Source organism: Apium graveolens, chromosome 4 (genome assembly GCF_009905375.1).
Source record: "Apium graveolens cultivar Ventura chromosome 4, ASM990537v1, whole genome shotgun sequence".
NCBI lineage: Eukaryota > Viridiplantae > Streptophyta > Magnoliopsida > Apiales > Apiaceae > Apium > Apium graveolens.
Window position 1 is genome coordinate 89,415,738 of NC_133650.1, and position 72,089 is coordinate 89,487,826.

General features: G+C 36.4%; 3 protein-coding genes across 3 annotated transcripts; 1 reads left to right on the plus strand and 2 right to left on the minus strand.

Moving 5' to 3' along the window:
- Positions 1-21,194: 21,194 nt before the first annotated feature.
- Positions 21,195-24,096, plus strand: LOC141718721 (beta-1,3-galactosyltransferase GALT1-like). The gene is made up of 7 exons (XM_074521105.1): positions 21,195-21,993; positions 22,109-22,344; positions 22,442-22,723; positions 22,852-22,980; positions 23,067-23,246; positions 23,634-23,741; positions 23,884-24,096. Exons 1-7 carry the CDS (start codon positions 21,195-21,197, stop codon positions 24,094-24,096), a joined length of 1,947 nt encoding a protein of 648 aa, XP_074377206.1.
- A 246-nt stretch (positions 24,097-24,342) lies between these two features.
- LOC141716805 (protein DMP8-like) lies at positions 24,343-25,280 on the minus strand. The gene has a single exon (XM_074518986.1). It carries the CDS (start codon positions 25,251-25,253, stop codon positions 24,561-24,563), a length of 693 nt encoding a protein of 230 aa, XP_074375087.1. The 5' UTR covers positions 25,254-25,280; the 3' UTR covers positions 24,343-24,560.
- A 6,338-nt stretch (positions 25,281-31,618) lies between these two features.
- On the minus strand, positions 31,619-32,432 carry LOC141718722 (uncharacterized). Its single transcript, XM_074521106.1, has 3 exons — positions 32,256-32,432; positions 31,882-32,152; positions 31,619-31,794 (listed from the first exon to the last, which is right to left on the minus strand). The coding sequence occupies exons 1-3, from the start codon at positions 32,430-32,432 to the stop codon at positions 31,619-31,621; spliced, it is 624 nt and encodes a 207-aa protein (XP_074377207.1).
- Between the last annotated feature and the right edge of the window lie 39,657 nt (positions 32,433-72,089).

The window sequence follows — 72,089 nt, forward strand, 5'->3', positions numbered from 1 at the left end:
TATTCGTACGATAAACTTTAAATAGCAAGTGTGTCATGGGATCAAGAGCCGTAGTCGTAAGCAAAGACAAGTCAGTATTATGTAAATCTCCCCTAACAAGATCCTGTTGATCTAATTCAGACAAATCATCAAACAGTTGGCAAACACCTTTCTTAGTAATCGGGGCAATTAAATCATCAGAAAGTCCCTTGAATTTAAAAATGGCATTTAACACCCCAGAATTCAACCTTATGTTTTGATCCTTAACTCTACTCACATAATCACCTTCCGTATCCAAAAACAGATTATGTTAGGAATATATGTGCATTAGTTTGATGATATGTTTAACAAAACACTTAAGTAGAAATTCAGTGTCTGTAGCCTCAACGGATAAGACCACTTTGGCTATCCGTTGATGGTGTAGCTTTACTTAGAAATAAGTCTAGTGTTGTAGCATATTTCAGTCTCTGTATTTAAGATGTAATTCTTAGAAGTTGAGAGAAACTATGAGTCATGTTGACTACTAGAAGATATGCAGATAGGAAGGCCAATTGTAAATATTTCATGCCTTGTAATTTTGTATAAATGAAGTGGTATCAACGGATGACTTAAAGACCTTCAACGGATGAGAAGCTAAGCTTCAACGGATGTCTCTAAAGCTTCAACGGATAACATCCTTCAACGGATGAGTGCATCAACGGATGAAAGCTTCAACGGATGTTCTGTTGATTAACCGTTGATAAGTGGTAGTTGTACCTACAAACAGAGGCACGTGGGTGAACAGAGATAACTGAAATGTGGCAGCCTAATTTCAGGAACATCAGAAAAAGCAGCCGTTCTACTCTAGTATAAAGAGACATTAAGTCAACAAAGTACTGGAGTGAACTGGAGAAGAAACAAGTGGAGATCTTACTTTATTATTTTATATATCCTTGTTTTCACTTGTAAACTTGTAATATATAAACCAAGTAGTAGCTAGTAATTAGATAAGAATTTTTCCAGAGCTATTTAGAAAAATCTTGAGAGAAAAATTATCTAGTTTGTACTAGGATGCAGCTGTGATCAAATTCTTAGATCACAGAATTTCTGAAATACCATCTCTGGTGGAACAACAAATCCACCAAAAAAGTTTTTAAAGGTTTATTGTGTTCTTTACATTTGTGTTTGAATATATATCTGTCTGTATCAGCTTAAAGCAATTCACACACTTGTTCATCTTGAACACACAGTCTTTATAAACTGCTCAAAACTTGAAAAAGTTTTGAGATTTACATTCAACCCCCCTTCTGTAAATCTCATTGTTAGTTCTCTAGAAATAACAATTGGTATCAGAGCAAGCTCTTGACAAACAAAGAGTTTAAAGATCTTGGAATCTAACAAAGATGAGTAAGAAGGATATTGGAGTAAAAATCCCAGTTCTTGACAGAGACAGTTATCACCACTGGAAGGTGAAAATGCACCTTCATCTACTCTCCCAAGATGAAGGTTATGTAAACTGTATTGAGAATGGTCCTCACATTCCTCACAAAGTAGCCACAGTTGCTACAGCCACAATTGCTGTTGGTCAATCCATTCCAAAACCTAGAGCAGAATGGACAATGGAAGACACAGAAGAAGTCCACAAGGATAAGAAGGCTATGAACATTTTGTTTAATGGTCTTGACAAGGATATGTTTGATAATGTGATAAATTGCTCAACTGCCAAAGAGGTTTGGGACACAGTTCAGCTGCTGTGTGAAGGTACAGAACAAGTAAAAGAGAACAAGATGCAGCTTCTCATTCAACAGTATGAGTATTTTCATTTTGAAGAAAATGAATCTTTAAATGACACATTTAACAGATTCCAAAAGCTGTTGAATGGATTGAAGCTGTATGGTAGAGTGTACCAGGTGAAGGATTCAAATCTTAAATTCTTAAGATCCTTGCCAAAGGAATGGAAACCCATGACTGTCTCCTTAAGAAACTCTCAGGATTATAAGGACTTCACTCTTGAAAGATTATATGGAATCTTGAAGACTTATGAACTAGAGTTGGAACAGGATGAGGTATTGGAGAAGGGGAGAAAGAAAGGAAGTTCAGTTGCATTGGTAGCTGAAAATGAGAGGGAATGCAGACAAGAAACTGTGAGATCTACATCAAACTCCAAAGATGGTACAAGATATCAGGAATCAAGCAAAGGAAAAGAGCAAGTTGCTGAGAATGAAGACAACTCCAGTCAAGATGACTCTGATAGTATTGATGAGCATCTTGCATTTCTGTCCAGGAGATTTGCAAAGATGAAGTTTAAGAAAAACACTAGAGCCACTAAACCTCATAAGAACATGGTGGACAAATCAAAGTTCAAGTGTTTCAATTGTGGTATAAGTGGACACTTTGCAAGTGAGTGTAGAAAGCCAACTTCTGAAAAGAAGAAATTTGACCAAGTAGATTACAAGAAGAAATATTTTGATCTGCTCAAGCAAAAGGAAAGGGCTTTCATTACTCAAGAAAAAGATTGGGCAGCTGATGGAGAGGAAGAGAATGAAGATGTGGAGTATGTCAACTTAGCTCTCATGGCTGATTCTGAGGAAAATGAAGTTAGTTCATCAAGCAATCAGGTAACAACTCAGGTAATCACTACTGATGTAACACAACTTACTAAAGAAGAGTGCAATGATGCTTTTAATGACATGTCTACTGAATTGTATCATTTGCGTGTGTCTCTTAAATCTCTTGCTAAAGAAAGTAGTAGGATTAAAGAGAACAATCTGTTTTTAAGTAATAGAAATGCTATGTTAGAAGATAAGTTGATTGACCTAGAGAAAACTAAGCTGCATTGTATATCTGTTGAGAATGAACTAGCTGAATCTATTAAGAAAGTAGAAATACTTTCTAATCAATTAAAGAGAGAGCAAGAGGTGATTAAAGCCTGGAAAACATCTAGGGATGTTAGTGCTCAAATTGCCAAGGTCCAAGGAATTGAATCATTCTGTGAAACTGCCTGGGATAAAAACAAAAAGAAACTGGAATTAATTGATGGGCTGTCAACGGATGTGGAATCAACGGATGATGAAGGTTATCCGTTGAAGGAAGAAAATGAGCATCCGTTGAAGGTTCCTCAATTAAAACAGGCAGATGTTTCTAATAGTGAAAATCTAAAGAAACTCAACAAAAAGTTTGGTTCAACTTCCAAGAACTTTGTTAAAGAAGAAGCAAGCACATCCAAAGATGTCAGTAAGGTGAATATAGGGCACATGACCTTAGAACAGTTAAATAATAGGCTCAAGATGGTTGAGGATAAAAAGGAAACTAAAAGAAAATCTAACAGAAATGGGAAGGTAGGTGTTAACAAACATAACAATTACACACCTGATAGGTATGCTCCTAGAAAAAGCTGTGTGCATTGTAGTAGTGTTAATCATCTATCTGCTAATTGCAAATCTATTAAGAAAACCCCCATAACTGTACCCTCTTCCATGCCTAACATGTCTGCATCATCTCTACATGCTATGCCTACTATGTCTCAACAGAATCCTTATGCACATTTTGCAAACATGCCATATTTTAACAATCCTTATCTTGCTGCATTTAGTATGCCTCAAATGCCATACAATATGCCTATGTGGAATAACATGTATGCACAATCCATGCCTTATAATATTCCAAATGTGCTAAATGATTCTGTGACTAACCCTACACCTCAACCAACTACATCCAAGACCAAGGTTGACTCAAAGTCACCTAAGTCTAGAGATGCAGGAGGAATGAAGTATAGGAGAAAGGCTAACAAGAATGGACCCAAGGAAACTTGGGTACCAAAATCAAATTGATTGATTTTATGATGTGCAGGGAAATAGAAGAAATCTATGGTACTTGGACAGTGGCTGTTCAAGACACATGACAGGAGATTTCTCCCTGCTCACAGAGTTTAAGGAAAGAGCTGGCCCTAGCATAACCTTTGGAGATGACAGCAAAGGGTTTACTATGGGATATGGCTTGATTTCAACAAGGAATGTCATCATTGATGAAGTTGCATTAGTTGATGGTCTCAAACATAACTTACTGAGCATCAGTCAACTATGTGATAAAGGGAATACAGTTTCCTTCAATTCTGAAGCCTGTGTTGTCACTAGTAAGAAAGACAACAAAGTGGTTCTAACTGGAGTTAGAAAAGGAAATGTGTACTTAGCTGACTTCAACTCTGCAAATGCAGAATCTATTACTTGTCTCTTCAGCAAAGCAAGTTCAATTGAGAGTTGGCTATGGCACAAGAAGCTATCCCATTTGAATTTCAAGACAATGAATGATCTAGTCAAAAAGGACCTAGTAAGAGGAATTTCTCTTGTTGAATTCTCAAGGGATGGTTTGTGTGATGCTTGTCAGAAAGGCAAACAAAGGAAAGCATCATTCAAAAAGAAGCTTGAAACAACAATTGATGAACCATTACAGCTGCTACATATGGATTTGTTTGGACCAGTCAATGTATTGTCAATTGCAAGAAAAAGATATTGCTTAGTGATTGTAGATGATTTCTCAAAGTTTTCATGGGTCTATTTTCTTGGATCAAAGAATGAAGCAAGTGAAATCATTATCAATCACATCAGGCAAGTCAATAATCATCCTGACCTGAAGGTTAGGAATATCAGGAGTGACAATGGAACTGAGTTCAAGAATTTATCAATGAGGCTGTTCTGTGAAGAAAATAGAATCATGCATGAGTTCTCAGCTCCAAGAACACCTCAGCAAAATGGGGTAGTTGAAAGAAAGAACAGATCTTTAATTGAGGCTGCCAGAACAATGCTTGAAGAATCAAAGTTACCAACATATTTCTGGGCTGAAGCTGTTAATTGTGCCTGTTTCACTCAAAATATCTCTTTGATCAATCAAGCTAAAGGCATGACTCCTTATCAGTTGTTCAAGAGAAGAAAACCAACTCTAAACTTTCTTCATGTCTTTGGATGTAAATGCTTTATACTAAGGAATCAATCTGACCATAAAGGGAAGTTTGATGCAAAGGCTGATGAAGGGATATTTGTTGGTTATTCAGCTGGAAAATCTTATAGGGTCTACAATCTAAGAACCAACATTGTTATGGAATCTGTGCATGTTGTGTTTGATGATAAAAAGATTGATGGACTAACAGATGAGGGACAATATGAGAGACTCAAATTTGACAACATTGAGATATATTGTGATGATAGTGAAGAGGAGACTGATGGAGATAACACTTTAAAAGGGATTCAAAACATGCCCTTGGATAATGCACAAAATACTGCATCCGTTGAAAGTCAGAATTCTGCATCCGTTGATAGAGGCAATGCAGTATCCGTTGAAAGACATGGTGTATCATCCGTTGAAGTACTAAATGAAGCATCCGTTGATCATAGTTTATCAACGGATAATCGATATACATCATCAGTTGATAGAACTCCAAGTTCCCTGCAAAGGACCAACAACTCAGGGGGAGTTTCAACTAGTCAACACTCTGTCTCACATCATGACAATACTGAGGCCACCTCATCTAGAGCACATCTTCCACTTCAAAGGAAATGGACCAAGAATCATCCCTTTGAACTGATCATTGGTGATGCATCATCTAAAGTGCAAACAAGAAGAACTACTCAAGATGAATGTCTGTATAGTAGTTTTCTATCTCAGGAGGAACCTAAGAAAGTGGAAGAAGCCTTATTGGATCCAGATTGGATATTAGCTATGCAGGAAGAGCTAAACCAATTTGAGAGAAACCAAGTTTGGAAGCTGGTACCCAAACCAAAGAACAAGAGTCCTATTGACACAAAATGGGTATTCAGAAACAAGATGGATGAAAATGGCATTATCATAAGGAATAAAGCCAGATTGGTTGCTAAAGGCTATTCTCAGCAAGAGGGAATAGATTTTGATGAGACATATGCTCCTGTTGCAAGACTTGAAGCCATCAGAATTTTTCTAGCCTATGCAGCTCATGCCAATTTCAAAGTCTATCAAATGGATGTCAAGAGTGCATTTCTAAATGGGAAATTAGAGGAAGAAGTCTATGTAAGTCAACCTCCAGGATTTGAAGATCCAAATTTTCCAGACTATGTATATTATCTGTTGAAAGCACTCTATGGACTGAAGCAAGCACCTAGAGCCTGGTATGAAACCTTATCAAAATTTCTTTTGGAGAATCACTTCACTAGAGGTACTGTTGATAAAACTCTCTTCTTTAGGAATGTTAATGGCTCTAGTATACTTGTTCAAATTTATGTAGACGACATAATATTTGGTTCTAAAGATGATAAACTTTGTAAAAAGTTTGCTAAGCTAATGCAAAGTAATTATGAAATGAGCCTTATGGGAGAACTAACCTATTTTCTTGGTTTACAAATTAAACAAGTTAGTAATGGAATTTTCATTAGTCAAACTAAATATATTCATGATTTTTTAAAGAAGTTTGACTTAATGGAATGTTCATCTGCAAAAACTCCGATGGCCACTGCCACCAAACTTGAATTAAATAAGACTGAAAGGTCTGTGGACATTACAAGTTATAGAGGCATGGTTGGTTCACTTTTATATTTAACTGCTAGCAGACCAGATATAATGTTTGCTACATGTCTGTGTGCTAGATTTCAAGCTGATCCTAGGGAGTCTCACTTAATAGCTATCAAAAGGATTTTCAGATATCTCAAGGGTACACCAAATTTAGGTATTTGGTATCCTAGAGAATCTGGCTTTGATCTAATTGGTTATTCAGATGCAGACTATGCAGGTTGCAAAATAGACAGGAAAAGTACAACAGGCTCCTGCCAATTCCTGGGAAACAAGCTTGTATCATGGTTTAGCAAAAAGCAAAATTCAGTCTCTACTTCTACAGCTGAGGCTGAATACATTGCTGCTGGAAGTTGCTGCTCTCAAGTGTTATGGATGAGAAATCAACTCCTTGACTATGGACTTCATGTTGATAGAATTCCTATCTTTTGTGACAACACAAGTGCCATAGCCATAACAGAGAATCCTGTACAGCACTCAAGAACCAAGCACATTGATATCAAGTACCACTTCATTAGGGAGCATGTCATGAATGGTACAGTGGAACTACATTTTGTTCCAAGTGAACAACAAATTGCAGACATATTTACCAAGCCACTTGATGAATCAACATTCACAAGATTAGTAAGTGAGCTAGGTATGCTTAATTACTCTTAAAATTCATGTCCTTATTGCAATTTGAATTGAAGCCTGAAATATATTAGTTGCTAGAACAAATTTGACTTTTAACAAAGTTTATACCATCAACGGATGTTTCCTATCCGTTGAAAGTCAAAATTGCTCTATCAACGGATATTCATTATCCGTTGAAAGACAAATACATTTCTGGAATTTTTATCCGTCAACGGATAAAACTGAAGTACCTTTCAACGGATGACAATTTGCCTTATCCGTTGAAATGTCACATCAGTCGATTCAGGTGTTTCACAGCCGTTGATTCTATTTTCTTAACCGTTGATACTCATACATACATCTGTATGTATTGGTTTTAAAGGTAGTTGTTAGAATACTTACAGTTTATTCTTAAACGGCTGAAATTCACTAACATATACTTATTGATTAATCTTTTACTAATTTTTTTTTTTTTTGAAAGCATATAAGCCCTTATGATTTTTCATTTTTACTTTACGCTTTCTTAAAATTTCAAGCATTTACCATTTTCTCTCTGCAAAACCTTCATGTTATTCTCTGCAATTTCTACTCACAACAATGGCACCAGTCGTGAAAATTATGTCTCAATCTGGGTTCATCTATGAGAAGAACAATTTCATAGCTTTGGTAGAAAAGAATGAAGCCCATTCAGACTATCACAAAATGATGGACTTCATCAAAAACTGTAAACTTAGCTATGCAATGCTGGAAGCCCCAACGATTTACTGTGAAGTAGTTGAGGAGATTTGGACAACTGCTGAGTTCAACTCCATAGATATGACTATCTCCTTCACTCTCAAAGGTAAAAATCACTGTATTAACTGTGATGATTTACAAGCATGTTTTAAATTACATGAGAACAATGCCATGACCCCACACACTGATAATGATGTATCCAGCATGTTAGATTCCATAGGTTATTCTCTTAACTCTGCTAGTTTAGGGAGTATTAGAAGAAAAGGCCTTAGGAAAGAATGGAGTTTTCTTGGGGATGCCTTTATAAAGGTTTTCTCTAGGAAAATTAGTAATTTTGATGCCATAACTTCATCTCTTGTTAATATGCTCTATATGCTTGTTTCTGATAGGTATTTTAACCTCAGCAACTATGTGATGCTAGAATTGGGTACTAGATTAGGTAACAAAGCTAATAGACCTAATAACATCTATTATGCTAGATTCTTTATGTTATTGGCTAACCATGTTGCTGAAGGTTTGGTCATAATCAATGAGAATAATAAACTCAAGTGCTGGGCACAAGAGAAAAGAGTTCTTGCAGATTTATTGAGAATGGATCTCAACAGCAGTGTGCCATTGGTATATTTACCAATCATGAATGCACCTCAGGTAGGTGAGGTAATTGCTTCTACAACTCCTACTTCTTCCAACCCCTCTATTTCTTTATCTTCTAGTGTGGCCATGAAATCTGTGACAATGCCCCAACAGATTTCTACCAAGGTCACCAAAACTAAACTTTCAAAATCAAAGACAAAGAAAACCACCTCTGTTGTTTCTCAAAAGACAACAGTTGTAACACCAACCATTAACCCTGAGGGGAGTGAATAGGGTGTGAGTGGTGAGGGGAGGGGTGAACATCAAAGAAACCCCCAGAATAAGGAAGGAGAGTTAAGTGCTTCCCAAGCTAGCCAAGCCACAGTTTCTCAAAAAGCTGTGGTGGTTGAAAAGGTATCTAGCACATCCCTAGTTGCATCCTCCCAAAAGGATGTTACTATTGAAAATAGTTCCCAACCAGGAACACAGAACAAACGAGGGAGGGACACTGAAGCCAAACACTCACCAACAAAAGCTTTTATTAGAAGAAAGAAGGCTAGAACCCAATCTTCTACACAGGGTGCACACACTGCACAGATACATCCATCTGTATCTATGCCTTCTCAAACTCAGTTTGATGTGGCTCCAATAAATGTGGAGTCACAGCCCCATTCTCTCACAATAATCACAAATCAATCACCAAACACTTCATCACCATCTCTGGATGTGGATATGTTATTCCCATCAATTCCTAATTCTCCCTCTTTACAACTCAGGGAGGAGCCCCACTCAAATACAGGTGATCATCATCTCTTAGATGATTTGTTGGATCATCCGCAAATTCTTTCAGATATAATTGAAGGATCTGTGTCACCACATCTCAAATCAATCTACACAGATTCAACAGTTATATCACTTTCAATTTCAACTTCTTTTCCTTCTTCAACGGATATCACTCATCCGTTGACAAGTGGTTGCTCTTCAACGGATAAGCTTAACAGCAGTTATCCGTTGATAACATCAGTTTCACCTTCAACGGATATTCCACATCCGTTGATAGTCTCTCCACACATAACTGAATCAATTCCAAGTGTAGAAGACATGAATACTGTGCAATCACTCTTAGGATTGAGGGAAGGGAGTGAAAATTTGAGTGAGAGGCTGGGTTGCTCCCAGGCAAAAGGAGAGATTGAGAGCTCAAAAATGCATGCTATTTCTTCCAGCATGGCAAAAGTAAGTGAGAGGAGTACCACCTTAGTAGGTGAAGGTGAGGGAGTGAGTTGTGTGAGCCAGGGGGAGCCCCTGATGCAAGAAAATAGAGAAAAAGAGAGAAAGGCAGGTACAGTAGATATAAGGGAGGAACCAGCCATTGCTAGTGAGTCAATGATTGTGGATGATGCTGAAAAGGAAAGACAATTTCAGCAACATTACAAAGCTGTAATTGATAACATTTCCTTGGATGCTGACACTTTTACTCATCCTGTGTCAGCCTATCAAATGTTGGCTGCTCAGGGCAATGAGGAGGCAGAAAAGACACTACATCTAGTACACACAACAGAATCTCTTCAAAGGGATAAAGCTGCTATTAACAAGATGCCTTCTACAGCTGGTGAGCCATCTGAGGAATTTGGAGTAAATTCTGATGATGATGACTCTGTTTCTTTTGATGGAAGCATGAACTTAGGGGGAGATGAAGGCCCTAGTTCAATTCCAAATCTACCTGAATGGGCTTTGACAAAGGAGTATAGATCAGGGGAATTCAATATCTCCTTAGTCAAACAAATCAACACTATTCAACAGGCCATTCAGAACACTTCACATGCAAGTATCAAGGCTATCCTTCAAGCTCACCTGGACTCACTGCATCTCATGAAGTTGCAGCAAGTAAAGCAGAATCTGAGTATGGATGATCTCAGGAAGGATATTGCTGACTTGAAATCCTACAGTTCTGAAAAATTGGATTCAGTCATGCCCTATGGTACATTGCAGGACTTGGTTTTGAGATTGAAAAAGGAATCAGTTACTGAGAAAAGGCTGGCCAAGTTGGAAGACAGAGTTCAAGTTATTGAAGATTCTGTGGCCACCATTCTTCACAACCAACAATCTTAAACCAGTCTCCTAATGCAGCTGGCAAAAGCACAAGGCTTGACCCCTCTCCTTGATGATAACAAAAAGGGGGAGAGTAAAAGGGAAGGGGAAGGAGAGCCATCTACAAAAATCAAAATATCTAAAGTGCTAGTTCCTGCCATCACTACTTCTCCAATCATTCAAATCAAAGAAAAGCCTGATGGAATTGATTTGATTCAGCTAGCAGCAGCTGAAATTCAAGTGAAAGAGCAAAGGAGGAGAATTGATGAAAGGTTGCAACTGTTGTTTGGCTCTACACAAGATAAATCAACATCTGTGAAATATAGCACAAAGATTGAACCAATCAACATGGAGCTCAAGCCAGTAGGGAGACATAAGGATGGAGAAGCTTCTTCCAAAGAACTACAAGCTATAATTCTCAAGCCCAATAAAAGATCCAATAAGGACTCTACAAAGAATCCTTTAAAAGAAGTGGACTTTCCTCCTCCAAAAGCTGATGAGAACAAGCTTTTAGGTAGGAGTATTGCTTATCTCAAAGAGACCATGGATGAGACTGTAAGGAGAAATAGGGCTATTATCTCTAGAGAGGGAAAGAGCATATGTGTGATGCAAGGACATCCCAAATTCTCAATAGCCAAGAAGGAAGAAGTCAAGCAACTAAAGGCTGACAAAAGAGCACAAGCAAAGCTTGAACAACAGCTAAAGTCAAGTCAAGTTGAAGAAGAGAAAGGAATTGAAGTCAGGGGTGAAGACAAGATTGCAAACCTAGATGAGGTTTTTGGGAGTATATTTGGTGAGAGTATGGAAGAAAGAGAGGAATGGCAGAAGGGAAACAGAAGAAAGGCCAAGGCACATAGAAGGAGTGAAGATAATACTGAAGTAACCAAATCTATATCTAAACCACTACCTTCCATACCTGAACCTCTTGTTGCTAATCCCACTATAAACATCCATGGTGAACCAATCATTCCAAAAGAGGAACCTATTGATTGGGACACCATCAAATTGCCTACCTTTCTAACCACTCTTCCACTACCAAAGAAACAGAAAAGAAAACCCAAATCTACACCTCCCATAACCTCTAAGAAATTCACTCAAAAACAAAAGCCTAAGCCTAAGCCATCCATTACTAAAGATGATTATGTTCACATCTGTGACATAAAAGAAATTTCAGACATTGAACTCTATCTGGATGAGCTGGAGGATGTAAGAGGAATAGCTGCTTACAGACAGCTACCAGAGAGATTAGTGTTCAGATACAAAGGAGCTGGGGAAAGAACATGGCCTCTCCACAGGATTCTGAATGAAGGCTACTCTACCTTGATTAGAGTCTTTTCAGCTATACAAAAGGATTCTGGCTTTACCAGAACTGCCAAGACTGAAATTCTCAACAAGATTGCCAATATAAGGAAAACTTGGAGGGAGCCCAATGCTTTACCCAGGACTTTACTCATTCAAGAAAGGGGAATTACAATTCACAAATCACCTCATTGGTTGATGGAATTTAGAGATGATAAAGGAGTCAGAAGATTTTTCAGACTTGAAGACCAACTCAAGATTTCCAGCAATGAAACTCTCAAGGAAATGCAATCTAAGTTGGATATCAGTGTTGAAGATGAAGCTGAATTCTTCAGACAACTCCAACTCCAAATTGAGGAAAATGACAAAGGGCTAGGAAAGAAAACCAGGGAACAAAGAAGAAAAAGATGATTTACTCAGGCTAAAGGAGTATCCTTGGAAATACTGTAAATCTTCAATTTCCTCCTAGTACATACATTTTTGCAGCATTTTCAAATTTCTACTTAGTTTCAATTCATATATCTGTTAAGTGTTTTGTTATCATCAAGTTAACCCTGAATTTATGCCTACAATTCTTATAGACATAAATAGGGGGAAATTGTTAGGAATATATGTGCATTAGTTTGATGATATGTTTAACAAAACACTTAAGTAGAAATTCAGTGTCTGTAGCCTCAACGGATAAGACCACTTTGACTATCCGTTGATGGTGTAGCTTTACTTAGAAATAAGTCTAGTGTTGTAGCATATTTCAGTCTCTGTATTTAAGATGTAATTCTTAGAAGTTGAGAGAAACTATGAGTCATGTTGACTACTAGAAGATATGCAGATAGGAAGGCCAATTGTAAATATTTCATGCCTTGTAATTTTGTATAAATGAAGTGGTATCAACGGATGACTTAAAGACCTTCAACGGATGAGAAGCTAAGCTTCAACGGATGTCTCTAAAGCTTCAACGGATAACATCCTTCAACGGATAAGTGCATCAACGGATGAAAGCTTCAACGGATGTTCTGTTGATTAACCGTTGATAAGTGGTAGTTGTACCTACAAACAGAGGCACGTGGGTGAACAGAGATAACTGAAATGTGGCAGCCTAATTTCAGGAACATCAGAAAAAGCAGCCGTTCTACTCTAGTATAAAGAGACATTAAGTCAACAAAGTACTGGAGTGAACTGGAGAAGAAACAAGTGGAGATCTTACTTTATTATTTTATATATCCTTGTTTTCACTTGTAAACTTGTAATATATAAACCAAGTAGTAGCTAGTAATTAGATAAGAATTTTCCAGAGCTGTTTAGAAAAATCTTGAGAGAATTATCTAGTTTGTACTAGGATGCAGCTGTGATCAAATTCTTAGATCACAGAATTTCTGAAATACCATCTCTGGTGGAACAACAAATCCACCAGAAAAGTTTTTAAAGGTTTATTGTGTTCTTTACATTTGTGTTTGAATATATATCTGTCTGTATCAGCTTAAAGCAATTCACACACTTGTTCATCTTGAACACACAGTCTTTATAAACTGCTCAAAACTTGAAAAAGTTTTGAGATTTACATTCAACCCCCCTTCTTTAAATCTCATTGTTAGTTCTCTAGAAATAACAGATTACCATAGAATTCTTGTACCAAAGGCGGATAGCAAACATCAGGCAAATTAATCAAGGGAAGCATGCCCATAGATTCAAATATCTTCACAAACCCACATTCAGTAAATTCAGAGCCGATAACAGACTTACTGTAAATGATGCCACGATGACCGAGGTTGTAGCTTTGATAGCGAGTCTCCTGTCCCCGATTGATGAACTTGATAGATTGATGAAGCTTCTTGGGGATAGGTACGACAGAGTCATCACCGTCGCTGGAAATCACATCATCGGAGGGATGGGAGGACTCTTGATCATCGAGGTTAGGTTCGAGATCAACCGTCTCAGTCGGAATAGTACGAGAACGTTTCTTCGATGTGGACGCCGGTGTCTTTTGACCACGGGTGTTGGCCATTTTGGGAACCCTAATTGAGAGAGTAAGTAGAGCGACGAAGAGAATGGCTTTTTAGATGAAACCCCAAATTGATGTCCTTGGCTTAAGAGGAGAGTGCGATATGTATTCCCAAAAACCCGAATGCCAACACTCAGCCAAACAACGCCTTAGGAATGTGGAGAGATTATTTCGGGATAAATATGACTTTAAAAAACTAATCCCCGATTTAAACAAATTTAGCATAATAATAGGAGAGATAAGAAAAAAATCACATAACAAATCTATCCACATTAACAAATTTATATAAATATAGGCGAAATTCAAATTTTAAACAACTAAGCAAAGTGCACAGATAAGCATAACATAATAATTATAGCACAAAGAATTAGGTGTACTGTAAACTACCATAGAGGATGAAATATTTTAAACAAAAATATCTTGCTATCTTACGTCAAATAAAAAAGAGTATGCTACTTACCAATACCAGCTTGCTATTTAAGTAGTACGCATACCCAATTCTCTGCAAATGATGAGAAATCGTTCTTCGGGCAGAGGCTTGGTAAATATATCAGCAAGTTGATATTCTGTAGGAATATGAACAAGGTTAATTTTACCTTTAGCCGCATTGTCTCGCAAGAAATGATGTCGAACATTGACATGCTTTGTGTGAGAGTGAAGAACCGGATTTTCTAAGATATTTATTGTGCTAGTGTTGTCACAATAAATTGGAACTTTGTCATATTTGATTCCAAAATCCTTGGGAGTTTGCATCATCCATAGAATTTGAGAACAACAGCTCCCTGTAGCTAGATATTCGCCTTCGGTTGTAGAGAGAGCCACATATATTTGCTTCTTGCTTTTCCAACATACCAAGCTAGAACCAAGAAAATTGCAAACGCCACTTGTACTTTTTCTATTCGTTTGTGACCCTGCATAGTCTGCATCACTATACCCCACAAGATCAAATATATTCGAAATAGGATAGAATAAGACAAGATTAATGGTACCACTTTAAGTAACAAAAAATTCTTTTAACAGCATATAAGTGAGACTCCTTAGAGTTAGCTTGAAAGCGTACATGATATCAGGAGGCTGTGAGATATAATAAAGATCCAATCATACCTCGATATCGTGTTATATCGACGCTTTTACCTGATTGATCTGAAAACAACTTGTTGTTTTGAGGCATTGGAGTTGATTTTGGCTTGACACTTTCAAATCCAAATCTCTTCAACAACTCTTTCACATATTTTGTTTGGTACACATAGATACCATCAAAAGTTTGCTTGATTTGAAGACCTAAGAAATAGTTGAGCTCACCCATCATGCTCATGTCAAATTCGCTATGCATACACTTAGAAAACCACTCACAAAGTTAATCATTAGTAGAACCAAAGATAATATCATCAACATAAATTTGGACTACTAAGATTTCACCATTAAGAGATTTTGTAAATAAAGTAGGATCAATTTTACCTCGTACAAAACCATTCTTAATCAAGAACTTACTGAGTCTTTTATACCATGATCTAGGAGCTTGTTTCAGTCTGTAAAGAGCTTTCTTTAACTTGTAGATGTAGTCTGGATATTGATCATGTTCAAAGCCAGGAGGCTATTTTACATAAACTTCCTCTTCCAGTAGGCCGTTTAGGAAAGCGCTTTTGACATCCATTTGGAAACAGCTTGATCTTTTTGTAGCATGCATAAGCCAAGAGCATTCTGATTGATTCCAAGCGAGCAACCAGAGCATATGTTTGATCAAAATCGATGCCTTCTTGCTGGTTGTATCCTTGAGCCACAAGTCTTGCCTTGTTGCGAGTGATAATACCTTCTTCATCAAGATTATTCTTGAATTCCCATTTAGTGCCAATAACTGATGCATTCTCCGGATGCTTGACCAATTCCTAAACATCATATCTTTCGAATTGGTTGAGTTCTTCTTGCATAGCCATGATCCAATTTTCATCTTCAAGAGCTTCTTTGACAGATTTCGGTTCTTCTTGATCTAGAAAGGCAGCATAAGCACAGAAATTTGCCTTTACTTCTCTGGTCTTCATTCTTTCATAAATATCACCAATCACCAACTCGGGAGGATGGTTCTTGACGGTCCTTGTAACCTTGGGCAAATTTTGTTTGTTGAGATATTTCTTCGTGAGATGCTCGAATCCGCTTTGTAGGTGGTGGTCATTGTCCATCATAGATATATCGCTTCTTTGTTTCCTTTGGAACATATGATCCATCAAGATTCATTTTAGATAGAATGTCAGAGAGATTTTGCACTGCAGAGGAGAGTTCAGCTTGCTGAGATTCTGTTCCACCTTGCTGAGATGAAGATCCACCTTGTTGTGATGTCATTCCGGTAGGTTAAGATGATGTTCCAGCTTGCTGTGATGGAGTGACAGTTTGTGGAGATGGAGTTTCAGCTTGCGTAGATGCTGGAGTAGCAGCTTCATCTGACTTCTTCTCACTTGGATGAGGTTGAGAGTATGGATCAGTACCTGCATCATCTTCCTCATCTCCTGACAGATCTTTGTTAGGTTCTTTGAACACAATATCAATAGATTCTTCAACAATACGCTTATCTAAATTATAATATCTTTATGTACGACTTGTTGAAGAGTAACCAAGAAAGATAGCTTCAAAAGATTTAGCATCAAATTTACCATCTCTATCAATCTTTTTAAGAACAAAGCATTTAGAACCAAAAACTTTAAAGTACCCGATATTAGGAGTCTTATTACTCAACAGCTCATATGGAGTCTTGTTCAAGATAGGCCTGATAATCACCCTGTTTAGAACATAGCAGGCTGTATTGACTGCTTCTGCCTAGAAACTTCTTGGCAGCTTGCTTTCTTGCAATAACGTCCTTGCTGTTTCCTGAAGTGACCTGTTTTTGAGCTCTACGACTCCATTTTGTTGAGGTGTCCTTGGTGCTGAGAATTGATGAGTGATTCCTCTTTCTTCATAATATGTAATGAAGTCCTTTTGGAATTCACCTCCATGATCACTCCTTATACCTATAAGCTTGGTTTTCAACTTGTTCTCAAGAAGTTTTATTAGCTTTTTAAATTCCTCAAATGCACAATCTTTAGTACGAAGAAATAAAACCCATGAATATCCAAAATAATCATCAACAATAACAAAACAATATTGCTTACCTCCTATACTTTTATAAGCTTCGAGACCAAACAAGTTTAAGTGTAAGAGTTCTAGAGGTTGAGTTATTGATACCATGTGCTTAGCCGTATGAGTGCTTCAGATTTGTTTGCCTAGATGACATGCTGAAAACACCTCGGTTTTGACACACTTTAACTTGGGCAGACCCCTTACTAGCTCCTTGCTTGACAACTTCTTAAGCAAATCCATGTGAGCATGACCCAATCTTCTATGCCAAACGGTTGTATCAGCATCCACAGCAGCTAAACAGCAGGTTGTTTTCAACTTTACCTTTACCTAGAATAGGGAGAGTCTTACCATCACCAATAGTTACTCCTCCTCCTCTTTTCAACTTGAGACTCTTAAACTGAGTTTTGTCTCCACTGTTGTCATCCTCAGATTCACTTTTTACCAGAACTTCATCCGTGAGTCCTCGAACAATGTCATCCTTCATGCCAACAAGTGCAAGATTGATCATTTTCTCGCCAGAGTCATCACTAGAGTCAGATTCTTCTTCATCATCACTCCAAGTCAGAATTGCTTTGGATTTCTTCCTCTTGTCTCTGGAAACAGCAGGCTGTTTTGACTTTAGCTTATAGCAGTCTTTCTTGAAATGACCAGGCTTTCCACATTTGAAGTAATTTTGATCCTTTGATTCCTTGGAGGGCTTCCTGCTACTGGAGTATTTAGCCATATCCTCGCCTTTCTCCCTTTTTAGCTGATTATGTTTGCTAATCATCCGTTGAATCTTCTTGGAAAGAAGTGCAAGATCTTCGTCTGATTCCTCATCTTATTCTGGCTTGCTTTTTTCTGCAGCAAGAGCTAAATTCTTCATTTTTTCAACTGGAACAATATTTTTCTTGGCATTCATCTTTGTCTCGAATTGCTCCAACTCAGCAAAGATAGATAAATGATCCATATTATCAATATTGAGAGCAGCTTCCAAGGCTTTAATTTGGCTTGATATTCGAATGGAACAGAAGTGAGAATATTCATGTTGAGTTCTGATTGAGGAATCGTCTTTCTAAATCTTCCTAAGTTGTTGATGATGACTTGAAACCTAGCTTGAGCTTCTCGGATTGTTTCTCCCTTTTGCAAACCGAAGCCACCTAGTTCTTTCATTAGTTGGCCCAATTTGAGTTTCCTTAGACCCTTTGAGCCTTCATGATAAGTTTCCAAAGCTTCCCATATCTCCTTTGCAGATTTAAGAGATGACACTTTGTCATATTCAGATTGGTTAAGACCATTGATGAGAGTGCTTCTCGCCTTTCCATTTGCAGCCATCTTTGTTAGCTCGTCGGAAGTGAGTTCATCAACATCTTTGACTTTGCCATCTTTATCAAAGAATTGATATGGACCTCTTTCAACAACTCTTTACATGAGAGGGTCCCTGGAAAGATGAGCTTCCATTTGTCCTTTCCACCAATTATAATTGTCCGAACCGGTGAGGAGAGTAGCTCTAAAGTCTGATTTTCCCTGAAATTGGTCAGCCATAGGATCTATACTTTCCTGATAAAGAAATGTTAGTAAACGCAGCTCTGATACCAAATGAAATAACACCTATGGGGGGGGGGGTGAATAGGTGTAAATAGCTACCAATGTCAGTTTTATATTTTTACCGGATATTTCAGCTTACTATTTTACAATTATAGCAGGCTATAATTATGAGAGCAGAAGCAAAACAGTAGAGTGCAAAAAAGTAAATCAGACACAAGCGATTTTAGCCAGGTTCGACCCCTATATCTAATGGTCTACGTCCTGGTGCCTTACCAACTTGGTAAGAGAATATATTATTACTGAAAAACAAATAATTACAGAATAATAATATATCTTCCCTTTACCCAGTCACTGAAACAACTTGCTGTTATCCCCTTAACCTTGAGCAACTTGCAACTAGCTTCCCACTGACTTCTCCAAGCAATCCGTTTCTTGAACCTCTGAATTCGTGAGCTTCCTCTCCTTAAATTCCTTTGTTCCTGAAACCTTTGCACTTGAGAACCAATGTAACTAATTACCTAGCTCTTCCCATTCTAACCACTAAGAACCCTTGCTAGTTTTAGTGACTAATCACAATAATCTATTACAAGAATAATGATTACAACTCAAAAGTATTCTCTAAATAATATATAATAGGAGTGAATACTTAAGCTCGAATTTTAGAGAAAGATTAATGCTTTTCAAAGTGAGTTGATCGCTTATATGAAAAGCATATGAGCCATATATATATTAAAGGATATAACAGCTATAATTCTGAATTTCTCCATTAACGTTCTTGTGAACGTTATTCTGAACGTTAAAGAGAAATCAGATGCAAAACTAGAGGAGTTTCAGAGTTGAAAAATATTTAGAAAGCAGCTCCTATAATTTAGGGATAAGGTAGAAGTTGTCAAGAGATAAGACTTTGAATCATTCTCAACTTCTTCCTATATTTTAGAAAACGTTTTATTAATTTTAAATGAGTTTAAACGTTTATTAAAATTATATACTAAACAGAGAATGTACAATATATAAGTCCTATAAAATCTAACACAGCTTCTATTCAGACTCTGTTCAGTTTGTTTTTATCAAGCTGTTATGCTGATAAATCTATCAACCTGCAAAATTAAGTTAGAACTACAATACGGCACGACAGGCTGTTATTAACAGAACATATTAAAAGCAAGCTATAATAATATGGCTCGCTATATTGTGTGATCATCAAAACTTGGGATTTACAAATGAGTTACTAAAATAATTACAAATGCCACATGTCACATATTTGTTGGTTAAATATAAATGGACCACTGCAGTTACATTAATAGCACCAATTGAATTATTTTATTATGGCACATCACCCATGCCATTTCATTTTGTGACAATTTTTTGTAACCTTTTTTGTGCCTCTAGCATTACTCTATGAACATATAATAATTTGAAAAAACTTCAATAATTATCGAAGGTACAAAAATTCATTACATGTACGAAAACCAATACTTAGGGCCAACAAATACCAAACAATTATTTAAAAATATTGTTGAGATCAATTTTTTAAGATTGCACTTCTCGAAAATATTTTAATAACCCATATTCAGGATTTGATAAAAAAAAGATTGTATTAGCTATATACTTTTTATATTGTGTACTGATTGTGTACTGAAGAGCGCACACTAAATACTAAATTTCATAATTTTAATTTAATTTGATTGACTTTAACTCCTTATTAATAATGGACTCCACTGTATACAAAATTTTCACTAATCAAAATGAAGACACACAATAGAGCTTGCAGCTGGAATTAGCGCAGTAAAATATACAAAGATTTAGCGAATCTGGTTAAAAATTGAACTTGCCACTCTATAGTTTAAAACGACGCAGAAAGTCCCTCTGTTTATTCGTTAATATCAAGCAAAATGTGCTTGGCAGGCCGCCGGCAGAAGTACAATTCACTTTTCAAATCTTATATTTTCTGTTTCTCTCGATTCCACTAACTTCGTATACTTCCACTGCAATTCTGCGTCCACAATATTAAAGTTTCAGGTATGACATTCCATGCTCAAATATGCACGCACAAAACACACACACAAACATTTATTTATACCAACGAACTTACGAACTCTCCAAAACCTTAAAACGAGGGAGCCTTAACGTGTGTATCATCGTAATTATTTTATTATGCCCCTTTCTGGCTTTGAATCGAGATTGCTAGGTCAAAAGAGCTCTCGTATCATGTTAAGTTACAGACTCTCATAAAATCAATGTTAGCGTAAAATGTATAGTATGTCATGATTATGTATTTACGTTGATACAACTTATAGTTTGAAATTTATGAAATCATTCAACTGCTTTCATTAGGGTTGAATTTTTTCTCCTTTCTTAATGCTTTACTTAAATAAAAAAAAAGCTTAAGATAATTAAATGCGTGTAAAAGAGTCTAGTAAACGATGTATCTAGTATAACAATGATTTGAGTTGTAATTTGTAGGGTTACAAGCTCGTATGAATTCCTCGAAAAGGAAGATGTTTGTGTTGTGATGCTGGAAGTGTAAGACAGAATAGAGCTTCGTGTTGCAGACTGGGAATCAAAGATACATTAATGCTGCTTATTAGTTATTACGTGTGCGATTAATTAGACATTAGTTCAGGGCAGAGATATTAGATATGTTCCTTGATTGTGTGACTGATTTAGGAATGAAGGTGATTAAATATTTTACGGAAGTATACTATAATAGCTAAGGAGGAAAATCTGAGACATCTCTTACAGTTGGTAGACTGATTACACTGCAATGGAAGGTAGAACAAGTGTTAAAAAACTGCTACACAATAGAATGACAAAGTGGTTTGCTGGTTCTCTGGCGGGGCTAATAATTGTATTTGTTCTGACTGATGAAGTGATTTATAGCCGAAATCAGAAAAGTGCTTTTTCTAGGAACATCCCCCTGAATGCATCTGATATGCACGATTCGCCGAGAACTAAGGCTCTGCCAGATGTCTTAAGTCCACAAGCTTCCGAGCAAGTAGGTTCTGATGATGTTATTACGTCTAATCTCTTTGTACAAAGAAATTACTCCCAGAAAGTCCAAATATCTCTACAAACATGGGAATTCATGAAAGACATAAGTAATACTTCTCAGGGTTTAGAAAATGCAATCGATGCTATCAGTGAAGCTGGCAGTGTTTGGGAAAGCCTTGTCAATTCAGCTGACATGGGGGAGATTGGTGATGTACCAAAAAACATGCTTAAAGCCAAAGAAAACAAGTGTCCGTACTATCTTGATATGATGAATGCTACCAAGTTTGATGACAAAAGTTATACGATACGTATCCCATGTGGACTGGTTCATGGTTCATCTATCAGTGTTATTGGCATTCCCAATGGTCTAATAGGTAATTTTCAAATTAATTTGATTGGAGAGCCTTTATCCAATGAGCCTTCTCCACCCATAGTTCTACATTACTGTGTTCGTCTCAGTGGTGACGAGCTAACTGCAGACCCTGTGATCGTGCAAAACACGTGGAATGCTGGTGGTGGTTGGGGTGAAGAGGAAAGGTGTCCTCAGGCTGTTCCTGGAAAGAATAATAGAGGTACCTCTACTGTTGTTTTTTTCTTTCTTCAAGCATAACTACGCCACACCTTGTGGTGAAGAGGAACTTTGAGAACTATATTGTAATTTACAGACTTATTCTACTTGATAAACAGTGGATGGGATGAACCAGTGTAACCTGATGGTGGGTAGAAATGATAGCCTGAAGCTTACATCAGATGGAACATCAACAAATTCAATATGGTCATCAGGGGTGCAGAAAAGATTCAAACCTAGCAAGTCTTTCCCATTCAAAAAAGGTTATCCTTCCGTCATGACACTTAGGGCAGAAGAACTGGGGCTACAGGCAATAGTTGATGGAAAATATGCAACTTCCTTTGCTTTCCGTGAAGTAAGTGTTAATACGTGGGTTTTTATGATCTACAAATTTCTTTTTAATCTTTGGCATATTCTCTAAATTTATCTTGGTATTTGCTTGTAAATGTCAGAGATTTGAACCGTGGCTTATCAATGAAGTCCAGATTTCTGGAGATTTTGAGCTGATTTCTGCTTTAGCTACAGGATTACCTACATCCGAAGATGTAGAAAACATAATCGAACTTGAAGTACTGAGAGCACGTCCATTGGCGCTGCACTTTCCTTTGGACCTTTTTATTGGTGTCTTTTCTACAGCCACCAATTTCAAGCATAGAATGTCTATCAGGAGAACATGGATGCAGTATGATGCAGTAAAGTCCGGATCAGTTGCTGTCCGTTTCTTCGTAGGGCTAGTAAGTATATCTTGTAGTTGTGACTGTTTCTCTTATAGTATGATTTTTAATGTAGCTTTCTCTAGTCTTGCTGAACCCTCCGGCTTTAAAAACATCACTGTATACTGAGCCCTGGCATTATCTTGCAGCATAAAGGCCAGATGGTAAATGAGGAACTTTGGAAGGAGGTACATACTTATGAAGACATTCAATTGATGCCTTTTACTGACTATTATAATCTCATAACATTGAAGACTTTGGCAACCTGCATATTTGGTGTAAGTTCCATATTTTTTCTGCAATTAAGAAAGCTAGTTATCCTTTTTGTGCAACTCATAATAATGCTAATACTTTTCTGAAACAGACTCAGGTTGTTTTTGCCAAATATGTTATGAAAACTGATGACGACTCTTTTGTTCGTGTGGATGAAGTGATTGCATCTCTGGAGAGGCTTAAAGTGAGCGAAGGTTTGTTGTACGGTCTCATCGATTCTAGTTCCAGGCCTCAAAGGGATCGTGACAGCAAATGGTATATTAGTCCTGAGGTAACATCTTAACTGGAAACTACATGTATTTGTGTATAGTTTGTGAATCATTATTGTCGAGTATATTTGATGATGAATAAATTATTATGGTTTTGTTTTCCATATGTTTTTATTCTTGAACAATTAAGCCAAGTTTGACTCTCAGATTTCTAATTATGAACAGTCTTCGTAAATGGGCAGCTAAAAATCTAGTAACCTATAAAGCTTATCGTATGAACTGCGTAACTAATTGATCTACAACCTTATTTTTTATTTGTATCTGCAAGTATCAAAGCCTAAATGAATTGAACTATTATGCTAGGTATATCTTAATGCAATTAATATGTGTAGAAAGAAACTAGATTCTATAAATTCATTTACAAAAAAAACGTTCCGTACTCTTTTCAGGAGTGGCCAGAAGAAACCTACCCTCCTTGGGCGCATGGTCCCGGGTACGTTGTGTCGGGTGACATAGCACAGACAATTTACAAGAGATACAAAAGGGGAGATTTAAAGGTATTTTCAAATTTACATGTTGAACCCAATCCTCTATTATTAAATCATACATTCCAACTATATACACATTCCCATTGTAAGTACTTTCCTAAGTTGTTGAGTTAAAGAGGCTGCATTTTTAGTAGTTAAAATGTATGTACAGATGTTTAAATTGGAAGATGTGGCAATGGGGCTCTGGATAGCAGAAATGAGGAAAAAAGGTCTGGAAGTGAGTTTCATAAATGAACCGAAGATTTACATAGAAGGGTGCAAGGATGACTATATTGTTGCTCACTACCAAAATCCCAGACAGATGCTGTGCCTCTGGAACAAGTTGCAACAAGGCAAAGGAGCCATTTGTTGCGGAAAACTATAGCCACATATGTACAGGTAAAGAGTTGGCTTCTTACAGTCTAGGTTTCCCTGAGGTTTTCAATTAGGGACCAAGTGATATATATGGCTACAAATTTTAACCATAGGCAAAATTCTGGCTCCTCCAAAGACTAAGGTTTTGTTTTATCAATATACATCACAAACTTCTTGGCATCACAATTTTGAGTTGAAGATTAGAAAACTATATGAAGCCATAATAACAGTTTAGATTTTAGCATAGAATCTGTAATAAATAACTCAAACAGAAACTAGTGACACATACATAAACACAAATAGGCAAACATCATAAGTTCAATAATAAGCATCCACATTACATCAATACACTGATCCTAACACGTAAATAACAGGAAAAACTACCTATCAACAGTAATAATAATAATAATAATAATAATAATAATAATAATAATAATAACTAATGTACGACATCTTGAACATTGAGTGACAAGATCAAGCAGTCATGCATCCAATGCCAGATCGGCTATTGGGAAACACAAGAAACAAACTGCTGCAAATAATTCCAACCATCAGAGGAAAACTCTCCATCATTTCATGCATATCCTTCTCACGCCCCGGAAACACACAATTTGTAACCCTGTAATCTGAAAAGGCTATAGCCACAAACACAAGAACCGAGAGAAAGGCATGCACAAAGTCCGTAACCCCGGCCTTGTACCTCTCATCTTTAGGCACTTCCACATCCAAACCAGGCTTAAACACAGCCAAACCATTAGGCGTGACAACACCAAAGTAAACTTTTCCATCAGGACCGCGGAAACTGTCAGTGAAGTGGAAGAAAAAGCAGGAAAGCGAGCAAAGCGTCAACAAGAAGTAAATCATCATTGTTGTGACAGAGGAGCATTCACCGTTATGGTAAATAGAAGGAATGACCATTTCATAAGTGAGTAAAGTTCCCGTTGGCAGGAAGTTTACAAGCATCGAGGTTTTCGAAATGGTATTCTGCACTCCTTTGGCCACAGCACGACGTTTGCGGCCACCAGCATTATTAGAAGAAGGATCAACATTTGCAGATGGATCAACATTTTGTTGAGGGCTGGAGTTGTAGACTCCGATTCCTACACTTTCTTCAGTTTGATCCATTTTGCTATTCCTTGTATTATATCTTCTTTTTGACAGAGGCATACAAGAAGACGGGTAAGTTACCGACAATTAAATTGATGAAATGAGTTGTGGGTGTTTGCATGTATGTGTTAAATAAGTTAGTTTCTCAATTTGAAGTTCTGGCAGTTACTAGCGGTTTTTTTTTTTAATTCGTTGTAACGGCTTCAATGGCAGGGAAAGAGATTTAAAGATAGTATATCGCTTTATCTTCTAACAATTTACAAGCCGAAGAATTAGGATACTGGTTATGGGCCATTGTATAAGTTATGATCCGAATTGAACCGAATTTGATCTGAATTCAATTTTATTCGATCTTAATCTGAACTGAATGATATACAGCCCAATCCGAATGGTATATGAATATATCATAATTTGAAAATAAATTCGATTTGTAATTGATCCTATCTGAATCGACCCAATGTCGGAATTGACCGTTTAGTTACAACACACAATTTTGCACTCTGGTTTTGTTTGCGATAAAGTTTTCATTTTATAATAAAACAATTAAAAAGAATTTGTGTTTGTGTACTTAACTAAAATACATCATAGAGGGATTATAACATAAATATATTTATTTTATATGACTGCAGCTTACCAAATTTGATCTAAAAGCTAATGAAGGCATTTTTGTGGGATATCATGTGTCTACAAAAGCCTTCAGAGTTTATAATCTGACAACAAGAACAATCATGGAATCCATACATGTATCTTTTGATGACAAGAAGATTACAGGTCTAGAAGATGCAGATGCAGATGACCATGACAAATTGAGATTTGAAAATGAAGTACCATGTGTTGAACTTTTAAATCCTGATCTTGATACAGTAAGTCCTGATATCACTTAAAACTCCGGTAATCCACATGACAGTGGAAATTCTTCTAACACTGAAGCATATGTTGAGGGGGAGCAACATGATTCACATCCAGAGATTTCTACAAGTGGTCCAACTCGAGAGACATCAGTTGATAGGTCATCAGACTCTCATTCCTTAAATTCTGATGATTCTAATACTGATAATAATGGGAACTCTGATTCAGGGGGAGCATCAGGACATGATAGTGGTACCAGTCAAAGAAATAGTAGATAGTTCATGGATCAAGGAGGAGGGTCTTCTTCAAGGAGTCAACTTCCATCTGCAAGAAAATGGTCTAAGTCACACACACCTGACTTGATCATTGGAAATTATGATAGTGGTGTAAGAACCAAAAAAGCCACCCAAAATGAATGTCTCTACCATTCTTTTCTATCTCAAACTGAACCCAATAAGGTGGAAGAAACTCTTCAAGATGCTGACTGGGTTACATAAATTAACAAACATATTCATCAAGCCTCTATGTGAAGCTACTTTCATAAGATTGATGAATGAATTGAGAATGATATCAAGACAATTCTCAAACTCTGATAATTAAGCAATAACTACTGATAGTTAGAGTCTGGTATCTTATCATTATGTGTCAATACTGGATAATTATTGATAATTGTGTTTAAGTTCTAATGCCATGCAAGCATGCACTTAAAATTCATTCAGTATCTACATGTTAAACTCTGACTATGTGCATAAGCTCTGATATTGGTCAAACCTGTTTTGACTAATAGATCCTGACAATAGTTGTTAATTCTGATATTGGTCAAACTAGTGTTGACTGATAAATCCTGATAGTCATAATTAAATACTGATAATAGGCCCGCAAGAGTTGGTTCAGTTGGTTAAAGAGAGAAAAACTATTCTCTTGGTCACAGGTTCGAATCCCACGGGAGGAGAATTTATGATTATGCCTCCTGAGTTAGAGCCTATCACTTAAATGTGGTTTACCTTGGTTCACGTGGTTTGCAGGCTATTACGTGAGCCCATAGGGTTTACCCAGTGCGCACCCGAAGGGTAGCGGCTGCGGGTTACCTACGATAAAAAAAAATACTGATAATGGTCAAAATTTGATCGACTATTATTCTCTGTCGACAATTTTTTAAGTAATTCAAATATTGCTTTAGTCAGTATTTTAATTGCAGGTTTGAAGTTAGTGGATAATTTTTCATGGTTATAGATGTTTACACGTTGACGTGAGGATATGAAACACGTTCAGTTAATGCAAAGCTTTATTCTCGGGAACTGTGCATGCAATAACACACGTTTACATGATTACTTTTACAATCAATCGTATATTGACACGTGTCCTGTTAAACTGAATTATGTCTATATTAGTGGAATGATGTGTTATATAAAATCAATTTTTGATTTCAGATAATACTTAACTTATCTCTATTCTTTTTTCTCTGCTACTTTACCTTTCCTCGATCCGTAAACTCTGAAATCCTAAATCCTGTTCGAAATTTTTCTTCAAAAATTAACCATGACTTCTGTTGGTGAGACTGCGTAGCTGTATGAAAAGTTACGTGATAACTCAAACACGATAACAACACTAGAACATGATAGGTTAATAATACTAAGTCTACACAAGAAATCAGGAAGAATGAAGACAAGGCAAATACAAAGAATCAGAAGATTATAAGAAGGCCTGAAATCTGTTTACAGGTCACTGAAAGAAGTTCATTAATATGATCATACCTCAGTGAAGAATAAAGGTTAAAGACTTTAGGATTTCAGAAATGTTGAAGATTCAGTATACAAGTGGTACCAGAAGATTTCAGTGTTTGGCATTGATTGAAGATAAACAGTGTTCGAAGCATAGGAATCTGAAGAATTGAAGACATGGTATATACAGAGGTTAATGAAGACGTTGTCTAAAGTACTATAAAGGATTCCAGTGAAAGTAAAGTTGTTTATTGACAGTCAGTGTCTGAAGCGATAAAGTTGAGGCAAGCTTAACAATTTGATCAAGCCTATAATACGAAGACCTGAATCGGGGTTAGTCGTCTGTGAACCTGACCAGTTGCACTAGGCGTCAACAGCTCGTGAAAGGAATCTGGGTATTATTTATAGAAGGATTGTTAAGTTGAGGAACGTACTTGAATTGAACATTTATGTGTTAAAGTACAGCTAAACGGCTCAAGGGACTGGCGAAACTCAAAGTTTAATTGTTATATAAAATAAATTTATTTAATGGATTTTAATATAATTTATTTAATAAACTTAAAATGATTTATTTTATAAACTTTAAGTAAGTTTATTTTATAAATCTAAATTAGTTTATTTATATAAGTTATATTTAAGTTTATTTTATAAATTAATTTGGTTACAATTTAAACTTAAAAAGAAAAAAATAGAAAATAGAAAAAGGAAAAACAAAAAAAAAGAAAAAGAGAAAAAGAAAAGAAAAAAAAAGAAAGAAAAGAAAAACAAAAACAAAAAAAAAGGAAAAAAAGGAAAAGGAAAATCAAGAATAAAAGTGGTCGCCACAGGAGTGTGTAGTTTATGTTTTTGTTTGATTAAGTACATTTACATGTTCTTGTACTAGTGTATAAGGAGTCGCCAGAGAGATCCCCTCCCCCCGTCGCCACAGAGACATGCATGAATAAACTAAGGCATTCTGTGCTTCCTTGGTCGCCACAGAAAGGTTGATCGCCACAGAGTTCTCTTCTCTCCTCAGCCACACATTATTGGATATTAAGTCTACACTTTGCAGCAGAAGAATAGAGCCATTCTTTTTTTGGGGATTCATTTCTGTTCATCTTCTCTCCCAAAAGAGAAGTGAAAATGGCAACAATGATTTATAGAGAAGTTCAAACTTCTTGAATATCCGTTTAACTTCTCACTGGAGTAACGTTATAATACCCGATTTAACTCTTGTATATTCTTAGGGGCATTATAATCGTTACCCAGTAATTAAATCCTTAGACAAACAAAAGCTAGATTATTGTATAGGATTTGATTTGTAAATCTTTGTAGTAGCCGGGAACTTTGTTGTTCTTAGATTGTAGCCGGTTAATTTATTCAACGGAGTGTAGCAATACCCTCGATGATTTATATACGAATATATATTTCCCCGAATATCTTGTGTTCCTTGTTTTTATCGTTCCAAACACTATTCCTCTCAAGAACACGAAACCACTAACCGAGCACTAAATCTATATCCGCTAAAGATTCGAAAGAATTTTTAATTTAGTAATTATCGTATTCAACCCCCCCTTCTACGATAATTCGGGACCTAACAACTTCACCTGCTGCTTCTAAATCATTTGATTATGGTGGTGCAAAGTTTGTGACTAACAACTATTCTGCTATCCTGACTAACAACAGTGTGAATGTTGATTTTCACATCTTTTAATTCTTTCTTAAATCTAGTGAGATTGGATTTTCTCTCACAGCTCCACTCACAATCTCTGGTGATCAGGTGTTTGCTATTTGGAGGACTGGAGTCTATAATGATGGAGGAGCTATTGGGTCTCCTAGCCTTGTATTTGAATTTGATAAAAAGACAAGGATTGTAATTCCTCAAACTATAAGAGACACAATACAGTTTCCTACTCATACCTCTTATACAAGAATGATGGGAGATATTGAAATGAGGAGATTCTTTACTGAGATAGTCTATGACAAGGATTTGAAGAACCTTGGTCAATTAAAAAGGAATGGGCTCAGGAAGGAATGAAGTTTCTTCTTTGACTGTGTAATAACTCGAATTTTTGAGACTTTGTAAAATGCTTGATGAATAGTAACCCTGACAATCGGGGAAAACTTTTTATCCCACACTATGTTGTGCATGAGAAATTGAGTTTCTGAGTCGATAACATGATTATACATACCAAATGAGTGTATGTAAACGCTATTAGTTTTCGAAGAAAAGAACTTTGAAAAACAACCGTATCTATGAACCATCAAGGATTACGAGAATCACAATATAATTACAAATTTAAAATCCTACAAATTCAAATCCAAGTACGAGACTTCAAAATGTAAAGAGCGTATAAGAAAGGATTTACACCGCGAACCGTTTACGAGAGTTTATTACGAAAATGAATAAGCGACCGAGCGAAGGCGTAAACGAATAAATAAACGTATCAAACCAAGCTAACTAGAGTAAGAAACTAACCATGGTTGAGTAGCCAAATAGTAACCTAGCTAAATAGGAATGTTAACCTAAAGCTAGCAAATAGTAACCAAGTACCTAAACTAAGTAGTATAGCTTGGAAACTAGGATGGCTAGCAAAGATTTCTATTGATTTACTAGTACTAGGATATATAAAAGATCTTATATCATAATCTTTTACAAGAAGCATTCCAAGAAGCCACAAAAACACTCCCTTCTCTCTCCTTTAAGCTCCATTCGGCAAAAACAAGAAAGGAAGAAGAAATCAAATCCAAAACACCCACTTCTAGCCATGGAAAAATTCCACAATTAAATCCCAAGATTCATACATCCTAAAATAAGGCAAGATATATTTTTGAGATCATTCTATTAAGGTTTGATGGGTGAAATAAATTCAAGAAAAGTGATAATGAATAGTAATGAATAGTAACTCTTCTTGATTTCTTGATTTTTATGGCTTGATTTAGGTTCCTTAAACTCAACCAAGAATCCCCAAGACTCCACCATTGACATCCAGTCTACTTTCTTCATCAAATGTTTGGTAAAACTACAGAAGGGGATGTCAAATTGTGGCGTACTAATATTACCGCAGCATAACCACGACGTTAAGTAATTTAACAAAATAACGCGAGTATGATAATAGAGTGATATAGTTGAGGGTTGTTGATACAGTTTACCTTTTCTTTGAGAGTGCCGTGAATGCAGCAAAGGTTTAGTTTTCGGGTAACATGGGTTGTACTTTTTTCCAAAATAGGGTGCACTTGTATGTTGTATAAGAAATTTTTACTTGCCACTCGCTAGTAATATGTTTATGAATGACCCAAGTAAGTTCAGTGACACAAGTTATAGAAGACAATATCAGAACTTAGTGATCTAACCCAAATGCTCTAACTTGCAAGATTGCACCCTTTTTAAATAATGAAACCAGTTATGTTGGTGTCACCCGATCTGGTAAGTATAATATTTATTTTTGGAAAAAACTCTATTATATCAAGGCTAATTTATTTTGCACTTTGACACATTTATCTTGAAGAATCAAAGACATGTGCTTACTGATGGCCCAAATTTCACAATTCTATTATATCTAACCAAATTTCTTATAAACCAGTCCACACAAATTTAATAATCCACAAGACACAATTGACATGTGATCAGAAAATAGGCCGTCTCCGAGCTATATAAATCATATAAGCTACAAGATACGATAAAATTATATGTGGCCAGTAAATAGGTTTATTCAAGCGACTCAAAGACGTTATATGTTTCTTGTAAATAAGTTTCATATAAAATCACATAGTTTATTTAGTGAGGCCAAGTTTTAAAGAAGGTTAAACCGGTGCGTGATGTATGGTTGTTAGGGCAAAGTGTATGGTTGGCTTTGGTTAGACTTGACTAACAACCTAAAACTTACATGGGTCAATATAACAATATGTGGCCTGTAGATCAATATATAGGTAAACACAAACATGAGTTTGATTAGTAATAAACCTTGAATCAGTCAGGAGGACGTCCATCTTCTGAGCCCCATTATTTCTTCGCTCCATCTGTCCATAGGTCTTAACCAGTCCGATCACATCTGTCAAAGAGCATAAAGTTGCTAGATGTTAACAATGTTAGATATCATTAGAATTTTAGATTTTATGCGAATGAAGGTTCAATTTACCTATCACCATATTGACGTTTCCAACCAACTTCTTGATATCACTGAAAGGGCTCAACTCGAATTTGTAGTGCGGTATGACATTAGTGTCAGGAGACTTTTCAATCTTAGTTTTATAGTAAAAGTTGATTGAGTGTTCTACATCAACCGCTTTGTATTGATTTGGTCTAGGCACAAGCTTGAAGTTTGAGATAACAAAAACCTCGTCCTCCTTGAGGATGGGGATATATATTTGTTTTTGGTTGTTGCGCACAACTGCCATCATATGTTTGTCCTGCAAGGTTGCGATTGTTATACGGTTTAGATTTTGGCCTAACCCATTTAATCGTAATATGCAAATTTAAGAAGCTTTGGTCAGGACTATAGGTAAAACTAACCTGTTGATCAAGGAGCACAACATTGGTATGTAGTGTAGTTCCATTCCGCATGTTAATAGCTTTCCATACTCTAGTCACCCTCACCAGAATGGTATTTCCGTCTGAATTTGGTTTCATAGCAGCAAGGGTATTTCCTTCACCGGTGGATTTCATAGTAGCAAGAGTGTTAGCTTCCATTTTTCCGAAGAGGGGTAATGGTGTTGTTGAGTTTGTAAGGAGGGAGGTGGTAAAGTGTCAGAGGTGCTTATATAGGGGTGGTGATTTGAGGTGTCATTTCAGTTTGTTATGAATGGTCAGACCTTTCATTTCCACTTCCTAGTGACCACATCCATGAACAATTTAATGTGGCTTCTTTTAGTAAGGCTGGTACTTTATTTTATTTGCACACATTTGGCCGAATCATGAATGATTTTACTGGATGGTCAAACAATTGTTATTTTATTTTACAGGTTTAGCGTAACGGTTTCCTTTTTCTTGCTTAACAATATTTCATTCCAAATCTATGTGGTGTTAGGTATTAATTCTAATGTTTAACACAATTTCTGGTGTGTAAGATATATATTGGGTATTTCAGATATATTTTGATTGGAAAATATTGATAAGGCCAGCGGGTATTCTTTGCAAATCGATATTGTAAGTCATATGTCATAGCCTATTTGTATATTCGAGGATTCAACTCAACTCAAATAAGAATGTAATAAGTAAATAGTGGATCGACCGTCAGAGAGATCTCGCAAAGTAATATCTGTCAAAGGATTCAGAACAAGGTTCATCTACAGACTTGAGGAGTTAATTCACTGGAAGAAGTTCAAGAAGTTGATCATGCCTTAGTGATATAAATCAAGATCGTGGATTTAATCAAGTGACAGAGATCTCGTCAGAGTATCATTAATTACAAGGATTTAATCTGAAGAAAATCAGAAGAAAATCAGAGTATCAAAGTCAACACATGAAGAAACGTCACGGAAGTTAGTCACTCATGAACTAGACAGTACACCGAGTGTCAACGTTGAAGTGGTGGAATTGATTCATAATTTTCAGTGATTTTCAGAAGATCTGCAGAAGGATGGTTGCTGCTCAAGACTAGAATTAATTCTCTATTAATTAATTAAGTCATCTAATTTAATTAAGAAAATAAATTATATCTGCGAAGAATAATTTATTTATTAATTGAATTAATTGATTAATTAATTCTGAATTAATTTTAGGAATTTTCAGAATTTAAATTGGATTAAAATCTGCATTAAATCAACAAGACAATTGAAAATGAACTAGCATGACAATCAGGATTGTCATACCGATTGTCATGCTAGGCCATTTTCAATAGTCTCACCGAAAGTTACACTAGGAGGAGGATTGTCATGCTAGTTCATTCTGATTGTCTTGCTAGTTCATTCTGATTGTCATGCTAGTTCATTCTGATTGTCTTGCTAGTTCATTCTGATTGTCATGCTAGTTCATTCAGATTGTCTTGCTAGTTCAATCCATTGTCCTACCGATTGTCTTGCTGAGCTTAGGATTGTCTTGCCAGTTCAATTCTATTCTGTTGATTAAAAAGAAGCAGACAAGCAGCAGATCAATTATCCATCCAGAGAAAAGAAGTCAAGAACATACAGAGAGAAAAAAACAGCCAAATATTTCATCTTATCTGCTAATTCAAAGATCAAATTTCTAGCTTGTAAAGTTAAATCCAATCAACTAGAAATCATTCTCTTGTTTTTGTTTAACAATCTAGCGGATCAAAATCCCTAGAACTTAATCTCAAATCGCGTTTAGCATTTGATTCTAATTATTGCAAAAATAGAAAAAGTTCATGTCGAATTTATTCTAGATTTGTGATAATTGATTTGAGATTAATACCTTGTAATCGATACAGTTGTTGTAACACCTTTCAAGTTTAATAATATTTTTATTTAACTTGAATTTTGTTTCACATTTTTTATTCCGCATTTAATTCGATTATTCGGTGCTGTTTGTATTCAACCCCCCCTTCTACAAACACATTGGGACCTAACAATTGGTATCAGAGCCTTCTGATTAACGAACAAATCAAGATCCTAGACTTTTGTGATTTTTCAATTCCTTGAATTTTTATTTATTCAAAAATTCATAATGACTTCACATAAAGTTGGAACCGTTAAAATTCCACAATTTGATAAAGAGAATTATATCATGTGGAAGAAGAAGATGCTATTATTTTTACAAGTTGCAAATCCCAAATATTCAAACTTGTTAAAGAAGGGTATAAAAACTCCGATGGTTATTGAACCGGAGGTAATAATAGATGGTGTGGTGACTACTGAAGCTAGAACCTATCCAAAAGAGCCTGAAGATTTTACTCCTGCTGAGAAGGAAGAAGCCTCCTTGGATGCCAGCCTTCAATTAATATTAATTGATTCCCTTGATCCCTTGATGAACAGACATGTGATGAACTGTAAAAATTCCAAACACATGTGGGAAACTATTGAGGTGATTAATGAAGGCACAGAGGAAGTTAGGGAGAACAAGTTGGAAATCCTAACCTCTGAATATGAATATTTCAAATCAAATCCAGGAGAAGGAATTACTGAAGTGTTTGAGAGGTACAATGCGTTGATCAACAACCTGAACATCAATGGAAAGTATTATTCAATCAGGGAGGTCAACAAAAAGTTCCTTTTAACACTGCCAGCTCATCTTGAACATAGAATCACTGCCATTAGAGAAGCTAGAGATCTGAGTGAGATTTCTTTGGACAGGCTCTATGGAGTGTTAAAAACCTATGAGTTGGAGCAGATTCAACAGAAGGAAGTCTACGGGAAGGATAGAATGGTCAGCACATCTACTGCACTTGTAGCTGAAGGTCAACAACAACAACAATCCTAACAGTTAGAAAGAATGGTACAGTTTTCCAAGGGTGAGGAAAATGAGTTAGTAGCAGAATATGATCCTCCTACTACAAATCAATCAAGTGATGATTTTTATTCCTTGGAAGAGCTGGAGCAATTGGAAGATGAATCAATGGCCCAAATTGTCAAGAGATTCTCCCATGTCAGATTCAGGAAGAATCCCAAGCTTAAGTACAAGTCCAACTACAACAAATTCCAGAAAGGTGGATCTTCATCCTCTAACACCAGCAGTGGTGGGTACAAAACAGGAATGGTTGATCGGAGCACCATTAGATGCTATAACTGCAATGAGTTGGGACACTTTGCCACAGAATGTAGGAAGCCAAAGCAAGTAAGAAAGAACTCTGAAAGGGCTTATCTGGCAAAAGGAAGAAGCTGGGATGATACTGACAGTGAAGATGAAAATGAAGGAAATCTTGCTCTTATGGCTATTGATGGAAAATCTTCATTGTCAAGAATAGAGGTAAAACTTTATGATGCTGAAATGGTTTATCATCTAAGAGGTAACTTAGATTGTGCACGTCGTGATAATGAACTGTTAAGTTTACAGATCACAGACCTTGAGAAAGAGGTCAATGAATTAAGACTTGTGCACATTAATCAAGACAAATTAAAAGAACAGGTATCTTTTCTAGAGAATAGAGTTGACTGTTATAGAAAACTCGAAACTATTCTCAAAGACAAGATCACCGGTCTTGAGACTAAGGTTAGAGCCTACTTCAATTCTTGTTCGAAGGCTAAAGAGTTCTACAGTAAGCAAGCTGTTAATCAAACATCTGGAATAGGTTATGATTACAATGCTGCTATTGGAGAATTAGGCATAAACTCCCCTCCTCATGTATGTGCTAAAGGGAGGGAAGTACCACATGTGCTTAAGGGTGTTGATGAACCCCTCTATAAAGCATCAATTGCTGAACCATTTGATGCGACCTCTTCTGTTATTCAAGAAGAAATACGTGCTGAGGATCATGCTTATGAGAAGATTGTTTCCAAGTCAAGTGAGTCGAAAGTTCCAGTCAAAGTTGTGAAAGCAACTGAGACTAACTCAGACACACATGAGTTGGATAACAATAATGCCATGTCTAGTGAATAACAAGAAGCATGATAGGTCTAAGACTGCTAGTCCTTCTAAGGCTAGAAAGGAGACATTTGTGCCTAAGCTTAAACAAAAATTTGTTAAGGCTGTTTACAAGGTCAAATGTTCAGTCATTGAGAAAGTTGAGACAATTAAAATTAAAAATGTTGTTTTGTCTGACAAAGGACAGTTCTACAAGTATGCCGGGCCCAACCAAGTTTGGGTTCCGAAGAAGGTCTAATCCATTTGAAGTGCAGGGCAGTATACAGGTGTAACCGGTAGTGTGGATTCTTGACAAGTGGATCATCAAGACATATGACCGGAGATAGAGCCCTGCTATCAAATGTGGATTGAGAAAGCTGGCCCCCTGGTTACCTTTGGAGATAACAGCAAAGGTTTATCTGAGGGATATGGCTGTTTGCAAGCTGGGAATGTTATCATTGTAATTTTGTATATTGTGCTAGGTTATTATCAGGAAGCAGTATCTAACATATAGCACCAGTGACGAGACTTGAGAATATTACGACATATCAGACACCTGCTGCACATTACACTTGGAATTGTACTCTAGTAAGATGTGTACAAGTGTACTCCTGTTTGGTGAGTCAAAAGAGGAAGTCAGTGCACCACAGTTCATGGACTTTGCAGCTGCAGATCTATTGGACTATGCAATCTCTTCTTCACAATCTCACTTCAGGTTGGTATGAACTAGTATACTGCTCAAGCAATCGTCAAGGACATGGTATGGCACTCTAACTGCAGTTACAATTTTATATGAATAAGTAGAGTCGTCATATTTATAACTATCTTATCACTAAGCACAATCATATTGTTTTATATGTGCAGTGGTATATTAATTATACAACATAACAATTAGTATCTAAAGTACTTGACAAGTATCGGTCAATGATATGTTGTTAACATTATGTTGCAGATATTTGTAAGCTTTTGACATGAATGAGAATTACTTAGACTTTACCCTAAGTGATCAATGTTTTATCAAAAACTCATTCATTTTGAAAAACAAAAATTAAACTTCTTTCTACATTAGTGATTTCTTATTTCATGTAAAATCTTTTGAAATCACTATTGTAAATCATTTTCTCTCTATTACCATATGTTCTATGATACAGGTTCAGTCTCCAATGACTTTCTTTCATTGACAGTCATGAGGTTGAAAACCCACAACGTCTATCCCAGACTGTAAAGACAAACACAGAAACAGAACCAACCAACACTCTCTTACCACTAAATGTAGTATGAATGAGAGTGAGGGAGATAGTGCCTTAGTGCACCACATAAGGAAGGTTCTGTAGTCAACCCAGTAGCTCTGTCTCCTACATAGATGAGTAGTATTTAAACCGAGACAACTGCTAGCCCCCATACATCTTCTCAAAAAGATGTAATGGCTGAAAAGGCACAAAAACAGTTACTAGATTCATTCTCTCAACAGGGTGAGTCTATTGAATTTTGCCTGTCGGCCAAGGTATCCGATGTAGTGTCACCACTTCAAACATAATCAATTCTTGATGCACAAGGAGAGCTTACACACACAAAGGATGAGTTGACGGAAACAAGAGTTTCGACCATTTTAAGGTCAGATTCGATTGTTCAAGGTTCGTTAATGGACCAATTGCCTTTATAGGTGTTAGGAGAGGATACTGATCCAAAAGCCATATGTCAGTGGTCAGTGTCTACCTCCCCAGGCTTAAATCCCCTGGATGCATCTGCGGATAGTGGATCTGACATAGGTGCAGATCGGCAACTTATTGACAATGATTCAGATATTACCTGATAAGTCACAAGGAAGTGTCTTCACAGACATTAGAAGGGAACTTTGATCTTTATGCTAAAATCGTTGGATCATTGTTTACCTTCCCAGAATTCAAATCCGGAACCCTAAAAGGGAAACTAGCAACTTGTAGATTATGACTCAGATTTATCTGACGAGTTAAACAAGGATGGGGATTTGTGAACTCCCATTGCACCACCTGTGACCTCCTTTAAGGATGGCTAAGGTGATTTTCCTTGCAGGTACAGCTGGATTATGGAGCTATGAGAGAAGAGTGATACACTTGTGAGAATGAGTGTAAACACGAGTGGAGAGAAGAGTGAAACACATGTGAGGTACACTAAACAGAATCACACACTCACAGTGAGGTAGAAAGAGAAACTACTTGTTATTTCTTTTCCAACCAAGTGAAATATGAGAACTCCTTCAGACGACGGCATACATTCCTTCTTTAAGGGGGAGATAAAAGCTTAAGAAATAGTTTGGAGGATTCCTCAACTAAGGGGGAGAAATAGCAGGGAGGAAGAAAAAGATCCTAAAAATGTACACTACACCACACCATTGTTGTTTCTAACTACGGATCCTATTGTACGGGAGAGGTGGTAAACACAAGGTGATTTTCTAGTAAGGGAAGAAGCTGTTTTCAAAAGGGGAGTACCATTGGTTTTTATCTGCGGATCCTATTGTACGGGAGAGGTGGTAAAACGAAGGTGATCTTCTTTAATCAGTTGATTCTCATAGGGGGAGAAGCAAGAGATATGGGCTTCTCAACAGGAAATGTGGTTGTACAAATAAAGATGGAACTACTTGAAGATATGTTCAGTCTAGAGGAACATCTACTTGGAATCTGGAAAATGTTAAATCTCATCCAGAACTTTTCTGCTATTTACTTTGCATGTATGTTTATATCTTTTTCTTATTTGTTAGTTGAGTTATCCTCTAGGTATTTGTGTGTTATTGTCTAACAAACAAATAGGGGGAGATTGTAAGTCATATGTCATAGCCTATTTGTATATTCGAGGATTCAACTCAACTCAAATAAGAATGTAATAAGTAAATAGTGGATCGACCGTCAGAGAGATCTCGCAAAGTAATATCTGTCAAAGGATTCAGAACAAGGTTCATCTACAGACTTGAGGAGTTAATTCACTGGAAGAAGTTCAAGAAGTTGATCATGCCTCAGTGATATAAATCAAGATCGTGGATTTAATCAAGTGACAGAGATCTCGTCAGAGTATCATTAATTACAAGGATTTAATCTGAAGAAAATCAGAAGAAAATCAGAGTATCAAAGTCAACACATGAAGAAACGTCATGGAAGTTAGTCACTCATGAACCAGACAGTACATCGAGTGTCAACGTTGAAGTGGTGGAATTGATTCATAATTTTCAGTGATTTTCAGAAGATCTGCAGAAGGATGGTTGCTGCTCAAGACTAGAATTAATTCTCTATTAATTAATTAAGTCATCTAATTTAATTAAGAAAATAAATTATATCTGGGAAGAATAATTTATTTATTAATTGAATTAATTGATTAATTAATTCTGAATTAATTTTAGGAATTTTCAGAATTTAAATTGGATTAAAATCTGCATTAAATCAACAAGACAATTGAAAATGAACTAGCATGACAATCAGGATTGTCATACCGATTGTCATGCTAGGCCATTTTCAATAGTCTCACCGAAAGTTACACTAGGAGGAGGATTGTCATGCTAGTTCATTCTGATTGTCTTGCTAGTTCATTCTGATTGTCATGCTAGATCATTCTGATTGTCTTGCTAGTTCATTCTGATTGTCATGCTAGTTCATTCAGATTGTCTTGCTAGTTCAATCCATTGTCCTACCGATTGTCTTGCTGAGCTTAGGATTGTCTTGCCAGTTCAATTCTATTCTGTTGATTAAAAAGAAGCAGACAAGCAGCAGATCAATTATCCATCCAGAGAAAAGAAGTCAAGAACATACAGAGAGAAAAAAGCAGCCAAATATTTCATCTTATCTGCTAATTCAAAGATCAAATTTCTAGCTTGTAAAGTTAAATCCAATCAACTAGAAATCATTCTCTTGTTCTTGTTTAACAATCTAGCGGATCAAAATCCCTTGAACTTAATATCAAATCGCGTTTAGCATTTGATTCTAATTATTGCAAAAATAGAAAAAGTTCATGTCGAATTTATTCTAGATTTGTGATAATTGATTTGAGATTAATACCTTGTAATCGATACAGTTGTTGTAACACCTTTCAAGTTTAATAATATTTTTATTTAACTTGAATTTTGTTTCACATTTTTTTATTCCGCATTTAATTCGATTATTCGGTGCTGTTTGTATTCAACCCCCCCTTCTACAAACACATTGGGACCTAACAGATATTTATCCGTTAATTAGAGGGGTTAGACAAATAAAAACCCATAAAATGCAGTGGCTCCCTATATATAAAAGAGGATTTTTTTTTCTAGTTTTCAACATTTTTGATGATATTGGCTAAGCAAGGCAAGTGAAGCAGTTGGAGCCACATTTTGATGTAATCGGCAGTTACCTTTCATATTTTGATGTCCAATTTTGCCACTCAACGTGTGGTGAATAAAAATGGTCGTTGTCTGTTCCTGTAGAGTTTGTTATGTTTTTTTTTATAAATAGTTGTAGTATTTTCTTAATAAATTATAAATTTGAGGCGAATTGATAGGCAAGACACATGAGTTTTTAGTCAATATGTTATATTGAAATCTATCATTTTCCAATATACCGAGATACCATAATCTAATTAATATAGAATTAATTTACGATTTGAATTTGGAATATATCACTTCAAAAAATCCATTTTTAAAAACAGAATTATTAATTGTGTAATTGCCATATGTGCAACACATAGGAATAGTACCTTGGTTTTTATAAATAGATTGCCCAAATTTTTGTAGCCCGTGCTTTTTTGCTGGCTATCTGAAATATAAAGTGTTAGGTCACACACACACTGTAGAGGGGGTGAATACAGTGTATAGTACACTCAAATCGAACTTTAAGAACTTACGTAACAGAAAACAAACTTTATTGAAACAATAAACTCTGTTACAGTATAGAACTGTTACCTCTCAGTGATGAACAAATATCACGAGAGCTGCTAGGGTTATATAGAATAATAACTTCGATAATAATAACACTTTTAGTGTAAACCCTATGCCTGTGTTTATATACTACACAGTTACAAAATAATCGCTAATTGATATGGAATATAATTCTGCTTCCTAAAATATATCAATCAGATATCTTTTCTTCCAAGTATTCCATTCTTCACGGAATTCCTTCTTCATGCATATCTCTTCTTATGTTTATCTCGATCTTCTTTCCCTTTAATCAGCTACTGTCCTTATCTGATTGTCCTTCAGCACTTAAGTTCTGATATCTATCTTCTGATGTTTATCTCCTGATAATATAAGTACTGATATCCTTAAGTCCTGACTTCCAGTATAAGTACTGATCAATAGTTAAGTACTGATTTATCCTGTTCACGTAAGATCTGAAAGCTAAACATAAAACATATTAGCCATGACATTATCAAATATTTCTAACAATCTCCCCCAACTTGTAAATTAACAAAATATACAAGTTTAACAGATATTTGATGATGTCAAAAACATTAAGTACAAATGCATGAGAAATAGACTAGATAACTACAACTTACAGTCCTTAAAGTTTTTACCAATTTCAACTTCTGATAACAAATTCAATCTGTATAAATATCATAATTTAAGCAGTTGTAGATCTTTGACTTGGCTTCTTCATTTTCTGATCTCTCTGATGTCAGGAGTTGTTCTGAGATAGTTCTTCAATAAACATTTCTCAGCATATCTTAGTTCATCAATCATTCTCCTTTTAACACCTTTAAGCTCTGCAGTATCTTCACCAGTTTGAAAGATTGCAGCTCTGAGATCATTAATCTTTGCTTTTCTTAACTCCTGATCTAGTCTTATGACATAAGCTTTGTCAGATTCAAGATTGAATTCAAGTCCCTTAATACCAAGATACGTTCTGATCTGTGCAGTATTAGGCTTCATATCAACAATATCACCATTGTGATCTTTGTACTTTGGAACATATATGCTGTCAGACTTAACAGAATAAAGCCTTTTCTGTCTCTGAATCTGTTCTTTTAAGTAGTTTGCAGTAGTCTCTGTTATTCTGTCATCCACTTGAAGTAAGAAAAGTACATGCTCCAATTCTTCAAAATACTTCAAAGGAATGGCATTTTGTCTTATATGATAAACCCTACCATCTGTCATGAAATACAACATGATGTATTCTTTCAAGTAGGTATGGTAAACCATCTGTACAGATTCCAGTTGATTCAATCTCTCAGGAGTTGCTCCAATACCTGGTTCACTCAAGGAAGTTGGATCATTGGTAGTGTTGTGTACTCTTCTTTTATCAGCACTTCCCAATCCAGTTTTATCTCTAGCTTCCTTTCCAGTAACTACTCTTGCTTCAAAACCACTTGCAGTAGTCTTCAAAGATTGAGCCTGTTTTGCTTTAGTGAATCCTGGTAGGAGTGTTTTAGATCTATTTTCTGATATCAAGTTAACTTGAGCACTGTCAGAGGTTACTTGCTTCTTCTGAATATCAGAACTTACAATTTCTTGACTCTGAACAACTTGAGCCATGTCAGAGGTTGTTTTAAGAACTTTTCTTGTAGTCAGAGCAAGATCATCTTTTCCATCAGTAATTTCTTCTTCCTCAGGAGGTACATAAGGCTTGATAGGTTCACCAACCTTTTCTTTACCCTTGGATCTTGGATCTATCTGTGGTTGTGATCTAGACAAAGTTGCTTCAGTATGTATCCTTTCTTTGATCACAATGCCTTTAGGTTTTGGAAGTAACTTTTTACCAGAAGCTTCAGATTTAGATGTGACTTTCTTTGATTTAAGTCTGGCTTCTTCTTCCTTTAAACTTTCCAAGTCCATCCCTGGATTTTCTTGAAGAAATAACTGTCTTGACATTTCCTCATCAAGATCTAGAAGTTCATCAGAACTTATCCTTTTACCAGCAGCAGAACTTATTCTTTTCCCAGTATCAGAACTTGTTCTGTGACTAGCTTGTCTTGATGTAAACCTTCAACCTTGACTATGACCACTACCCATTCCAGAGGTTCCTTGGTCATCTTTTCCATCATCCTTTCCTTACAGTGTCTTGTTGGTTTTGCATTTGGACTTAATTACCTTCTCCCCCTTTTTGGCATCAGCAGGTAATAAAAGAGAGATAAGTAGTTCCACTGAGGTCTGGATTTCAATAAGTTGCGATTGCTGAGAAGCTTGATTTGTCAGAATTTGATCAATCTGAGCTTGTTGCTTCTCTTGAGTTTTCTCAATATAAGCAACCCTGTCAATGGTAGGTTAAAAGAACTTTTTCTTATCAATTTTCCAAACTTGTTCCTGTTTGATAAAGTTCTCCTGAATCTTGTGTAGCTCTGCATGAGTATTGTAATGAAGACCTTGTAGATGTTTAGTACTCAATGCAGTGACTCTAAGCTGGGTTTTAAAATCATCAGAATTTAATATTTCATCAGCTTTAGTCAAGTGCTCAGCAAGATGTAAAGCATTTGGAACACATGAAACTGAGTTCCATTCCTTAGTCCACTCCTGACCTGCAGGAGTTTCACTCCAAGGTACTGGTGCATCCCTGATAACAAACTCCTTTACCAGTTCAGACTTAGGAAGAGTCAGTGGAGGAGTACGTCCTGAAGGACCTGCTTCATCAGCATCTATAGTTGTAGCAGCCTCACCAGTATCTCCAACATTTGCAGCATCAGAACTTAAAGAATCAGTATCTTCTGATAAGACAACAGTGTGAGTAGCAATGGAGGCTTCAGCATCCTCTAATTGCTGAGCTGATACTAAGTTCTGATCAACAGCCATATCCTGATGCTCACCTAAAATCTGATCATCAGCATCTTGATGCAGAGAAGGTGTTGTTGATAACTCTGGAGTTTGAACAGCATCAATAACAGGTGTTATAGAAGTATTATTTGCTGTTGGAGCTTCTAAGAAAAGTATTTCAGGCACAACCAGGTTCTGAATATCAATTTCAGCACTTGTGCCTGGATCAACAAGAGACACAGATGGTGAGTTAGCCTTGTCAGATACAGCTTCCTGAGATGGAGTTGATGGAGAAGAAGTGACTGGAGCAAATTCCTTGCCTTGTGAGATCAGAGATTCCTGATCCCCTTCCTTAGCTGCTTCCTCCTCATCATCTGAAACTGGCCTTTGTGCCCTCTGTTTCTTGTACTTCCTTGTTGATTTGGATTCCTTGGGAGTTTCAGGAACTATCATACGTCTAAGCCTCTTGAGAAGCCTAGAACCCCCAATGTAAGAATCCTTCTGAGAAGTTGCTTTCTCAGCTTCAACCACCACAGGTTCTGAAGAAGGAATCTGTTCCTCAGAATCTGATTCATCTCTCAAAGTAAATCTCCTCCTCTTTTGAGGTGTTTGAGGAACAGTCTTTGTTCTCTTTGGCTTAAGAGGATGTAGGCTTCACAGTAGGTGCTGAAGAAGAAGGTTGAGCAGTCTGTGAAGTGGAGAGATAGGATTTGAGATACGTTCTGAGGGTAGGTTGAGTAGAATGAGAGGTAGGTACTGAGGTTGATGGATTTTGGGTGGTTGGAGGTGGTTGGACATCAGAGTAAACAAATCTATAAGTATCAGGATTAGCATTTACTAGGATCTGATTCACAGACTTAGGAATCTGTAATGGTCTAACCACTTTCTTCTTAATATCAGCATTTACCAGGTCATTAAAGTACCTTTTTGCAACCTTAAAAGGTGGGGTTTGAGTGCTGACTAAATGAGGTTCATCAGTACAGTAAGTGTAAATAAGTTGACAAAATCTAGCAAAATAAACAACATCTCTATCCTCTGTCATCCTATCCCCAATAAAACCAATTATTCCAGTTGCAAAATCAAAATGAGTTTGATGGATAATAGCATACCCTATGTGCTGACTCAGAATTGGGATAACATCAAAATTTGAACATTTGTTCCCAAAAGCTTTGGTGATGCAATAAAAAAAAAACTCCATTCTCTTCTGATATTAGCCCGTTTCAACTGTCCAAGTTTCGTCAGACTCTTTTCATATCCCAATTCAGCCATTAACTCCCGAAGGGCTGAGTCCTCTGGAACTGAGAAAGTACAATCCTCAGGAAGATGTAAAGCCCTGCGTACTGTAGCAGGAGTGACTACAAAAGATGAATCACCCACTTGGAAGATAATACTGGGAGTTCCACGGTTACCACCATCATAAAAAACGCCAGTCCTCCAGAACCTCAGAACTTGTTGACTTGAAAATAATTCAGGCTGAGTTAAGGCGTACCCAACCTCACTATGTGCAAGAAGATCTTGCACAAAGTGCAATTCAGATGGAGCTTCAGCATGATCAAGAATTGCAGCATAGTTGTTTGGAACAAACTTAGCTCCATCAATGATTAAATCCTTTGGTGCCATGTGAAAAAAAATTGAGAATTAAGTATGCCAGATAGGTGTTTGATATAATATCTGTATGAAAACAACGGAAATAGTAAAGTGAAGGAGAGTAAAAGTAAGAAGAGAGATAAAAGATGAAGAAATTAAAAAGATTAAAGAAATCTTCTCTCTGCTGTACTTATAAAAACAATATTACCGTTGGACACCTGTCAGACATGTAGTAATAACGGATAGTTACTGGGCTCGAGAAAACAGTAATCATTACTTACCCATTTGCCGAGTTTCAAGGAAAAACTGTTCCATTTATCAAGGGAAACAATTCAAATTTTAACCCGTTATCACTGATTGAATTATTTGTCACTGCAACATTAATATTCTGAAAATAAATCATGTTAAAAATAACCGAGATAATTTCGATGAATAAGTGCTGACAGAGAATCAGAACTTAACTAAAAGCACAATTTAAATGGTCATCAGAATATCAATCAGGATTTATCAATACAAGATAAAATAACTCAGAGACACAATCTTGAAGTAAAAACAGTTTTCATTAATATATCAAGTCAATACATTTATGAAATGGAAATTACATTAATACAAGATTTTCCCTAAGCTTCTAACCCTAACATCAACAGCTTTAGTCCTAGCTAAGAAGCTTGACAAAGCTGAGGATGAAGAAGAACAGGAAGAAGACGAGATTAAGTCATCTTCCTCTTCCTATTTTCGACGAACAAGATGGCGAGTCGTATGATTCGCTCTTGCTGACGGATAGCTTCCCGCCTTTCCTCCTCCAATCGCTCCAGATGGCGATGGTAGTCCATATAGAAGAATAGGAGGTGAGTTAGCACCTCCTGTGGGACAGAATCCCAGATCTCCTCAGGAATGGCTGTTACATGCCACTCTTGCTGCCAATCAGCACAACTTAGCTCCATTGTGAAGGTTTGGTTGTTCAAAAACATGTTATATCGAACCATTGTGTTTTTGATAGAAGAAGGAGGATAAGTGTGTGAGAAGAATGTGATGGAAATACTGATGTGAAGTGGTTGCTTATATAGGCAAGAGAATGCCTAGAGACGCAAAGATATTTAATGCTGACAGGTAGAATTAATTCTACCTCGTCTCCCTAGACTTTGAAAAAGAATAACAGTCATTGGAAAGAGGAAGCATGGTCTAGACCGCACAAAACACAAGAAACAGTGGTCTGTTTAAGTATAAATACCATTAATCCTAATCACAGTGACTATTAATCTTCCACTTCAACATATTCGAGTACAAACTGAGACTGTTATCAAATTTTATTCAAAGATAAGCCAAGTAAAGGATTAGACTGAGAAATCAGAACTTAGACCTATACTAGAACTTAACAGTCATCAGAACATAATTTCTTAACTTGAAAAAAAATGCCTATCTTAGTAAATACTCATACAAGTTCTGAGTTATGGACGTCAGTACTTAATCATCAGAACGTGTAACTTAGAACTTGTCCTCAGAATTTGTACAATAATGACACATTGACTGTTTTATCTAAAATAACATAGACCACCACAGAAATTTTCATCATTCAGATGGAGTGATTAGTGTGTGCATTAAGCTAAAAACAGACAAAGAGTAAAGTCTGATTCACTGCAGTACATCTTAGAAATAAGGCATAACTAAAATTTTGCTAAAGATCTGTCATTGTCCTGAAACCGACTGAAGAATGAGTTTATGCTTGAGTCCACCTCAACTATTTTGTGCTAATTTTATGCATCTTTTGAAATTCTATTTTACAGTGGCTTCTTAGTGTAAGTGAGTCACGACTGTTTATCAGCATTTATGCTATTTTCAGAGTATTTCTCCAGTAATCATAGAGTGTGAAAAGTCACCAAGAAAATATTTTGCTTTTCTGATGCATATTTACTTAATACCAGCAATGCACTTGGGTCGTCCCTTCCACATTTTTACTCTAGATCTCAAAGGAGTACCTGATTTTAATCTTTGATCTTTTTGCTTTTGCTTTTGATAAGAGAGGTCTATCAGCACTTAGTACATTCAGCAGTTTTACTAGTATCAGAACTTAACAGATGAGTAGCATTATTCTAATTTGTGACTTAGTAATAAGATATACAAAGTGAACTTAACTAAGCTCAGTTATCAGAATTTGCTAGTGTCATAAGATTTCCACTGAAATAATTACTTCTTCCATGGAATCATTTGTTTATTGAAGACTACTAGGTCAGTATCTAGCACAGTTATCCTCATAGGATTGAATAGGTACTAGAACAGACATATCACTTATCAGAGTTTAGAAACATATATCAGACAACAGTCAGTACTTAAAGACATTTATCAATTAAGCACAGAATACACAATGAGATGAATTTTGTAAATACTGAGCATAAAATATGATAACAAAGAACAAGTCTAAGCAGATTTAGAGAAAGAACCTGAAACCATTCCAAGTTCATTTACCAATCTTGCAAAAGTAGATTCACATAAGGGTTTTGTGAAGATATCTGCCAACTGTTGATCTGTGGGAACAAAATGCAATTTCACTGTACCTTCATCCACATGTTCCCTGATGAAGTGGTACCTGATGCTGATGTGCTTTGTCATTGAGTGTTGAACTGGATTACCTGTCATAGCAATAGCACTTTGATTATCACAGTAAATAGGGATTTTGAAATATGTTAACCCATAATCCAGTAACTGATTCTTCATCCAAAGAATCTGTGCACAACAGCTTCCTGCAACAATATACTCTGCTTCTGCAGTTGATGTGGAAATTGACTTTTGTTTCTTGCTGTACCAAGAAACCAATCTGCCTCCAAGAAATTGGCAGCTTCCACTTGTGCTTTTCCTGTCAATTTTGCAACCTGCAAAATCTGCATCTGAGTAACCTATTAGTTTAAAATCTGATTCTCCAGGATACCATAATCCCAGAGCAGCTGTTCCTTTAAGATACTTAAAGATTCTTTTTACAGCTGTTAAGTGAGGTTCTCTTGGATCTGCTTGAAATCTTGCACAAAGACAGGTAGCATACATGATATCAGGTCTACTAGCAGTTAGATAGAGTAGAGAGCCAATCATACCTCTGTAGTCAGTAATATCTACTGATTTACCGATATCCTTATCCAGTTTTTCATAAGCATGACAAGGGGTTTTGTTTTGTTGTTGATTTTGGGCCATGTAAAATTTACCATGGTAAAAAGCTAAAACATTTTCCAAGGCAAAAAGGAGAAGCAACCAAGCAAATATCATAAAACACAAAAATTAGAAGTTGACTTTTGCTTCCAAGAGCAAAAGCTCTCGGCCAAAACAAACCCAGTAACTTTAAACTGCCATATCTCCTTCAATACTCACTCAAATGGTGTGTTCTATAGCTCGTTGGAAAGGTATTGGGATGGTCTACAACTCTTGTTCACAAGTCTCGTCCAAATAAGCAAGGTAAGACCCTCATGTTTACAGTTCTTTCAATCGGACTTTTAGAAACTTTAAAGCCTAACTTTGTGTTCTTTGGAAAGATCAAGCTTGTAGGAGGCTCCATAAGGCTTCCTAGTAACTTTCCACCCTCCAAGAAAGGTATAAATCTTCACACCCTTTAGTAATAAGTTTGAATGTTGAAGTTTGGAGATGGTTTGGATGGATGAGTAGTAATTTGAATGATAAGCATGATTCGAGATTAATTGTTAAGTAGTTTAGTTGAATTTGGAGATGTTATAATATATGATTGGATTGAGATCCTTGAGCTTATCATGACTGAAATCAGTAGCATTGATGTGTATCTTGAGTTGTTGTTGATTAGTAGTTGGATTGATATGATTTGGAATGGTAAAAATTTGGGAAATCGCGTAAACATAGCTGTCGTAATGTCCGATTTACTTTAGACTGTTTTTGCTCTTAACATCAGGACCCGAGAACTCCCTGTTAGGTTTTTACCATTGCCATGATTAGATAGTTCATGTTACGAGTTTCGTTTTGATATGTGGTTCGTTTGAATCCGATGTACGGTTTAGGAGAAACGACCGTTTTAAGTAACGACGTTTCACGACCGAACCATTACCCCTCGCCTTACTTTGAAACCTTGGTTAAGGACTTTAAATGACTATTTGGGGTATGAAACATTTATTAAAGTGGATTAGGCAGTTGGTAAGGTACTCGCGAAAGAATCTCCTTAAAACTCGTAATGGTTAAATTATTAAAAATGGTGGAGCCGAGGGTACTCGAGTGACTTAAGAGAATCAGTAAGCGCAAAGCGAGCGTTAGAGTCTAAGTTGGTTAATGTATAGATTTACAAGTGACTTTGGTTTAATTCCAACTTACTTGTTGTTTATAGGTTACCAGAGTCATCCCGAGCCATTCGTAACCCCCAGTCGCTCAGGCAAGTTTTCTACCCGTTATAACTGTTGTTGTGATGTATATGTGTATATGCATGATCTTGCGATAAATGCATATTTGTTATTAGCAAATTCTTGCGATATATTGTAGCATGTGATATGGTACATATGCATGCCTGCTTCGTATTCTTGCCATATATATCTGTTGGTTCAGTTGATAATACCTATGCTAGAGAATAGCGGTAATTTGCATATACCCTTAGTATAGGGACCCAAAGGTGAAAACATTTTCTAAAACCGGGAGTCGAGGATCCCGAGTAGATTTTGTATATATATATATATTTTATATATATATATGGTAATAGTTTTCAAAACTATTAATCGAATAAGGTTTATTCGATAACTTTATTTTATTAATGAATATTATCTTGAATATTCATTCGAGGACTTATGACTCCTTTATATTATTTATTGAATATTACTTGGATATTCATTTGAGGATGTATGACTCCTTTATTTTATTTAATGAATATTATTTATAATATTCATTTGAGGTATTATGACTCCGCTTATTATTTATTAATATTCTTTATTTTATTAAAGGATAATGTTCGATAATCAAACTTACTTTTGATATTCAAATAAAGATATTACTTTCGTATAAGTATATCTTGATTATTTACTATTCATTTCAAGTATAAGTTTTAAAACTTCTACTTCAATTATTTTTATAAAGATTATTCTTTATGGAAATATTATTCAAATAATAATATTCAGATATTTTCTAATATATTGGGACTGATTTATTTTGTTAAATCAGCATCACTCCAAACATTCTTAAAAATGTTTTGCGAGTCTTCAAAATGATTTTTAAAAGTTAGAGCGGATCCCAAAACTCATTTTTATATTTAAGATCCTCCTTTCGAAGGGGATTTAAATACTCGCTCAAAACCTGAGGGATCCGGCTCTGTGGTGTGTTTTATATTCGCAACAAGGTTGCTGTTTTGATAAATGAATTGATTACTTACCCAATACTCGGGAAGTAAAATTCTTGGAACAAGTTAATCCATTAACAGGCATCGCCTGGGAAATATCGGTGAGTTCTCCTTTCCAACTAGATACGACTTCTTGGTGGAGCCGTATCAACAAGTTTCTACTTGGGGAAAGGGGGAACGAGCTTTACGTTTCAGAGTCATGGATTTCATCTGAACTAGGAGTGGCGTAAGTGGTCGAGTGGCGTCGGCCCAGCCTTATTATATTGGCCCAAATGGCCTGGAAGTTCTGCTAAGGCGGTCCATTACTTAGGAGTTCAGTGTTCGGTTGACAAGTAAATCCGACAGGTTCTCCTCTACATGTAGAAAATGGCGGGGTTGCACTACTACGACTGATCATCGTAAGTGGTCTTCCTGGCGTGGCAAACTCCCGTAATGAGTTCATCATCCAATTGGATATTTCTGCAACACTACCCAGAGCACTTCGATAAAAAGGCTACGGTTGGGCGATTGTTGAGTGTTGGCAGGGTCAAGTTTTCAAAATGATGTTTGCATCAAATGAAGTATCTCGTAACTTCATTTTATTTTGATGATATTTTAAAGATTTAATCTATTCAAATCTGGTCTTGTAGTCTCATCTATGTGATGAATTTTTAAAACTAATTATAACTTGAACGGTGGTAGTTCAAGTACTATTTGGAAAATATATAAGTATATTGGAGTATCTTGTAACTTCATCTTTTAAACTTATATCTAGTAAATGATTATCTTATGCATGACAAAGATTTTCAGAAAAACGTTGAGACAAGGTTAGATATATGAGATCACCTTGCAACGATATTTTTATACAGTTATACACTGGAACTCTGTGTGTATTATGCATGGAAGAGGACTTCCAATATTTTGAAAAGTATATATGTATATATATATACTGAATATTTTGCGATTTCATCGCATTAAGATATCAACTTGGTTCATTTCTTTTGACCAAGACTTTCATGAGTACTATGAGAAGGCTCATATATTGTTAATCTTTATACATAGTATTTTGGTGGGCTTGCTGCTCACCCTTGCTTTCTTCTTTCATCACACAACATCAGATAGACAAGATGAACATGACCAAGCTCCCAATTCGCGAGCGGATAGGAAACGTTCCGCAGTTTCCTATAGGCGTTGATGTCGCTGTAGCTGAGGTAGGAGCTACCAATAGGCTAGGCTTTCAACTTTTGATGTACCAGATTTATGTATATTTATGAATTGTAATAATGGCAAAGAAATGTAAATTTATTCAGAAAACCCTTTTAAGGTGTATTGGCATATATTGGTGGAATAAAACGACTTGTGATTATTTTTGGATATTCATCTCTGAGACTATAACTTGTGGTGTGTCTGTTTATTGTGGGGTCACAGTACAGAGTAGTTGATTATTTATTAAGATTGGGTGTTGTTAAGGGAAATGGAACTCGTGACAACCCGGATCCCCGACCCCGGATTTGGGGGTGTTACACGTAATATAATCCCTCTAAAATTAAATAATATTAAGTAGTAATTGGCCAATGACACAATGGGCTTGTGTCGGTCAAAGCCTTCCAACATGGTAGAAAGTAGTTCTTATTTTTAAATCATTGTCGTTTCGTGTTACAGCCGAGGGCTTTGATTTCGAAATAAGAAATACTTGTCTATTACATTGAGATGTGTACATTGAATTAGAATCTAAAGGTCGTTATGTGCCACAGCCGTGGGCCGTTGGAGACTGATTCAATTGTACGAAATGTTGGGTTAGACTTGACTTAGAATATTGAGTTTATCGTGCCACAGCCGTGACTCTAATTATTCAAGAGGCTAAAGTTATATTAGGGAATAACATAAGATGTAATTGACAAGAGTTGTCTGCCTATTGAACATCACATGACGTTTCGTGCCACAGCCGAGGTTGTGTGATGGAATGTAGGATCCCTATTCCCACTAGCATTATGAATGCTTAATTTTCACTTAGGGGGTTGAATAAATTAGATAAACTAGTGGGAGACACTTATGAATAAAGACCCGATTCATATAGTGTTTTGAAATGAAATTGAATATTTTCTAAGTGTTGTTATGTGTTTATCATTTACAGATTTATTATATTCGTCATATCTTCTGCACTATCACTCCGGAGCATACTAGATGCTCACAAGTTGACTGGTCCTAATTTAGCTGTTTGTTTTTACTTTAACAAGTTGGGGCACTGGAAGAGGAACTGCAAGGTTTACCTTGCAGAATTGAAGAAGAAGAAGGGTAGTAAGACTACCGCTTCTGATTCAGGCATGTTCATGATCGAAGTTAATATGTCACTAGGTCAAATTTCTACTTGGGTATTAGATACCGCCTGTGGTTCTCATATTTGCAATTCGTTGCAAGGACTAAAGGGAAGTAGGACTCTTGAAAAAGATGAGGTGATTCTACGTATGGGCAATGGAGCAAGGGTTGCGGCCATATCTTTAGGATCATTTAGTTTACATATGCCTACGGGCAAGACTATTATTCTGAATAATTGTTATTACGTTCCCTTTATTGTAAGGAATATTGTTTCTATTCCTATGTTGGATTTGGATGGTTTTTCATTTATTATTAAGAATAATGAATGTTCTATCCTTAGAGATAATGTTCTTTATGGACGTGGTATTATAAATAATGGTCTGTATGTATGTGACGTAGAGCATGATTTACTTCAGATTGAACAAACTAATAAAAGAAAATGAGATGATGAAAATATGACCTATTTATGGCACTGTAGGCTAGGTCATATTAGTGAAAATAGACTGCGGACATTGCATAAGGAAGGGTTACTTGACCCCTTTGATTTTGAATCATATCCTACATGCGAGTCTTGTCTATTGGGTAAAACGACCAAATCTCCATTTAGTGGACATGGAGAAAGGGCTGCAGATTTGCTAGGATTGGTACACACATATGTATGTGGAGCAATGTCTACGCAAGACATGGGTGGATTTTCATACTTCATTACTTTCATAGATGATCGATCTAGATTCAGATATGTGTATTTGATGAAACACAAGTCTGAAGCCTTTGAAAAGTTCAAAGAATATAAGTACGAAGTGGAGAAATAAACCGAACATAGTATTATAACTCTTCGATCAGATCGAGGTGGTAAATACTTGAATGGAGAGTTTCTAGATTATCTCAAAGAATATGGAATAGTCTCCCAGTGGACTCCTCCATATACTCCACAGTTGAATGGGGTATCTGAAAGGAGAAATTGAACTTTGTTAGACATGGTTCGGTCCATGATGAGCTATGCGAATCTTCTAGTATTCCTATGGGGTTATGCATTGGAAACCTCAGCATATTTACTGAATAAGGTGCCTTCCAAATCTGTCCACCATATGAGATATGGAAAGAAAGGAAACCGAGTCTTAAACACGTTAAGATTTGGGGATGTCCAGCTTATGTCAAGAAAGTTGACCCAGATAAGCTGGAATCTCGATCCGTAAAATGTAATTTTGTGGGATATCCTAAAGAGACTTTGGGGTATTACTTTTACACCGATCATCGGGTGTTTGTCTCCAGACATGCTACCTTCTTGAAAAAGGAGTTTATCCTTGAAGGAAACAGTGGGAGTAAAATTGAACTTGATGAAGTTCAAGAAGCACAAACTACTACGGATCAAGTGGAAACACCTGTTCAGACTGAACAACCTTCTGTGGAACAGCCCATTCGTAGGACAGGGAGAGTGTCTCGCCAACCTGAGAGGTATTATGGCCTTGTCATTGAGAATGGCAATGAGTTATCAATCATTGATGATGACGACCCTGTGACCTATAATGAGGCTATGAGTAGTGTTGACTCAGAAAAATGGCATAGTGCCATGAAATCCAAAATGGAATCTATGTATACCAACCAAGTATGGACTCTGGTTGAGGCGCCTGAAGGTGTTAAGCCTATTGGGTGCAAGTGGGTATACAAGAGAAAGATTGGAGCAGATGGCCAGGTGGAGACCTATAAGGCCAGGCTCGTGGCAAAAGGATTCAAACAAAGGCAAGGGATGACTTTGATGAAACTTTTTCGCTTGTAGCCCTGTTAAAATCAATTTGGATTTTGCTTGCGATTGCTGCTTACTACGACTATGAGATCTGGCAAATGGACGTGAAAATGGCCTTCCTCAATGGGGAACTTGAGGAGGAAGTGTATATGACACAGCCAGAGGGTTTTCTTTCCAAAGGAAATGAACACCTAGTGTGTAAGCTGCTGCGAACCATATATGGTTTAAGGCAAGCTTTTCGTAGATGGAACATCCGTTTTGATGAGATAATCAAAGAGTTTGGTTTTATCAAAAATATAGATGAACCATGTGTCTACAAGAAGGTTAGTGGGAGCACGGTAACATTTCTTGTATTGTATGTGGATGACATACTTCTTAAGGAAATGATATACCGATGCTACAATCAGTCAAAGTATGGCTATTAAAGAACTTCACCCTGAAGGACTTGGGAGAAGCATCCTACATTCTCGGTATGAAGATCTGTAGAGATAGATCTGGAAGAATGATAGGTCTTACCCAGGGTACATACATCCAAAAAGTGCTTAAAAGGTTTAGCATGGAAAACTCCAAAAGAGGTCTCATACCGATGAGCCATGGAGTGTCCCTTTTCGAAAAAATGTCTCCTAAGACACCTGAGGAAAGAGAGCGTATGAGTAAGATTCCTTATGCTTCAGCAATAGGATCTATCATGTACATGATGTTGTGTACAGGGCCTGATGTTGCTTATTCAATTAGTGTGACGAGCATATATCAGTCCAATCCAGGTGAAGACCACTGGAAAGCAGTGAAAAACATCCTTAAGTACTTGCGAAGGACTCAAGACATTTTTCTTATTTTTGGTGGTGAATCTGAGTTGAAAATAGAGGGTTATACTGACTCTAGTTTTCAATCAGAAAGTGATAGCAAATCCAAGTCAGGGTACGTGTTTACTCTGAATGGTGGTGCGATTAGTTGGAAAAGTTCCAAACAGTCTACAACGGCTGACTCCACAGCGGAAGCAGAATATATAGCTGCAAGTGAGGCTGCAAAAGAAGCTGTTTGGATGAGGAAATTTGTTTCTGAGTTGGGAGTTATTCCTAGCATTGAAGAGCCTATTGTGTTGTATTGTGATAACAACGCAGCAATATCACAAGCCAAGGAACCTAGGTCTCATAAAAATTCCAAACATGTCCTGCGGCGCTTTCATCTGATTAGGGAGATTGTTGAAAGAGGAGATGTCAACGTCGAGAGAGTTGACACACATAACAACGTAGCAGACCCACTCACACAGCCACTTTCTCAAAGTCACTTTGATCGTCATAAAGACAAGATGGGTATTAGATACCAGAGTGATTGGCTTTAGTATAAGTGGGAAATTGAAAGAGATGTGTCCTAAGTCCAATCATGTATGATGATTTAGGAATAACTTTTATGTAATCTATTTTGATTTGATTGATATTAATAAAAGACTTGTTTTGTTTTTATTGCGGGCTCTATCTATTTAAATGTTTAAATAAGATATACCACAGTTTAGAGTAAAGCTTTTTATGGATTGTGATGAGATCATAATAATAAGACCTAAAAGATGATAACTCTAAACTTAAATAGTTCCTGGTCGTAGGATTACTAACTGGTAATTAATAATCCGCAAAGATCGGTACATACTATGCTTGCTTCATTATGAAGGATGTCTGTTCTCATAGACATTTGTGTGGTGACACTATAGCTAGTATGTAGGTGCTTATTATAGAATAAGTTCACTGAACATGACTCACACAGCTGAACAACTGATGGAGTTCACTCACGTGTCAGCAGTTGTTCATATAGTGATAGTTGTACAAGTATCCTTAGACTTGAGGTCATCATAGTCATCTTGTGTACACTGAACTATGCTTTGGTTTAGTTCTTAGTCTCAAGGGACAATTATAAGGGCTCTACTGGGTATAGGAATTTGTACACGAAGATAGTGTATGATCAATAAAGGATCTACCCCTTCCAGTGAAGGAAGAGAATGTTCAATGCTGATCCACTTATGTTAGTTCAGGAATCTCTGGCCAAAGTGAATGAAATTAGAAAGGAGTTTCTAATTTACATTAAATAGAAGTAAGCATAGTGAATGGGAAAGCAAGAGATTAAATAAGATAGGCTTGACACAAGTTCCATGCCTTATATTTAATCGTGACATTGCAGGGTAGAAGGAATTAATTGTACGGTAACTACTCACCGAATAGGTTCTTGGTATTCTAAGCAGTGAATTCGTATTATCCGGATAGTCGCGATATGCTGAGTAGTATCCCTCACGATATAGAATAAATATGATTAATTAATTAATCATATTTAATGAATTAGAGAATTTATATAAATAATGATAAAATAGTTTTATTATTATTTATTTCTACTACCGGCTTAATATTGAACCTACAGGGTCACACCATAAAAGAGAATGATTTAATGGTGGAGGAATTAATTAATAATGGCTGATAATTATTTATTTATGAAATAAATAATTAATTGGAAAATTTAATAATTGATTAAATGAGATTTAATTGATTATAAATTAATTAAGAAAAGGTTCTTAATATTATTAGTTAAGAATTTAATTTTTGGAAATTAAATCAAGAGAGAGAATTATTTCTAAAGTGTTTACAAAAAGGATTAATAATTAAAAGGTGTTTTAATTATTAATGAGAATAATAATGGGTTAATAATAATAATAATAATGATGCCTATAAATATACTATTATAAACCCTATTTTTGCCTCAACCCAAAAGTTTTACAAAACCCTAATTCTCTCCACCTCCTCCTACTTCATTACATTGTTTTCTTGGTGGATACCGGTGGAGTGCTTCACACTTGAGGAGCAGCTGCTAGGGATCTCCGCTCGTCGTTCTTGGATCGCTATTAAAGACCTCCATCATTCCATTAACGTAAAGCTTCTTAAGGTAAACATATTGAACTACGAATTAAATATTATTTTTCGCATGGATCCTGCGGAGGGTTTCGGTTTTTTAAGATTTAAATTTATGTTTTCATTGCGTTTATGTGCTAAAAACCCTTCATCATTAACTGATTTATATGACAGATTTGTCAAACTCTTGAATGACTTGTCACTAGTGGACAAGGAATATGATATTGAAGATTCAAATCTTAAATTCCTGTTAGCTCTTCCTGAAAGATGGGATTTGAAGGCCACAATAATAGGAGACAACTATAATCTTGAAGAAACAACTCTTGATGAAATTTATGGGATGCTCAAGACTCATGAACTTGAGATGGAACAAAGAAGCAAGAGGAAAGGAAGAAAGTCAAGGACAGTTGCTTTTGTGGCTGAGGAGGAAATTCCCAAAGAAGTTGCCTCAAGGAAAAGCAAGGGAAAGGCTCTCATCACAAAGTCTGATACTAAGTCATCAAGTTCTGATAGTGATGATGACTCAGAAACTGAAAGTATACCTGAGATGGACCCTGATGAGGAGATGATGGAGCTGTGTGCTCTTATGGTGAAAGGAATCACAAAGATTGCATACAGGAAATTCAGGAGAGGAAAGAAGTCTTCCAGGAAAGGTGCAAGTTCTGATAAGAAAGGTTTCAGAAAATCTGAAGGCAAAGGAGGAAAGTCTGACAGAGGAGATTACTCAAATGTTAAATGCTATAACTGTGGTGAGAAAGGTCACATATCTCCTGATTGCAGAAAAGGGAAAAGTGACAAAGGCAAGGCTCTTGTCACAAAGAAGAAAAACTGGTCAAATGCTTCAGATTATGAGGATGAGGAAAACTATGCCTTGATGGCAAATGCTGATAGCAGTTCTGATACTGCTGATATAAAGGTACCTCAAACTACTTATGCCTTTCATACTGATGATAGTACTGAGTTGAGAAGATATCTTAAAACCATGTTCATTAGTTATAAAGATCAAACTTTAACATATAAAAGATTAACTTCTGAAAATCTTGCTTATAAAAAGAGGAATGATTATTTAGAAAAAGAGTTAGTCATGTTCCATCAAACTCAGAAAGATAGAGATGATGCCTTTTATGTTAGGGATGAAGTGCTAAAAATGAATGAATCTCTAAAAACTGAGTTAGTTTAGGAAAGAGAGATTATCAGGACTTGGACTAACTCTGGTAGAGCAACTCAGGATATTCTTAGTAGTGGAAACTGGAAAGAGGGCCTAGGTTATGGAGATGATAAGAACAGTAAGGGAACAGTAGAAACTGAGCCTATAGTTGTTAAACAAAAACCAAAGGTAAATCCTGTTAAGTTTGTAACTACAAAGACTGATATTGAGAAATCAGAAGTTAAGGAGAAATTAACTTCTGACAAACCTAAACAGGATAAGCCAACTGAAGTTAACACATGCTTAATGACTAAGAAGCATCTTAAGCATAAGCTGAAACAGGTTAAAAATGTAAACAAGGTAAAACCACCTAGTAAAAATAGGATTGGAAAGGAAGGTGTGAAAAAAGTAACAATTATAAGCCAGTTCCTAATGCTCCTAGAAAAACATGTCATAACTATGGAAATTCTAACCATCTAGCTTCTTTTTGCAGGAAGAATAACAACATAAACTCCTTACCCTCAAAGTCAGGAGTTAAGAGTCAGTCTGTTAGATATAAGCCACAAAATCCTTGTTTTCATTGTGGTAGTTTATGGCATTCCATTTATACTTGTAAGGAATATCATAGTTTGTACTATGATTATTATCAAATAAAACCTTCTTTAAAGAAAGTTAGCATTATTCCTTCTAGTGTAAGTTCTGATGCAAAGTCTGATATTGCAAATTCTGAAAAGAAAACTGTTAACATAAACTCTGATGCTAAATCCGCTGCAAATGTTAACAAACTTAATAAGGCCAAAGGATCCAAGAAAGTCTGGGTCCTTAAAACTAATCATTAGTGGTCTTTGTGATTTCAGGACAAAAGAAAGAACATCCTAGTTCTAGACAGTGGATGTTCAGGACATATGACTGGAAATAAAGCCCTGCTATCAGACTTTGTGGAGAAAGCTGGCCCAGGTGTTTCTTATGGAGATGGCAATATGGGAAAAATTCTGGGATATGGCAATATCAATCTTGGAAATGTCATCATTGAAAAAGTAGATCTGGTCTCAGGACTTAAACACAATCTGCTGAGTATTAGTCAAATCTGTGACAAAGGTTATCATGTGGATTTCTTTGAAGAACACTGTGAAGTTGTAAGCAAATCTACAGGCAAAGTTGTTCTAAAGGGATACAGGCATGATAACATTTATGAAGCCAAGCTTTCAACAAGTTATGATGGTTCTACAAACTGTCTGTTAAGTAGAGCATCAATTGAAGAAAGCTGGAATTGGCACAAGAAACTCTCTCATTTAAATTTCAACAATATAAATGAACTAGTCAAGAAAGATCTTGTGAGAGGACTGCCAAAATCAGTATTTGCTCCTGATGGCCTTTGTGATTCATGTCAGAAGGTAAAACAAAGAAAATCTTCATTCAAGAGCAAGACTGAATCATCAATTCTTGAGCCTTATCACCTACTACATGTTGATCTATTTGGTCCAGTGAATGTCATGTCTATTGCAAAGAAGAAATATGCTATGGTCATAGTGGATGAGTTCACCAGATACACATGGGTGTATTTCTTGCACAAAAAATGTGAAACTACATCTATCATGATTGATCATGTCAAGCAACTAGATAAATTGGTCAAAGATTCTGTGAAGATCATAATAAGTGATAATGGCACTGAGTTCAAGAATTTGATCATGGAAGAGTTCTGCCAAGACCATAGAATAAAGAAGGAATTCTCTGCTCCTGGAACTCCACAGCAAAATGGAGTTGTTGAAAGAAAGAATAGAACTCTTATTGAAGTTGCACGAACTATGCTTGATGAAGCAAAGTTACCAACCTACTTTTGGGTTGAAGCTGTGCAGACTGCTTGTTTTACTCAGAATGCAACACTTATCAACAAGCATGGAAAACACCATATGAGATGGTGAAGAAAAAGAAGCCAAATCTGAAGTATTTTCATGTATTTGGATGTAAGTGTTTTGTTCTTAAGACTCATCCTGAACAACTATCCAAATTTGATTTAAAAGCTGATGAAGGAATATTTGTTGGATATCCACTTTCCACAAAAGCCTTCAGAGTCTACAATTTAAGAACAAGGGTTGTCATGGAATCTATCAATGTCTCTTTTGATGATAAGAAATTTACTGGACTTGAAGATTTCAATGATCATGATCAGCTGAGATTCGAAAATGAAGTTTTAAATTCTGATATGTAAATCCTGACAGTCTAAATCCTGATACTGCAAACTCTGATGGATTAAACTCTGATGTTATTGAAACTGTGGTGACTACGCCAAAGCAAGATACACCTGCGCTGGGGGAGCATACTGAAGATCCAACCACATCTCAAGAAGCATCAGAATCTACAACAGGCTCTTCAAGTTCTGATTCGTCAAGTTCTGATAGGCCAAGTTCAGATAATTCTGGAAACTCAGATTCTGATATTTCTGGAAACTCAAATACTGAAGGATCCAACTCAGAGAGCATAATTTCAGGGGGAGCATCAGAAAATGTTGATGGAGACAGCATGGATCATGAGGAAGCATCCAGTTCTAGAGATAAAATCTGCAAGGAAGTGGACTAAAGCACATACACCTGACTTAATTATTGGAAATCCTAATGCAGGTGTCAGAACTAGAACAGTTACATCAAATGAATATCTCTATCATTCTTTTCTTTCTCAGACTGAACCAAAGAAAGTGGAAGAAGTTCTTCAAGATGCTGATTGGGTGCAAGCAATACAGGAAGAGTTAAATGAATTTAAAAAAAATAAAGTCCGGACCCTAGTGCCAAGACTAAAGAACAGGTCTGTTGTTGGTACAAAGTGGGTGTTCAGAAACAAAACTGACAGTGATGGCATAATTACAAGGAATAAAGTAATGCTGGTTGCAAAAGGATACTCTCAACAGGAGGGAATTGGTTATGATGAAACATTTGCACCAGTTGCTAGATTGGAAGCCATAAGGATATTTTTGGCTTATGCTGCTCACAAGAAGTTTAAAGTCTTTCAAATGGATGTGAAAAGTTCCTTTCTCAATAGAGAATTGGAAGAAGAGGTATATGTTGAACAACCTCCAGGCTTTGTACATCCCAAATTTCACATTCATGTCTACAGGCTTGATAAAGCACTTTCTGGCCTTAAGCAAGCTCCAAGAGCATGGTATGAGACTTTAGCTCAGTTTCTTCTAGAAATTGGATTTAACAGAGGGACTATTGACAAAACACTGTTCTACCTCAACCATAGAAAGGACTTACTTTTGGTGCAAATATATGTTGATGATATCATTTTTGGTTCTACAAATAAAAGACTTTGTAAGAAGGTTGCCAAGCTGATTCAGTCAAGATATCAAATGAGTATGATGGGAGAACTTAACTATTTTCCGGGCCTTCAAGTCAAGCAGAATGAAGAAGGAACTTTTATTTGTCAATCTAAGTACACCAGAAATTTGTTAAAAAAGTTTGGAATGCAAGATTGTTCAAGTGCATCCATTCCTATGGCCACTGCAACAAAGTTGGATAAGGATACTGGTAAATCAGTAGATATTACTGATTACAGAGGTATGATTGGCTCTCTACTCTATCTAATTGCAAGTAGACTTGATATCATGTATGATACCTGTCTCTGTGCAAGATTTCAAGCAGATCCAAGAGAACCTCACTTGACAGCTGTGAAAAGAATTTTCAAGTACCTTAAGGGTACAGCTGATCTGGGATTGTGGTATCCTAGAGAATCAGACTTTAAGCTAATAGGTTACTCAGATGCAGATTTTGCAGGATGCAAAATTGATAGGAAAAACACAAGTGGAAGCTGCCAATTTCTTGGAGGCAGATTGGTTTCTTGGTTTAGCAAGAAACATAAGTCAATTTCCACATCAACTGCAGAAGTAGAATATATTGTTGGAGGAAGCTGTGTGCAAAGATTCTTTGGATGAAGAATCAGTTACTGGATTATGGGTTAAAATTTTCTAAAATCCCTATTTACTTTGATAATCAAAGTGCTATTGCTATGACAGGTAATCCAGTTCAACACTCAATGACAAAACACATCAGCATTAGGTACCACTTCATAAGGGAACATGTGGATGAAGGTACAGTGGAATTGCATTTTATTCCAACAAATCAACAACTAGCAGATATCTTCACAAAACCACTATATGAAGTTACTTTTACAAGATTGGTAAATGAACTTGGAATGGTTTCAGGTTCTTTCTCTAAATCTGCCTAGTTTATGTTCTGATACATCAGACTTTATGATCAGTATTTACAGATATTACTATCTTTGTGTATTCTGTGCTTAAATTGAAATTCGCTTAAGTGCTAATTGTTGTCTGATGTGAATTTCTAAACTCTGATAGTGATATGAATGTTTCTGTGACTATTCAATCCAATGAGGATAACTGTGTTGGATGCTGACCTAGTAGTCTTTAACATACTAAAGATCCCATGTATGAAGTAATTGTTTATGTGGAAATCTTTTAACACAAGCAAATTCTGATATTGAGCTTAGTTAAGTTTACTTTGTGTATCTTATTACTAAGTCAAAAACTAGAATAGTGCTTCTTATCTGTTAAGTTCTGATGTTAATAAATCTGATGGATGTACTAAGTGCTGATAAGCCTCACTTATCAAAAGAAAAAGAAAAGAAATAAATATCAGGTACTCCTTTGAGATCTAGAGTAAAAATGTGGAAGGGAAGACCCAAGTGCATTGCTGGTATTAAGTAATATGCATTAGAAAAGCAAAATTTTTCTTGGTGACTTTTCACACTCTATGATTACTGGAGAAATACTCTGACAACCGCATAAATTCTGATAAGCAGTCGTGACTCACTTACACTGAGAAGCCACTATAAAATGGAATTTTAAAAAATGCATAAAATGAGCACAAAACAGTTGAGGTGGACTCATGCATGAACTCATTCTAAAGTAGACTTCAGAATAATGATAGATTTTGAGCAAAGTTCTTAGTTATGCCTTATTTCTAAGATGTACTGAAGTGAATCAGACTTTACTCTTTGTCTGATTTTTAGCTTAATGCACACACTTACACTCCATATGAATGATGAAAATTACTGTGGTGATAAATGTTGGTTTAGATGAACAGTTATGTGTTAGATTGCATAAATTCTGAGGACAAGTTCTGATGGAAGTTCTGATGATTAAGTTCTGATATAACCATATCAGTATTTGTGTGAAGAATTACAGGAATAAACATTCACTTTTCGAGTTAAGAAGCCATATTCTGATGACTTTTAAATCCTGATAATAATCAAGTTCTGATGCTGACGTGGCAGTATTTATTTACTTGGTTTATTTTTGGTCATTACTTGAACGATAATATTTTTACAGAATATTGGTTAATGTGAGATAAAACAATCATAATCATTATGGGTTAGTGGTTAGCGTGTATGTCTTGAAAACCTGCATGCGCACAGTAATTGTTAATATATCCCGTGCCCATTAACTCTGGCTTTAGATCTTTAACTGACTGTTATTATTACATATCAGTCTAGGGAGTCGAGGGGTCATTATTTTTACTTGTAATTTTTAACCAGTCCTCGGGTCCCTTGGTATTCTATTGGCTATTTAAACCGACTATTCATTCCAGCCAAAACATCTTTCTTTTTCTTACAAACTCACTCTCTTTTTATTCACATCAACAAAAATGGTCCGTTTCAACTTGTTCCTGAACTATGAAACCTTTAACATCGAGTTGAGTTGTGATGAATGGCAACAGGAGTGGCATGTCAATGCCATTACCGAAGAGCTTTGGAACTCAGTTCCACAAGAGGTTCACACAGAACTCTTGTTCTTATTAATGGAGTATCACCTCCATCTTGATAGGTTGGAAGAGGAAAGGAGAGAAGCTCTCCGTCAGCAAGAACGAATCATTCGTCTTGCAGTGCTCTTCGTCAGCAGCAGAAGAAGTAGTTGTTAGGTCTTCTTAGACTTGGATTAAGGCTGTTGATGTTAAGAATCGTAGAATAGGACTATCTTGTAATTTTTGCATGTAATTGATAAATTTCATGAAATGTACTCATCTGATATATCAATGAAATTTTCTTTAATTGCAAGATTTGTTCTTTATTTCTCAAATTATGTGACTGTGCATGTTTAATTGCAATTTATTAATCTTTACTTCATCGATTTTTAATTTTATTTTGTGATGAATGTTTTGATTAAATTATGTTGATTTGAGGAAACAAATGAGGAACAGGTTCAAACATCCGAAGCTGTTGTTATTCTAGAAGCTGAGAAGATCTCTTCTCAGAAAGATATTGTAACTGGGAGTTCTAGGCCCCTCTAAAGGCTTAGAAAGTTAAATTCTGATGATAAAGCTCCTACAGTGTCTCCACCTTTGAAGAAATTGAAGAAACGGAGAGCTCACAGGGACATAGTTGAGTCAGATGCAGAGGATGTAGTGGAAGCAGCTAAGGAAGGGGATCAGGAATCTCTGATCTCAACAGAACCAATTGTTATTGAATCACTTCCTTCTACACAACCAGAAACTGCTCAAGACAGAATACCTACTTCTCCTATGTCACTTATAGTTGATCTAGTACATACTGAAGAACCAGGTATAAATGCTGAAATTGATATTCATAACTTGATTGTGCCTGAGGTTTTGTACTTGGAAGCTCCACCAATTCAACTCACTCCACCAACAACACCAATTTTGGATGTTGATCAGAACCTGGCTGCAGATCATAATTTAGAGGATGATGTCGAAGCCTCCATAGCCTCACATACTGCTATTTTATCAGAGGATGCTGATCCTGTAGGATCTACAAGTTCTGATGCCGCTAATGAGGAAACTACTGGTGAAGCTGCTACTAATCTAAATGCTGATGCAGCTGGTCGATCAGGACATGCACCTCAACAAATAGTTAATAAAACTGATCTAATCAAGAAGTTTATTAAGGAAGCACCAGTACCTTGGAGTGAAACTCCTAGAGGAAAGGAGTGGACTAAGAAATGGAACACAGTTAGTTTTGTTCCTTCTGAAAAGATTCTTGCTAAGCATCTGGCAAAAGCTAATGAAATGCTGATAAATGATGATTTTAAGGCACAGCTGAGAGTTACTGCATTGAGTACTAGGCACCTTCAAGGTCACCACTCAACAACTCATGCCAAGGTGAATAAAATTCAAGAAACCTTGATCCAGAAAGATATGAATATGAAACTTGAAAAGAACAGATTTTTCAAGCCAGCCTTTGACAGAATTGCCTACATTGAGAAAACTCAGGAGAAGCAACAAACTCAGATTGATGAAATTCTAAAGTATCAAGGTTCTCCGCAAACTCAACTCAATGAGATCCAATCCTCAGTGGAATTGCTTGTCTCTCTTCTTTTACCTGCTGATGCCAAAAAGGGGGAGAAAGTGATTAAGTCGAAATGCAACTCTTTTCAGACACTGAAGGGAAAGAATGACGGAAATGATGACCAGAGAAACTCTGACAAGGGTAGAGGTCAAGGTCAAGGCAAAGGATTTTCATCAAGTAAAGCTAGAATTACAAGTCAAGGAACAAGTTCTGATACTGGGAGAAGAATAAGTTCTGATACTGGTAAAAGGATAAGTTCTGGTGAACATTTGGAACTTGATGAAGAAATTTCAAAGGAGTTATTTCTTAAAGAAAATCCAGGAATGGACTTTGAGAGTCTAAAGGAAGAAGAAGCTAGACTCAAAGCAGAAGGTGTCAAGACAAAATCTAAAGCTTCTGTTGTTGAAAAGAAATTTCCAAAGCCTAAGGGTATTGTGATAAAGGAAAGAACAAATTCTGAGGCAACCAAAGCCAAATCACAAGTGAAAATTGATCCAAGGTCCAAGGGCAAAGAAAAAGTTGATGAACCTGTAAAGGTTTATATGCCAGTCATGGATGAAGAAATAACTGATGATGAAGAAGATGCTAGTCTTACTCTGATGACAAAGAAGAATTCTCAAACAACCTCTGACATGGCTCATGTTGTTTAGAGTCAAGATGTAGTAAGTTCTGATATGACAGTGAAGCAAGCAACCTCTGACATAGCTCAAGTTGGTTTTATATCAGAAGATAAGGAAAAGGAAACCTCTGACATTGCTCATGTTAAACCTTCAAAGATACTCCTACCAGGATTCACCAAAGCTAAACAGACTCAACCTTTGAAGACTGCAATAAGTGGTTTTAAAGAAAGAGTTATTACAGGAAAGGAAGCAAGAGATAAATTTGGATTGGGCAGTTCTGATGAAAGAAGAGTACACAATACTACCAACGATTCAACTTCCTTAAGTGAACCGGGTGTTGGAGCAACTCCTGAAAGATTGAATCAACTTGAATCTGTACAAATGGTTTACCATACCTTTTTGAAAGAACATATCTTGTTATATTTTATGACAGATGGAAGGGTATACCATATCAGGTAGAATGCTATACCACTGAAGTATTTTGAGGAACTGGAACATGTTCTATTCCTACTTCAAGTGAAAGACAGATTAACAGAAAGTGCTGCAGGTTTTTTAAAGTCACAAATTCAAAGACAGAAGAAGCTTTATTCTGTAAAGACTGATAGCACATACTGTCCCAAGTACAGAGATCACAAAGGTGATATTGTTGAAATGAAGCCTAACTCTGCTAAGATTATAACTACTTTTCTGGGTTATAAGGCTGTGGAATTCAATCTAGAGTCTGACAAGGCATATCTGATCAGACTAGATCAGGAGATAAGAAAAGCTAAGATAAATGATCTCAGAGCAGCTATTTTTCAAACTGGTGAAGATACAGCTGAATTGAAAGATGCAAAAAGGAGGATGGTAAATGAACTTGAATATGCTGAGAGATGTTTGTTGAAGAACTATCTCAGAACAACTCCTGATATCAAAGAGATCAGAAATTGAAGCCCAGTCAAAGATCTACAACTGTTTAAATTCTGAAGTGTATACAGAATGAAGCTGTTATCAGACCTTGAGGATGGTAAAGCTATAAGGACTGTAAGTTGTAGTTATCTAGTCAAATTCTCATGCATTTGTACTTAATATTTTTGACATCATCAAATATCTGTTGAACTTGTATATTATGCTAATTTACAAGTTGGGGGAGATTGTTAGATATATTTGTGATGTCATGGCTAATATGATTTGTGTTTAAGTTTTCAGATCTTACTTAACAGGACAAATCAGTACTTAACTGGAAATCAGCACTTATACTGAAGACAGGACTTAAGATATCAGAACTTAAGTTATCAGAACTTAAGTTATCAGAAGATATTTATCAGGAGATAATATCAGGACTTACGGTGACTTTCAGATAAGGCAGGCAGCTGATTAAAAGGAAAGAAGATCAAGACAAACGCAAGAAAGAAATATGCATGAAGAAGGAATTCTATGAAGAATAGAATACTTGGAAGAAAAGATAACTAGTTGATATATTTTAGGAAGCAGAATTATATTCCATATCAATTAGAACATTATTTTGTAACTGTGTAGTATATAAACACAGGCATAGAGTTTACACTAAAGGTGTTATCATTATCGAAGTTATTATTCTTTGTAACCCTAGCAGCTCTCGTGATAATTTGTTCATCACTGAGAGAGGACAGTTCCATATTATAACAGAGTTTATTTTGTTGAATAAAATCTGTATTTTGTTAATTGAGTTCTTATATTCGATTTGATTATAGTAAACACTGTATTCAACCCCCTTCTACAGTGTGTGTGACCTAACACTCCTTTATAAGTAGAATAAATAACACCGTCCACAGTCCTAATGCCTTCAAAACTTGTAGCCCCAGCAACAATATTTAACAGAAACCGCATGTAGAATCGTTCCCCTAATGCTGGGTGTGCATATACCATACGCCCAAAAATATTGATATTTTGTTTCCGGCGAAACCACAGTTTAGAAGATAAATCCCATCGAAACTTTGTTGGGTACTTGATAAATATCAAATCACGACACAGGTCATCATAACGATTGTTTAGCATCCACTGAATGAACATTGTGCCATCAGGATCTATCCTACGAACAACCTAAGGCAAACTTTCATTGTCGCGGAACCTGACCTCCTGTTCATTTTCCAAATGAAAGTATAAACGCTGCACATAAGGTTCCCTATGATGTATGGGGAACTCAAAGATACGCCAAGTAGCCTCAGCTGCTGAAACATATCGACATGGAAGGTAATTGTTGACCTCATTAGAACTATTTTTATTAATAGAAGTTGTTGCCTCCTCATTGCCTGGTTGATGTGTGCTACCATGCTATAATCGAATTGTTGCTGTATCAGGTCCCTTACCAATATACTTGAATAAATATTTTATGGAGAGAGACCGATTGCACCACTAAACATTTATGTATGCTTGGTACTTGACAAGCAATCCACGGTGATAAGGTACAACATACCTAAACATATAAGTGAAAAAATGGTTGTAAGCACGCAGTCCATTACACGTGTTTGTCGGACAATATACAACGGATTTTTTTTTATGTCAAAGCTGGCATAAAAATTTAATGAAGTATTTCCTCGCTTGAGAACAATGTTGCGAAAATAAAAGTTTAAATACCTACAGTCTAACATATTTGTTATAGTTTCTGAAAAAAAAAAGATATCAAGGGGTTTTTCATCAAAAGAAAAATAATTTATACTTTTGATGTAATGATCCATTTTATGGGCATGTTTATCTGTAATTCATATATGTGTGCTATATGTGTGTGATTACATGACTGTGTAATTTGACTTTAATTGCATGTCCAACGAATGGAGAATGATGAATAAGTTCTAACCTGTTATCCAAGTTTATACCGTTACACTCCACCGTAAACCTTGTATCTCTTCTTCTGTAAAGGGCGTAGTCATCATCATCCAAAACTGTAGTACCCCTGAAGGTCTTCGGATAATGTTTTGTGCACTGTCCGTTGGACATGCATGGCCATTTAGGGTTCGCTGGCCCGCATGGTCCGTGCATCATAAGTTGAGATACAACTTTGTAACCTTCTGGATCATCAACTTTATCCGAAATCTCGGCACTTATAACATTATCGATGTCATCCACAGTTAGCAGCTTGTCAGGATTAGCCAACCATAACACAATATGAGCATGCGGTAAGCCCCGTTTTTGAAACTCCATCGTGTAGACCACTACAAGGAAACATCATTTTTTTGGTACAACCATCCAAAATATCAGGGCCTAATACAAGTGGATATAAACATCAAGTGGGTGGCCAAATGCATTAACAACTGATTTTACTTTGATTTATTGAGATTATGTTCTAGGTTCATGACTTTAATATGCAGGGTTTCCTTCTAATTCCATCTAAATACAACATTTCAAACCAGAAATAATAAAGTAGAAATAATTAGAAAACCGTGGTATTAACACTTTCATAATTTAAATATTTTGAATACTGTAACACCTATATTATATTGAATAATTTAAATGATGGCAGCTGTTGCATTCAATATCAGAAATTATTCAGTACATTAGTCTAAGGTTTGAATTTGCACACTTGACCTATATTTTTTGACAACATATTTACGGGGGTCATTTTTTGAGTATTTGTTTTAAAGCATCAATTAATGGTTCTAATATTTGCAAATTTTTAACGTAACTCTTTTTTAAAAGACTATGCATTTTAATGAGCCATTTTAAGAAAAGGAATGTTTTGGTATTGAAGCCATAGGTATACTACATATATTTTGTTGAATGCCAAGTACAAGAATAACAGGCTAGAAGTTAGAGCATGTATATAATGCTTCAAACAAATCCATATTCATATTGTGTGCATGAAAATGGAATTTAATCCCCAATGTTGAGTGTGGGAATTGAGAAGGCATGTAGAAGGGGAATGCATGGAGGAGTCAGAGGATCGGATCGAAGGAGGAGAAATACCTGCAATGAGGCGACCGAGTATCTGATTTTTGGTGAAGTTGGTCATCATAGCGTCCAGCTTCATTTTAAACACGCGGGCCACAACATCTGGACGCACAGAGGCATCATGTGAGCCTGAATCGTGAACTGCCTGTTGGATTTCATCCTATTTTGGATTACATGTGAAAGTTATGAAAAGGTCTGGATGACCATATTCCTTACACATAGCCAAAGAATCCTGAAAGTTTTGCTGCATATATCTATTGCCTTCGGTAAAACTTGAAGGTAGTATAATGCGCTTCCCCACATCTGTGGCATCCACATCACCTCGTCTTAGGCTATCAACTATATTATAGTAAAGATCCGATCTTTTCAAAGACTGATGTTTTAGAACCCACAGTAAGCGACCATGCTCGACGGAGCACCAAGCGTCAACTATGAATTGGAGGAATAGCCTCCCTCCCAAAATAAGGGTATGTCCTTACCAACGCGATAATATGTTCTAAAAGCATTAGATTCACGCATGCTCACTGTATCCTTTTTGTTGAATTCGGAATTGGTTACATTACGGTGCTTAATATTGGTTCGGTAGCCATCCTCTTCATAGGGGAATAGAAGGGGCTATTGTAATGACATGTACGAATGATGCAGCTCACTAATATGTTGTAGGCCGGTTTTCTTATGCTCAGCTACCACGTCCCTACAATTTAAAAAGTTATTGTCCACCACAAGGCCATCAAATTCATAATCATTAATAGTGGGAAGGTTCTCGAGGCGACCGTCAGTTGTTCTTCTCTCCAACAATCTCAGGCTAACCGGTTCGGGCTGGATGCCTATGAAACGGTGACGCAGTTGCTTAAATATATCTACCAATACATTCTCACGGTCTAACATGTCCTATAACAGTGCCACAATAGCCGGATCCACCTCCCCCATCCTGGCTGAGAAGCTCATCCGGTGTGGAAGAGCTTATTGACTATCATACATGTACAATTGTGCGAACTTAGGAGTCATACCATCTGGGGGACCAAAGACCCGAGGCTATAATATGCGCGCCCACTAACGTGAAAGACAAATGGTCCTTTTCCATTATTTACGGAATTGTCAACATTTCCTCCGAATGAGCAGAAAGCAAAAAGGTTGTTGTAAACGTGGCTCTTGTTGAAGTATATATTTGATCTTTTCCCTCGAGAAGTTATCAGGCCACCTAATTATGGGGGGGGGGTTCCCGCAGCAGGGGTAATTGCACTTTTCCCTTGTCGTATCAAATTGAGTATCCTTTTTGCCCGCCACCTACATGCCTCCCCGTTAACTCTGCCTTCCAAACCCTTGCCATGCGGAAACCACAAGTCTCCTCTTGTCCTCCAAGGTTAAGAATTGTATTACATGCCAC

Excerpts from the sequence above, each read along its gene's own strand:
- LOC141716805 (XM_074518986.1), bottom strand. The coding sequence starts at position 25,253 with ATGCCTCTGTCAAAAAGAAGATATAATACAAGGAATAGCAAAATGGAT.
- LOC141718721 (XM_074521105.1), top strand. The coding sequence starts at position 21,195 with ATGGAAGGTAGAACAAGTGTTAAAAAACTGCTACACAATAGAATGACA. Across the intron at positions 21,994-22,108 it reads TCCTGGAAAGAATAATAGAG|TGGATGGGATGAACCAGTGT; the intron begins GTACCTCTACTG and ends CTTGATAAACAG. Across the intron at positions 23,742-23,883 it reads ACAAAAGGGGAGATTTAAAG|ATGTTTAAATTGGAAGATGT; the intron begins GTATTTTCAAAT and ends ATGTATGTACAG.
- LOC141718722 (XM_074521106.1), bottom strand. The coding sequence starts at position 32,432 with ATGGAAGCTAACACTCTTGCTACTATGAAATCCACCGGTGAAGGAAAT. Across the intron at positions 32,153-32,255 it reads TTGTGCTCCTTGATCAACAG|GACAAACATATGATGGCAGT; the intron begins GTTAGTTTTACC and ends GCAACCTTGCAG. Across the intron at positions 31,795-31,881 it reads AAACGTCAATATGGTGATAG|ATGTGATCGGACTGGTTAAG; the intron begins GTAAATTGAACC and ends GCTCTTTGACAG.